Genomic DNA, 72089 nt, shown 5'->3' with positions numbered 1-72089 from the left:
GGTTTAGGGGGTTGGTGAATGAGTTACATGTTGTGGTCATTGTGTCTCAAGTACCAGAATTTGTGTGTAAACAATTGAGAAAAACTGTAATTACAGAAATTTGATCGCAAAAAAAGGTCAACCGTGCGGTTACAATGCACGTTAAAGGGTTAAATAAATTAAATGCACACAGACTGAAGTAGCTTAAGTCTTTGGTTCTTTTATTTGTGATGATTTTGGCTCACATTTAACAAAAACCCACCAATTCACTATCTCAACGAATTAGAATACTTCATAAGACCAATATAAAAATTTTTTTTAGTGAATTGTTGGCCTTCTGGAAATTATGTTCATTTACTGTATATGTACTCAATACTTGGTAGGGGCTCCTTTTGCTTTAATTACTGCCTCAATTCGGCGTGGCATGGAGGTGATCAGTTTGTGGCACTGCTGAGGTGGTATGGAAGCCCAGGTTTCTTTGACAGTGGCCTTCAGCTCATCTGCATTGTTGGGTCTGGTGTCTCTCATCTTCCTCTTGACAATACCCCATAGATTCTCTATGGGGTTCAGGTCAGGCGAGTTTGCTGGCCAATCAAGCACAGTACCACCATGGTCATTGAACCAGCTTTTGGTACCTTTGGCAGTGTGGGCAGGTGCCAAATCCTGCTGGAAAATGAAATCAGCATCTCCATAAAGCTTGTCAGCAGAAGGAAGCATGAAGTGCTCTAAAATTTCCTGGTAGATGGCTGCGTTGACTGTGGACTTCAGAAAACACAATGGACCAACACCAGCAGATGACATGGCAGCCCAAATCATCACTGACTGTGGAAAATTTACACTGGACTTCAAGCAACATGGATTCTGTGCCTCTCCACTCTTCCTCCAGAATCTGGGACCTTGATTTCCAAATGAAATGCAAAATTTACTTTCATCTGAAAAGAGGACTTTGGACCACTGAGCAACAGTCCAGTTATTTTTCTCCACAGCCCAGTTAAGATGCGTCTGACGTTGTCTCTGCTTCAGAAGTGGCTTGGTAGCCCTTTTCCTGAAGATGTCTGAGTGTGGTGACTCTTGATGCACTGACTCCCGCTTCAGTCCACTCCTTGTGAAGCTTTCACAAGTGTTTGAATCGGCTTTGCTTGACAGTATTCTCAAGCTTGCAGTCATCCCTGTTGCTTGTGCACCTTTTCCTACCCAAATTCTTCCTTCCAGTCAACTTTGCATTTAATATGCTTTGATACAGCACTCTGTAAACAGCCACACCTTTCAGTAATGACCTTCTGTGACTTACCCTCTTTGTGGAGGGCGTCAATGTTCGTCTTCTGGATCATTACCAAGTCAGCAGTCTTCTCTATTATTGTGGTTTCAAAGAACAAGAGATACCCAGAATTTATACTGTAGGGATGGTCATTAACTGAAACTCAAATGTAAATATTCTAATATTTTGAGATACTGATTTTTGACGTTCATGAGCTGTAAGCTCTAATCATCAAAATTAAAACACTTCTGAAATGTTTTACTTTACATGCAATGAATCTAAAATATATGAAAGTTTCACTTTTTGAAATAACTTACAAGAAAAAACTGAACTTTTTCACAACATTTTAATTGATTGAGATGCACCTGTGTGTATATATATATTCACAAGGAGGGTAAGCCACAAACATTCACTGCCAAAGAAGCTGGCTGTTCACAGAGTGCTGTATCCAAGCATGTTAACAGAAAGTTGAGTGGAAGGAAAAAGTGTGGAAGAAAAAGATGCACAACCAACCGAGAGAACCACAGCCTTATGGGGATTGTCAAGCAAAATCGATTCAAGAATTTAGGTGAGCTTCACAAGGAATGGACTGAGGCTGGGGTCAAGGCATCAAGAGCCACCACACACAGACGTGTCAAGAAATTTGGCTACAGTTGTCGTATTCCTCTTGTTAAGCCACTCCTGAACCACAGACAACGTCAGAGGCGTCTTACCTGGGCTAAGGAGTAGAAGAACTGGACTGTTGCCCAGTGGTCCAAAGTCCTCTTTTCAGATGAGAGCAAGTTTTGTATTTCATTTGGAAACCAAGGTCCTAGAGTCTGGAGGAAGGCTGGAGAAGCTCATAGCCCAAGTTGCTTGAAGTCCAGTGTTAAGTATCCACAGTCTGTGATGATTTGGGGTGCAATGTCATCTGCTGGTGTTGGTCCATTGTGTTTTTTGAAAACCAAAGTCACTGCACCCGTTTACCAAGAAATTTTGGAGCACTTCATGCTTCCTTCTGCTGACCAGCTTTTTAAAGATGCTGATTTCATTTTCTAGCAGGATTTGGCACCTGGCCACACTGCCAAAAGCACCAAAAGTTGGTTAAATGACCATGGTGTTTGGTGTGCTTGACTGGCCAGCAAACTCATCAGAGAAAAATGAGAAACAAGAGACCAAAAAATGCAGATGAGCTGAAGGCCACTATCAAAGAAACCTGGGCTTCCATACCACCTCAGCAGTGCTACAAACTGATCACCTCCATGCCACGCCGAATTGTGGCAGTAATTAAAGCAAAAGGAGCCCCAACCAAGTATTGAGTACATATACAGTAAATTAACATACTTTCCAGAAGGCCAACAATTTACTAAAAATGTTTTTTTAATTGGACTTATGAAGTATTCTAATTTGTTGAGATAGTGAATTGGTGGGTTTTTGTTAAATGTGAGCCAAAATCATCACAATTAAAAGAACCAAAGACTTAAACTACTTCAGTCTGTGTGCATTGAATTTATTTAATATACGAGTTCCACAATTTGAGTTGAATTGAATGAACTTTTCCACGACATTCTAATTTATTGAGATGCACCTGTACATTTCTATCACTAGGGGTGCATAAATGTTGTTTTTGTAGGGTTTGATACATAAATATAATTTTAATTTAGCTCAAAGGGAATCATTTATGATTTTATAGGTAATTTGAACAGAATCACTGTTCTGCGGCTGATCACTGAGTCGGCAGCGATTCACTGAACGAGCCGTATAACATCAACTCTGCACTGGATATTAAAATCCAAAATATAGTAAAAACACTATTAATAAGCACAGTAACAAGATCGGCAGATTAAGACATTAACTTGTAAGCACAAAACACAAGATACTTCTCTTTTAAATATAAATACGACTTTATTTATATAAACCTAAGACATAAACTAATCTAACACATGAACACACGCATTCACACATTCACACGTTGCAAAAAGAGAGAAAGGATGAGTTTAGAGAATGAGAATGTGAAATCCCAAGTTTATAGCAATATGTGCTATTGCATAGACCTGAACAAACCATCAATCACGTAATTAACCCTCGCATTGAGTTTTTCAATGAGGCTAAAATTTATATTAAATGCACCAGCTCAGTTAGAATCTGGAGTTGTTTTACTTGCGTTGCCTTGTGTTACAGGGATTCCCTTCTGTCTTCGTCGTCGTTGCAGGAAAGGGGTTTTCCCGAGTTGGTGATTGGCTGGAAGTTCAGTAGTCTTTGAAGTGATGTCTTGGGAAGCCAATGGTTGGGTGTTGGCTGAGGATGGTCTTGGAGTCAGTTGCTGGTTGAAGTTTGAAGCGGGTGCAGTCGGAGCTGGACTTTGCGGCAAACTTAACTTTTGAACACGAGACTCAACGGAAAGAAAAGAAACTAAAGTAAAAGAATAAAATGAGTAACGAGACTAGGTGGTTTTTCCTCTCATCGTGGTGTTAAGTAGCAACTGGCCTGTAGGCCAGAGCACGCTCAAAGAGCGCTAAAACAGCGTCAAAACGCGGTGGCGAGAAGAAGAAGAGGAGAAGGGAAGAAGGGAAGAAGGGACGATTTGATGGTGTCCTGAGGTTTTAAACTCGGCTTTTTGGACACATCCCATCTGGTGTCTTGACCAATTAGATAGGCTATTATCTTAGCTAGGGTTGTTCCTTCCATCATAAATCAGCATGTTATCAGTCACATGGTCTGAATTTTACACACTCTTGCAAAGTATAATTTTGGATGTGATTTCTATAACCAGAATATGATACATTTGACAAAGAATCAGTTGGAAGAAACGTTTCAAGCTAGAAATGTCAAGCTCATACATACCAAACACGAATAAACCTTAAAGTCATTCAATAGTTATTAAAAGACATACATAATATGTGCTTAAAACATGATAGTCTAATGTGTGGTTACATACATAATATAGTGTTATGCCTAGAAAAGTTCCTTTTAGGATGATTTTATATGCATATGAAAAAGAAAGTCTCTGTGTAGATCTGTGGAGACCAAAAGACATGTTCTTTGGACAGAAGGAATTTCAGTCTGGTTCTTTGTCTTCTATGTGTGGGGAAAAGTCAATCTAAAGAAGCTTGTGATTTCTCTTGTGGAACACATGTGATGGCCATCTCTTTGACCATTAATCTTGATTATTTACCCCAAATTTGACGATCTCCTTCCTGCGTTGAACACTTATCAATAAGTGTTCTTTTGTCTTAATGTTGCAAACTGTTCTGGGAGAGGTTTGTTGGTTAGGCTTGCTCCAGAGGTCGGAGATAGGCATCTTTACGACGTTGTCATGTTCTCCTGGAATTTCGGCTCCTCATGTTTCGATGTCCTGATCGAATCTTAGTTTTGTCTGACTCGTTCTGATGGTACATTGCTGTATCCTACTAGGGTAAACCTTTATACCTTTTTAGGTACATTCCTGTACCTTAACATGCGTACGCCTCTCTTTGATTATTAAAATCTGTGCAGCTGAATGGTTTCAGATCACTGCCTTGTAAATGAACCCTAATTAATGTCATTAACATATAAAATAGCACCAGTCAACTGTAGCATATTTGCTCTAAGTGAGATGAACATAATTAATCATAACGGGTTGTTATCAATTATATATCCATCTTCAGGAATTAACTGTAGCATTAATAGTACAATAAAATGATTAGTTCGTCCGCAGCACAGACAGTTTGTCGTCTATTGACTCTAAGGAAAATTATTTCTCTGGCCACGAAAAATAATTTCCTTACTGATACATTGCTCCCCGAGCATGTAACAAGACCGGACGTTAAAGTGACCTCGTTCTGAGAGCAGCAGACACAGACAACCAAGTGTGAATACATATGGATGTTTATTAAACTACACTACAGGGGAACATGCAACATCGAACTAGACACAGACATACATTAAACATACAGTAGATGCCAACGCAAGGAAGGCATGGAGAGAGAGAGAGGGAGAGAGAGAAAGAGAGTGCATTCTTAGTACACGATATAGCTACAGAAGAGTCAAGCTTTAAATAGGAAAATTATCGAAATTCTTTGGTCATTTTTGAGCGAGATGCTAATGGTCTAATCCGATTCAATGATCTATGCTAAGCTAAGCTAAAAGTGCTACCGCCAGACCCGGAGATCGGCTGAATGGATTCGAAAACGGTAAAACTCAACTATTTAATTCTAGGGGAGTTGTAAAATGAGCCTATTTAAAAAAAAAAGTGGAGTGTTCCTTTAAGGTCGTGAGATTGGCAGTGTGTGTCATACAGTTCTCTTAAACAGTGCTCTTAAAATAAAGGTACATAAAGACTGCTTTACTTCAAATCTTGTCAAATCTTTTCTTCTCAAAATAGACTAGTGTGAATCATGCATCCATCTCAACAACATTCACAGGACCTTAAGACACGCTATACAGATGCACGAAACGGGAAAATGCAAAAACAACAACAACAAAACACCAGGGTGTTCATCACAGTAAGACAATTCATCTATCGGTAACGCTTTAGAATACTGTTTCTTACTTACTGCATAACTAATAAGGAATTATTGTAGAACTAACAGGTAATTATTCATTAACACTATTAACATTAGAACAGGCCTGCTGTTTCAGGTCCTGCAGAATTATTCGATAATTATTTATTAATTACTAATGGGTTCCCTATATTTTCACTTTAGAATACTGTTTCAGGTTCTAAGTAATTCTTGCGGAATTATCTAATAATTACTAATAGGTTCCAAATATTTTCACTTTAGAATATGCCTACTGTTTCAGGTTTGAAATAAGTCCTGCAGAATTATCTAATAATTATTTATTAATTACTAATGGGTTACCTGTATTTTCACTTTCCCTCAGTCCTTGCCTTACATTCAGGAACTGAATTAATGGTAATATGGTGTATGCTGAGGAGGCACACATACAGTACTGTTTATAAAATATAAAAACTAAGGTAAGTTATCGCATGGCACTGGAGTGATGCTGGGGTTCCTATCAGAAGCTGATTTCTTACAAAACACACTCACAAAACAATTCACTACACAGGCAAAACCTCTATAAAATGTATTGCATTTATTAATATTGCATTTTCATACTATTATTACTACTGCTAATAACATTTATATGAAAGGTCACAACTCAATGTAATTGTGTATGACTGTTTATTAGTAGTTATTTTTCTTGAACCTTAACTAGTAGATAATTAATAGTAGTTCTTCAGGAGGTATGACAGAATACATTAGTTATTGATTAGCTAACTGTTACTTAACACAATCATAAAATTGTATTACATACTGATTAGTTAAAACATCTTCATTGGTAGTTAACAGTAGTGAGTTAAGTGTTAATGAATAATTATCTGTTAGTTCTTCAATAATTCCTTATTAGTTATGCATATTAGTTAAGAAACAGTATTCTAAAGTGTTACCCATCTATCAAAGGAAAAAAAAGAAAAATAAAGGACTGTTGCTATTGTCCTTAGGATTGAGAATCATGTAAACATCACACCTAGAGCACAATGGGCAAAAAATACCTTTTTTTTAACTTTCTTATACTATGTCATGTGATTTCAAGGAACAAGACATTGTTTAATACTTACAGGCACGTACACACATAGACATCAAAGGGGGCTTGGCGCTCAACACAGCAGTGTAGCACACATTGTTCGTCACATCACAAACAGGAAGAGAGCTTCTGCTTCCTGCTTCCTGCTTCCTGCTTCGCATTCCAGTTGTGTTTGTCTTGGTGTGGAGGTGAGTGGTGATGAATAAAAGACTAAGCTACCTGTGCCTCGAATTTGCAGCTAATTATTCAAAAGACAAAAGGCAAATATACTGAATTTGTCGTGCTAACATACATGACTCATGAGCTACCATATAATAAGTTAGCTAAAGTTTAGCTTAGGCAATATATCATGGGCATATACATTTCAATAACACAGAAAGAATTAAAACAATGTATTGTCTTGTGCAAAATAAACAAATTATTAGTGAAAATATGTCCCTCTCCTTTGTGCATTCACATGCACATTGTGGCTTAGTTTCCTTTGTTGATGCCTGTTCTTGTGGTAAAATTAGTGAATGCTAAAGAAGACTCTGTGTGAACTGATTATTTTGTAGACATCTGTTGAAAAATGAAACATCATCAAACAACTTGGTGAGTGTGAGGGAATTAAAATAAATTACATGAAATTAAGTCAGAGTTGTGTTAATATATTTAAGTTAACGAGAGAGAGAGAGAGATTAAAGTTACCTCTGAGTCTGTGCATCTCTCTATAGAGAATGGGAATGTGTCGTCACAGTGGCAATGCATTCTGGGAATTTAGGTCACGGGAGCTAAAGCAGAGACTGGATAATATAGTGAATGTAGACGTTGATATTATTTAATGTTTATATTATTCTACTTAAGATCGCGTTGGAGTGGTTAAGGCTCACTTTACATCATTTGCCATAGCCCTTTACACGGCCGGTGTAAGCGATTTCTGGAAGCCAACATTGATATTTGTAATCACCAAAACAAACACGCCCCATCCCAAAAGGGTCTCGCCCCACATATATGTAGCCTACACAACCCAAGCAACGATTAGTTCTGTGAAATATAAGCCACTTTTCCACCAAAATTACCTGGAACAATATGTCCCAGGAACTTTTTTTCCCCAGACCTGTTGCTGTCTGTGTTTCCATCGTGGTCTAAACTACCGAGAAGATTAGGCAAATAGTCTGGTGACTTAATGTTAGGTCTGGGCGTGTTTCTCAATAACAAGTACACAAATTTCCGACTTGCATCCTCGGTAGTTCGGACTTCACGAGTTAGACTCTGGAGTGTGAACTCCTGTGGACGGAACGACGCAAGTCCAGTAATTCTGCTAAGAGTAGCGTACTTGATAACCTCAGTCAGCTCACCTCGGCTACTGCAATCTTCCTCACTGTATTTACAGACGAAATATATCAAACACCACTGCCTCTTTTCGTTTTCATTTAAACATTAATAGCTGCAGAAATGTAGTTCAGGGAACGTACATACATTACAATGAAACGAAATATTATAACAAACATTGTCTGTTTTCATTTTCATTTTAACATATTAACACTAGAACCGCCAGAGGTCGCTGTATACCTAAAAGCGCCAGCAGGTAAATTTTACCCGCACACATGGCAACTGTTTTTATATGGCTAAAGAACATATTATTTCACTGTATTATGCCACTGTCTTCACAAAGAAGTGTCTAGAGTCATGAAATTATTATGTCTAGTCGTCAACTACATTTTTACCCTGTTGTTTTATGTTCAAGACTTTTTATTGCAGCCTACACTAATCCATAATGGTCAGTAAGCTAAGCTAAAAAAAAAAGCCTGCACTGACAACGAAAATTAGAAGGTAGTAAATATTTGGGTGGTGTAATATTATAATACAATGTCATTAATCAATAAATTGGGATATCCCATGTTAACAATAATGAGCAATAATAATTCTCCACACTGCATAGGATGATGCTATGACAAATTCAAGCGCACAGCTTCACCTAGGCCCAATTATTAATTTGTTTAGTTATATCATTTATAATTTGAATAAGAGAACAACACCAATAAACTTTGGGTAATCAAAAAAAAAAAAAAAATTATTCATTACATCATAGAACGGATTTTTTTTTTCTTCAGGAAACGGCTAGAATAAATAGCAGCACCCTACGTAGCGATCAATAAACGATATGAAATATGAAAATGAAATAATAAAACCAAAGTTTGACCAATTATGAGTAACGTTAGGCTAAAACATCTAAATATGATGTCTGGATCACTGTCAGATGCTGAGCCGACCCAGGACGCATAACTTACCATCAGACTCTCCATCACTCATGGTATTTAGTGTTTCTAATACCTACCTTCCATAAATCGCCTTTTAGTCATTTTGACTTTATTTATGAAATTGATAACCGCTAAATCAGTGAGTGAAAGGCATTGCCTAGAAATGTACAATGTTAAAACACAAGCGGCAAGAAAATGACAGCGCGAAAATACATGCATTATATAGCGGGTAAATTTGACCCGCGCGACGCTTATAGGTATAAATGCTCTGTTTTTTGATCTGGTTTTATCTAAATAATTTTTAACAATATTGGGTTGTAAATTACATAATTTTAGTAAAAGTCAATGACTGGGAGACTTGAATGTTTTGTTGAAAATCTGTTATGTACATTTGAAAAACAGCTACGGGTAAAATTTACCCCGTGGCGGTTCTAGTGTTAATAGAACAATAGAATAAAGACCAAATATTACCTGTTAGATTTACCCAAAACAAATTATATCTTATGTTTAACCACTACAGAGACATCAGAGCCAGCGGCAAATGTCAGAAGGACTAGCCGAGGTTATGCTTCTCTCTTCGGGATAAATGAGCACTGAGCACCCGGTGATCGCGTGGAGCCGAAATCGGCGAAGCACATTTTCGAATAGGCGCTGTTTTTATAAATAAACCACAGATTTCAGTTTTAAACAACTACATTCTCGCCTGAAATACACGCGTCCAGTGTAGGCAGGCTTTAGCTGTTGCGGCGCGGCACATAGACACGGTGTTACTCACCTATCGGGAAGAGTATGGAAGCAGAATAATGACAACAGTTTTTGAAACATAAAGCATGCTGAATTCCACAAATTGAAAAAAAGATGCATTGCAATTAACAGTGCTTGCATTTTAATGCCTTGTATTTCCAGGGCTTGCATTTTTAGGTCCTGAAATTTAACATAGTTGTTTATTTAAGCTGTGAATATTTCAATTCAAAATATTTCACACACATTTTCATAATTAAAAATTCAACAATTCATATTCACCTTCCAGAATTCACTTCCAAAATATTCAATCTGTTTAAAAATACGATGTATAATATTCTACAGGCAAATTTCGGTCACTTTATTTCACTTTCCAAATTTGCTGCCACAAATTCAGTGGTTAAAATTCGGCGAAAATTCAGCCTTGCACATCCGGGAACCGCAGGAATAGCAGTAGAGCACCGATGCATGATCTCCAGCTGATGTCAGCTGCTCACCAGCAGGTGGCGCAAGCGGCTCTTGATGAAGGCCATATGTGGATCAAATCATTCATTTACAAAAACTGATTTGCAGAAATGGAGCAAGCGCTAGAAGTTTTGATTATCGGGGCCAGTATAAACATGTGGAAACGCTGATTGTGTGTGTGTTTAATTCAACATCTTCGCTGTTTCCCGTAGCCTACATGCAAGCAGCTTTCTCTACCACAAAGGAGATTATAATGCTCTTTTACCCAACGCTGAAGTACAGAACTAACATTACATCTGAGGAAGACATACATTGCTTTTGGTTGTTTAGTTTCTGTAACTTTGTATCATGGCTTGTGTGACGCTGTGCTGTAATACTGGGGTTCCCCTCATATGTCACACTCCAGGACGCGCCTCAGTGAACTAATACAGTGATATAAGACCTCAGATCACACTTTATTGATGATTATGCGAACTATGTCGACAGTTAAGCAGATGTAGAATATGAACGAACGAGCAAGGTTTCACACTGTTTCCCTCAGAAATCGGTTAAAGAAAACACATTACGCGGCTCAGTAGTGCACTAACACAATAACAGCTATTAGACTTGTTTGAGATGCGCCTCGCCTGAAATGTAGGCGGCTGCAGTGAGGGGAGGAGTGAAATAAGTGCAGTCAAGACAGACAGTTCTGCCCTCTCGAAGTAGAACAGATACCTACGAGATCAAAGGCAGATATTGCGTTATTCTCACTTGTGTGCTGTGCTGCTAATAAATGTGATATAATTTCAGTTCTGTTGCTTTTTATATAAATATAAAATATGATGAACAAGACACCCAAAGTGCTTGCTGTTTAATACGAAAGGTATATCATCCATTTCTACTTTAATATAAACATATATTTTAGATTTTTATAGAAATATGACAACAATCACATATCTCACACAGAGATCGCACTGTCATAGTGTTATATAGGAATATTCAAGCATAATTTAAATACACAATCACATGAAATCAGATTGGCATCAGGAAATCAGGCATGCATCTCGCGGTGATCGGTTCTGCACAGATTCTCCAACAAGATGATGCAAACCGATGAAGATATGAACGCAAGTGAAGGAACGCGCACGTTAAACATTTCCCATAAAGAAAACATGGTTTGTTGCCTCAGTGATAATAAATGATTAAATTAAGCATCTAATTAATAAAATATATTACTGTATATTATGTACATTTAAGCAGATGAGCCCAGAATATGAGCCCACAACCAACAAGTTTCACCAAACCATTTTCTCTCCCATAGAAAACCAAGCGCGATAGTTTTAGATTTGATATTCGCCTTGGCTGCTTTAGGGACCGTGTGCAAATTTACCTCACAGTACAAAACGAAGTAATAATTTATTAAATTATTTAAATTGAATTATTAAATTCCAATAATTTATTCAAATTAATGTTTTCAGTAAATTAATAATTTACTCAAACTGACTAAATATATATTGCCAATAACTCGCCTTAGACAATAATTTCCCTAAGTATGTACACTACACAAATATTTAGAAAAAAGAAAAGAAAAAATTACAGTAATTCACCAAAATTACTAGTGACCAGACTGACTTACTCCAGTTGAAATGTTGCAAACATCTTCCTCATTGTACATACAGTATATAATTATTCTTAAGAAATTACTGTAATTCACAAAGTTTTTTTTTTTTTTTTTTTTTAATAAATGAAGACAAAAACGTTCATTTTCTGGTTGTCATACACTCATTAAGTTACAATTTTCATCTGCTCAAGCAGAACGTTAATGTTATCTTGTGCTTTAGCAAGGTAGCTCTGACTAAAACTAGCTAATGTTAAAGACGGATTTTTCAGTTCCGCTTCCGCAAGATTCTGTCCCGCGGTCCCGCTCCCGCCCGCGAAATTCATGTTTAGTCCCACTCCCGCCCGCAAAAGCCCGCATAAAAGTAATCTATATAGATTTGTTTTCTGTACATCGAAGAAATGTACATGAAATGGTTCTGTAACATCTCCTAAGCTCCACAACATCCCAGCATAAACGCTTAATCTTTCACAATGTCTACACTTCTTGTATTAAAATGAGACGATTCTTGAGCACGCAATTTCAGCACCGTGGTGAGTCACCTCTGACTGGCCATTGCATTCCAGAAATCAACAGCTGAGTCTGTGATTGGCTACACTGCGCAACCCTTTAAACACGTGTTATAAATAGAAACTCTGCCTAGCTTGCGCATGTTAATCATTTTAATGTTAATATTAGTTGTTCCTTTTGCTTTTGTGGAACAGATAAATAACAATTTATATGTTTTAGACATTTTATGTTTAGATAATTTCTATTTTGCGGGAGTCCCGCAAATAATTTTATTCTCCCGCATCCCGCACACACACAAGTCTCTTCCCGCCCGCACCCGCACTCGCCCATCAAGAGTTGTCCCGCGCCGCACCCTGTTGCATTGGGTCCCGCGGGAGTGCAGGTCTCTACTGTGGAACATTAAAAACCCTTTTGGTGAATTACTGTAGTCTTTTAAAAAAGATATTTGTGTACTGTACATACCGTAAGGGAGATATTGGCAAAATCTAACCTGTAGTAAGTCAGTTTTGTATCTAGCAACGTTGGAACATGAAAAAAACCCCTTTTCAGGGATCAGTTATAAAGTTAGTGAGTCCATGCTAATGTACAAACCTAAATAGCAGACTGTTCTCACATCTTGTACAGTGTAGGTCAAAAACACATAAAGGTCTACATTTCAGTGCCTCTCCATATTAAACTGGTTAAATGTACATTAATTTAATCGTACCCTGGGATACATGAACCGATAATTGTGTAAATTATTGTGTACTGTACATATATATATATAAAGGGAGGTATTGTCAAAATCTCATCTGTAGTAAATCACTATGAGCAATACAAGCTTTACAATTTGACAGTGTGTTATTTTAAATGTTAAAAGTAATTTTAATTTAAATGCATTGGACGTTTTAACCCAGTCGGTGGAATTGTCAGACGGCCCCTTGGGTGCGATAGCGCGTCAATGCTTTCTCCGGTTTACATTTGCAGCAACAATACACCTAGGTGGTTTTGAACTCATTTTTTATGTCGATATAAAGTGGTTGCTTACTGTTAAAACTAATCGTCATATTGATATCTTTGTAGGACTGTCGACTCTGTAGATCAGTGGTAAGGGAAACCAATGAAAATGCAACGCGTTGCATTCTTCTGACCTCATTTGCATGCCTTTATATAGTTTGCATAATCATCAATAAAGTGTATTCTGAGATCTGAGGTCTTATATCACTGTATTAGTTCACTGAGGCGTGTTACGCGTCGTTGGGGAATCCTGGAGAGTGACGTGAGGGGAACCGCAGTATTACAGCACAGCGTCACACAAGCCATGATACAAACTTACAGAAACTAAACAACCGAAAGCAATATATGTCTTCTTCAGATGTAATGTTAGTTCTGTACTTCAGCATTGGGTAAAAGAGCATTATAATCTCCTTTGTGGTAGAGAAAGCTGCTTGCATGTAGGCTACGAGAAACAGCGAAGATGTTGAATTAAACACACACACAATCAGCGTTTCCACATGTTTATACTGGCCCCGATAATCAAAACTTCTACTTAGCGCTTGCTCCATTTCTGCAAATCAGTTTTTGTAAATGAATGACTTGATCCACATATGGCCTTCATCAAGAGCCGCTTGCGCCACCTGCTGGTGAGCAGCTGACATCAGCTGAAAGTCATGCATCGGTGCTCTACTGCTATTCCTGCGGTTCCCGGATGTGCAAGGCTGAATTTTCTGCCGAATTTTAACCACTGAATTTGTGGCAGCAAATTTGGAAAGTGAAATAAAATGACCGAAATTTGCCTGTCAAATATTATACATCGTATTTTTAAACAGATTGAATATGTTGGAAGTGAATTCTGGAAGGTGAATATGAATTATTGAATTTTTAATTATGAAAATGTGTGTGAAATATTTTGAATTGAAATATTCACAGATTAAATAAACAACTATGTTAAATTTCAGGACCTAAAAATGCAAGCCCTGGAAATACAAGGCATTAAAATGCAAGCACTGTTAATTGCAATGCATCTTTTTTTTTTTCGATTTGTGGAATTCAGCATGCTTTATGTTTCAAAAACTATTGTCATTATTCTGCTTCCATAGAAGAGCAACCTCCGATCGCAGGCTTTACTGTTCCTTGAGTTCCCTCCAGCGCTGGAAAGCTGATCCGATATTTACACGGGTCCTACTTCTTGCCTTATCGTTCCGCAGACGTTTTCCTCTTTTGCTTTTTATTCTTTTGCTTTATTCAAAGCAGCTTCTTGCAAGTTCTGTTACCTCTATAATGGCTTAATTCTTTACACTGAGCAGTTTTACCGGGCAATATGACGATATATAACAATGATCAGTGTTGGGCTAGTTACTCAAAGAATGTAATATATTACTCATAACTAGTTACTCCTTTCAAAAGTAATATTGTTACTTTACTTATTACTTTCTGGCAACAGTAATTAGTTACACTACTAGTTACATTACTTTTTCTTCACGCCCCACAGAAGTTGTAACTGTGTATCTTCCAGATAAAATGATTCTAGAATGTTACTAACAACATATTTCTGCCTCATCATTTGACCAAAATCCACATTGGATCGCATTCAGAAGTTTTTACAAACACTCAATAGTGATTAACAGTGACATTCAAGTAGAAGTGTTGTATTCATCTCATTGATTGTCATGTGTAGCTTGAAGTAGTTTTTCTGTTACCCAAATGCGATTAAATTTCGTTATGTTGTAAGAAACTGTTTAATTTTCCAAAAATATTTTTAATTCTATTAATATATTGTATCACATGCTGATCAGAGGGATGTAATGCCAGAGTAAAGTAAAGCCACAACTTACACAACATCTTTTTTCCTGACAAAATCAATATAATGCAATATTTCTATCTGCTGAATGTATGCTTTTCCATATTCCAAGCTTGCCTGCTGCACCGGGGACATCACATGCGAGTCATGAAAATTATGAAAATAAATTTAGGAATTATTTTATTGTTAGATTTTAAATCAGTGGGGTTGAGGCATCAAAAGTAACTAAGTAACTAAACTGTTTTATGGATGGTAACTGTAATATTATTACTGAAATCATATTAGTAATTAGTTACACTACTAGTTACTGCAAAAAGTAATATTATTACAGTAACTAAATTACTAGTAACTAGTTACTGCCCAACACTGACAATGATAAATGATCCACTGTTTGAGATCTAGCTATGTATTCTCCCCTTTAAAAAATAGCCATGGTTTTGCTACTCTAACCAAAGTGTTTTAGCAGTTAGCCTATATCAGTATCACTGTAGTGCAGGAGACTTAACCACTCCAACGCGATCTTAAGTAGAATAATATAAACATTAAATAATATCAGCGTCTACATTCACTATATTATCCAGTCTCCGCTTTAGCTCCCGTGACCTAAATTCCCAGAATGCATCGCCACTGTGACGACACATTCCCATTCTCTATAGAGAGATGCACAGACTCACAGAGGTAACTTTAATCTCTCTCTCTCTCGTTAACTTAAATATATTAACACAACTCTGACTTAATTTCATGTAATTTATTTTAATTCCCTCACACTCACCAAGTTGTTTGATGTTGTTTCATTTTTCAACAGATGCAAATCAGTTCACATAGAGACCATGGTCTTCTTTAGCATTCACTAATTTTATCACAAGAACAGGCATCAACAAAGGAAACTAAGCCACAATGTGCATGTTTTCTATGCCACTATTTCAAGTATATATTTAGAATAAATGACTGCACAAAGGAGAGGGACATATTTTCACTAATAATTTGTTTATTTTGCACAAGACAATACATTGTTTTAATTATTTCTGTGTTATTGAAACGTATATGCCCATGATATATTGCCTTAGCTAAACTTTAGCTAACTTATTACATGGTAGCTCGTGAGTCATGTATGTTAGCACGACAAATTCAGTATATTTGCCTTTGTCTTTTGAATAATTAGCTGCAAATTCGAGGCACAGGTAGCTTAGTCTTTTATTCACACCACTCATCTCCACACCAAGACAAACACAACTGGAATGCGAAGCAGGAAGCAGGAAGCAGGAAGCAGGAAGCAGAAGCTCTCTGCCTGTTTGTGATGTGACGAACAATGTGTGCTACACTGCTGTGTTGAGCGCCAAGCCCCCTTTGATGTCTATGTGTGTACGTGCCTGTAAGTATCAAACAATGTCTTGTTCCTTGAAATCATATGACATAGTATAAGAAAGTTTAAAAAAAGGTATTTTTTGCCCATTGTGCTCTAGGTGAAAATATAGGGAACCCATTAGTAATTAATAAATAATTATCAAATAATTCTGCAGGACCTATTTTGAACCTGAAACAGTAGGCCTGTTCTAATGTTAATAGTGTTAATGAATAATTACCTGTTAGTTCTACAATAATTCCTTATTAGTTATGCAGTAAGTAAGAAACAGTATTCTAAAGTGTTACCGATAGATGAATTGTCTTAATGTGATGAAAACCCTGGTGTTTTGTTGTTGTTGTTGTTTTTGCATTTTCCCGTCTCGTGCATCTGTATAATGTGTCTTAAGGTCCTGTGAATGTTGTTGAGATGGATGCATGATTCACATTAGTCTATTTTGAGAAGAAAAGATTTGACAAGATTTGAAGTAAAGCAGTCTTTATGTACCTTTATTTTAAGAGCACTGTTTATGAGCGCTGTTTAAGAGAACTGTATGACCCACACTGCCAATCTCACGACCTTAAAGGAACACTTGACTTTTTTTGAAAATAGGCTCATTTTACAATTCCCCTAGAATTAAATAGTTGAGTTTTACCGTTTTCGAATCCATTCAGCCGATCTCCGGGTCTGGCGGTAGCACTTTTAGCTTAGCTTAGCATAGATCAGGGACAATCTGTAATAAAAATAATAAAGGTAAAATAACTAAAGGTTATAAACTCTATCATCTGTACAACAAATACTTGAGTATGAGTACAAACACCTCTACCTTTTGCATTGTCATGTGATTTCAAGGAACTGCAGTGGTGAGATTTTTAAAGAAATCCTATGACTTTAAGGTAGCTTATACGTGTCTATATAAATACCAGCAGAGAACTTACATTTGTTATTTGGACCTCTGGAGGTGGACAGAAGACATTAATGATCAGGTTTGACTTTATTTGCTGAATATAATCAATTTTTGAATCACTTTGATTTCAACTATTTTGTATTGCAATCTTAGTAATTTAAATTATTCTCATTTATAAGTATTTGATTATAGTATTTATTGTTATGTTTTGATAAGCCACAAAGCTTGGTGCAGTACACTTACTGACAGGTTTCGAACAGACTTGACAGACAATGATTGGCATTCATAGCCAAAGCCTTCAGTGGGACTGATGGTAGTCAGTGGCGAGGGGTGACACCCTAAATATGAGCTTGCATATTGATGAACGAATGTGCTTAAATGTAAATTAATGCCAGTTAAGCAACTCTCTGTTTTCAGTACATGTAATATCCAAGTCAATGAGACAATAACCTACCTTGGAATAGTTATATCCAAAAATCCAAAACTTGGGTACGATTTAAACTGTTTGCCTATCTTACAAAAAAACCTAAAAGAAAATTCAGAGAGATCTCTAAAAGGAAGGATTCTTTTCTCCAAGGCAAAAGCATTTCATGCCAAACAAATGCATCTCTTTAGACCATGATAAAGTCATGTGCAAATAGAAAATCTGAAATATCGCTTTCTTTTTCTTAATGATTATATTTCCACTACTCATGTTGTTTCAGAATGGAACAGATTAGTGGAAAATATTTTGTGGAAAAAGGTTTGGATTCTTCCCAACATCAGTATTATCCTTTAAAAACCTTCATTATGTCAACATTCAAATTGTTACGAATCCTGTCCATGCACTTCCGTTCACTCACCACCAGAGGTCACCCGCTCATCACATGGACTCTTGCACTGCACTACACTACTGTTGCACTTCACCATCTAACTACATTTCCCATCATCCATCGCACAGATCACACAGCTGTCAGATTACACATTGCACTGATTACACAGCTGAAACCCATTAGACACACTTTATAAGCCTTGGACTTTCTTTTTCTCACTGCCGAGTATTGTATGCATTTATCGCTGCCCTACAGAGCCCCTGTTAGTTTTTCTAGTCTTGCCTTGCCTATGTCGGATTGTGTTTTCCCCTGCCTGGACTATCGCTTACGTTTTGGATTACCTCTCTTGTCAAGCCCCTTTTGATACTGTTCGCTGTCGTCTGACCCACGCCCGTTTTAGATAACTCTTTGCATTGCCTATGATATACTTGTCTGCCATTGTTCGACCCTGCCTGTTAAGACCACTTCTTTGATCAATAAAAGCTCGCATATGGATCCGCACGTCTCTCGTCTCGTTGGTCCCGTAACACAAATTAAGTATATGTGAACTGTACTGGGCATTGAGTTTTAAGTGGGACTACTAAGTCTGTCCCCAGAGCGATCGGATCCCAATCGGCTTGTTGCTGCCGGGCGGAGCCACGCCCCGCACGGTTTTTCTTCATGCATAAATTAACATAATGCTTCATCCATCATGTGAGGAGACCATCTCTCCAAGTTTGTTAATACTTCTTATAAAAGCACTATCATCATGTTTATTGTCTCTGATATCGTCATTTCATCCGCACCAAATTATTGTTAATAAAACAAGCTTTCATACGATACTAAACACTGCTATCTATTCAAAAGAAAGTTATAAGGCAAAGATTAAAATTCACCGATTACATAAAACACACCAAGCATATATATAAGACATCACACATGTTATTTGTTGATACACTTGCTCTAATAGCAACGGAAATAAATTATTGTCCTTTTTAGAAATCTTTATTTGAAACTTGTTTTTGTCTGAAAAAGGCAAGAGTTGAACATGCAGGAGAGCAGGAAACGAGTCATGAGAGAGTCATGGGACGCGTTGTATAGATCCTGATGTCCTGAGGGGGTCAGTTACTTTAATGGTCCTTTTCCTGTTGGATATACTGATCCATACACCGCGATCACGAGGTTCCCTGGGTTGCGAAAGGACCCTTTCAGTTCTTGATACAAAAGATCTTTGTTGTTTCCCTGATTGAGTTAATTATTATCTCTCTTCTGAGTGATAGTGTGAATAGTTTTAGTCCTCGTGATTAATTTTGGGGGGGTCTCTAGATTCTTCTTGACTGAGTTGATTCGATGGCTCAATATCTCACATGGTGACCTGTCTCACCGTAACAGAGATCTGTATGATGAAGGTGAAGATAATGATGATCGTAGATGATTTCCATTAAGGCTGGCCACATGCTAGACGATTTTCAAATTTTAACAGATTTTAAAACCATGGGAGACCACAGACATGAAGACAGTTTCAACTGAGAGAAGAAAAACAAATGTAGAACAATCAACGTTGTCAGCTAGCTCTCCTGGCGCGTGTTCTGTTTCACAGTGAAAAACAGTATAAAAAAGAATATGGGTGATGTTCTTTCTCAGTACTCTGCTTTCATGGCATTTTGTTTGTGCTAAGTTTCAGCTACAGTAGGCCATGTTGGCTACCTCTCCACGAGATTAATTTTCATGATCATAAGAGTCTATTAGACATGAAAGGACAGTCAGCTTTCAAAATTCAAGTGTGAGGAAACCATTGCTTCTTCTCCCAAACACAAGTGACTACTTGAATAAATAGCTGTCTAAATAACAGCTTAGCACCCCGTAATGGTGAGGCGAAATATAATATTTAAATGTAACAGAGTTAATACGGTTACAATATGAAATTCAAATGGTATCCCAGCTAACAATTTTACGTTATAAAAACGTTCCCGTAACGTTCTCATCAAGTTCACATTCAAGTTATTTGAATGTTCTTAGAACGTTCAAAATGTCCAGTTTTTAGACGTAGTATTAACGTTCTTGTTTGGTTATAAGAACGTTATTCAAAATGTTTTTAGAACGTTCCAGTCTCTCTTTATATCAGTGTTCTAAGAACGTTATGCAAAACATTAGAATATTCCATTCTTTCATTACTTTAATGTTCTCTTAATGTTCTCTTGATCATCTAACATTTATTTACTGTTACAGATGTTTGCCAAGTGTTAAAAACAATGTTTATGTTATCAATGACATATGTACCAAGAATCAGTTCAATACATATAAAGTGCTCTAGGAAATATTAATGTTACATACAGTACACAGAGTTAAAAGTTTTAATACATTCAGTCATGTTCTAATATCAAACAATCTAATATAGTGCCTTTAAACAACAAAAAAATTAAATCATCTTCAAGCAAGATTCAAGTTGCAGCAACAAAACTCAAGAACCAATTAAGTGTTTTAGAACTTCAAAGCAAATTTTCAGATGTTAAAGAGAGGATTACATTTTAGAATTTGTGTTGTTGAATGACCTAGAAACATGTATAAAAAAATTAAAAATAAAAAGGTGTGTATGAAATACAATTATTTTAAATTATTGAGTTTATGACGCCTGTCCAGGTTCAGATACTGGGCCATCAGACCGAAAAGAATCTCGGGAGACACTGCAGGGAGAAAAGAAGACAAGAGTGTTGTATTAATGCATTGTGAGATTTAGAATAAAAGCACTGGGATGCTTCACTATATGTACTGCATCGCTCTACATGTCTTTGCAAAATAGCTTACGAAATAGTGCCTGGGATTTTGATTCACAAAATTGGTTTTTGTTTAACATCTGTAAAGTGAATATTTCTGTAGACCATTTCTGGTGCAACAAATGACTCTTTCATGTTGTGAGCAAGTCACTGAATCACTGACATGGAATCCCTCATAACTCAAACAATGAATGCTAACAATAACGATTTGTTCAACTATTGCACCACAAGTTTACTTTGTGCTTGGATTCAAAAATGTAGTTGTAATGGGCAGAAAAGCAATTAGTCATATTTTTAATGAAATCTTTGTCTTAGTTTAGTGTTGTCAAAATTACCGGTATTTTGGTACCAAGACGATACTGACATTTTAAAGGGGTCATATGATGCGATTTCAAGTTTTCCTTTCTCTTTGGAGTGTTACAAGCTGTTCATGCATAGATAAGGTCCCTGAAGTTGCAAAGACTAAAGTCTCAAAACCAAAGAGATTATAAAATAAATTAGTTTGAATCAGCTTAATGGAAGGAATTGCTGTGACTATCCACTAATAAGCCTTCCCCTATCCTCCTGTGAGGTCTGAAAAAGTCCATTCTGCAAAAAATGTATGCGTGTGTGTGTGTATCAGTGGTGGGCCATCAGGGCCAGCAAAGCCTTCTCTGCTGGCCTAAACACTATCAGAATCACTGACTTAGTTTTAATATATTTTTTTCCATGAATGTGTATTAAATTATTTCCAATAGTCTATTCTCTTCATTTCATAGCTTTTCTCTTGGTTGCGCTGAATGTGTGTGTATGTTTATATTGGAGCTTTTATCCAATCATATTTCAGCAATCATGGTGCCAGGGTCAAAGAAATCTGCCTAAGGCCTTCAGAATCAACAGTGCAGGCGTCTGTAGCTTAAAATCAATGGCAATGAAACTGTTGCTTTAACCAATCAGATTTCGAGTTGGCAGCACCAGGGCCATCTAGCAGGCTTACGATAACGTCAACATTTTCTCGTCCTTTGATTGGATGGTCAGAGAGCATACTAGTCAAAGCTAGCAAACAGCATCACTGTAAATAATTTTTGCTTTCACAGTATTATTACGGTCTCTCAGGTTTCTTACCGTATATGCTGTGTACAGTGCGTTATTGTAGATTTCCAGTGCATTCTGAAAAATATTCGCCTTCTGTAAACCTAAATACTAAAGTATTTGACCGCGAAAAACAACCACACATCTCCTCGGCACCGGCGCTGTGAAAGATTCATGAAGATGAAAAACCACTATGGTAGGTTAGATTTCATTTTTGACTATTTTTATTGCTTTATGCGTTGTATTCTGATGTTATTTGCAAGATATAAAGCCAGGTTTAAGTTTCCGTAAGAATATCTCAGTTTCCCGAGTCAAGCTGTGTTAACTGGTCTTTTTTTCTCGCGGCCGCAGTGCCGCTGGAAGACCGACGGGGAGACTTGGCATGAAGATGAGAGTCCTACGGGTACGTTAAAACACATGTATACACTTTTCTTCATCATAATGTATGACTTATTTTAATGTTACTTGCTGGCTTTGCTGGTCAAGTTGTGCTAACCAGTATTTTCCTTTCGCAGTGCGCTGGCAAGACCAGCGGGGAGACTCGTGAAGACGAAAAGCAGTAAGAGTTCGTTAAATTTTTAGGTCAGCCTTAAAACACATGCAATTGCTTTATTTGTTTTATACCAGTTTTAACTGTAAAGTATAAATACGTTTGAGTTAATAAATGTCTGTAAGAATATCGAGTGGACTATATTTGTGTCATTTTGTTGACACAACTTGTTGAATTGTGTTAATTGTGTTTCTAGCTTTAGTAATAGCATTCATTCTCGCTACATAAGATACCTGTCTGTGATGCAATGCTCTGTTATACTGCATTTTTGTGCAATAGCCTATTTATGGTTACTATAGCCGTGGCATCATTATGATGGTATTAAGAGGTGGATTAATTCATGTAACTTAGGATGCCACTGAAGGCCTAGGTGTGAAATGCACGGCCCGCCACCGGTATGTATGTATGCACACATAGAGTATATTTTAATATTGCTTTCAGGGCAGAAGTTTATTAATAAAATCAATAACACTCTGAGGTGAACACACTTCTGAATTAATGACTTAATGACTGTGTTAACAAATGACTGTAGAAATGACTGTATTAAGAAAAGTCTATAGTTTCACAATGTCAAATAATAATAATAATAAATAAAACTGTGAAGTAGAATACTAACATGAGACAAGTACAGAATTTCATCAGGTTTGAAAAGTATGTTAATCAAACCTTATTCTTAATGTTTTCCTGAATATTCATGTGACATTTGCAGCTTTGAAACAATCTGTATTGCATAAAGCGCTATATGAATAAAGGTGAGTTGACATACTGAGAACAAATTTGAAATAAAGAGCAACAACTACAAAAAAAAAAGCATCAAATCAGCTAAATCGAAATAACCAGATAATAAAAACCAGAAATATTCATTTAAAATCTTCTTTCTTCGTCACCCTTTTGCTGTTGGGTGAACTGTGAAAAAGCAGAAAAAACCCTCTGCTGTGGTTACTGCAGCTTCCTACAAGTCATGTGATTTAATGGAAACCAGAAACGTATAGCTTCCCTCTGATTGGCTGACATGTACACTTGTGTAATTTGAGTAACAAGTATTTAAGACCACAACATAGTGGACAATATAGCACAAGAACATGAATTTCATCACTCTGGTGGTTTAAGAATCCAAGACACATCTTTTATGTTATTCAGCGCACATCCAGCGTTCACTTGCGGCTTGGAATCCAGATTCAATTCAGGTTTGTCAGAATTGATTTTATTATAGTTAGGTGAAAACAGGAGTGTTGTAATGTAGTGCATCACAGCCATGTTCATGTAACTAGTTTGAAAGTGATGACCCTTAAACTTCTTGAGGTGAAAAAATAAACATGTATTAGTGTTCTCTTTGATCGTGGGAAATTTGAAATGTGTGCGTCTTTCCACTCAAAGATATTGGCAAACATTTTTTTTCCAAGGTGAGATTTTCATGTCACCATGTCCCTTCCACAATGAATAGCTTATTATTCTTTTATGATTGTTAAACTTAACATATATCACTGCAAACGCTATTCTGTGCTCTAAAAATAGACATATTTTATGACGTTGTGCCATGCAAGGTCTTTTAATAATCTGGAGAAATGTGCAAGCATGTCAGTGGGGTACAGTTGAGACACAGTGTACCCGGATTGGTGTCCTATTGCTTCACAAGCTGTTTAGTTGTACAGTGTTATGATAATACGATAAAAGTCACATTTACACATATGCTACGCAAATTCTGTTAAAGAATATGTTTGTGATATTTCAAATATCTATTATTAATGGACATATTTTCTAACATGAATGTTAAAAGGATTACATAGCATTTTAAGAAATATACAAGGTGGTAAAGTGGGTACAGCTGATACACCCTTTATAGGTCGCTATGTACTGTATACAGTAACAGTTCAATCATAGAAAATAAAATGCATATTCAGAGGCTGTGTGTGTTTGTGTACTTGTATTACCTACGTTATGGGGACCAAATGTCCCCACAAGTATAGTAATACCAGTAAATTCTAACATTATGGGAATATTTTTAGGTCTCCATGATGAAACAAGCTTATAAATAATACAGAATGATTGAAAATGTAAAAATGCAGAAAGATTTGAGTGATGCGTAGGTTTAAGGGTAGGGTTATAGAATATACAGATATGTATATTGTTATTTTTACTGTTATGTTTACATTTGTACTCTTTGCAATATCTTTTCTAGTGTTAAATATTTGTTCCTATTTTGTTTAACTGAATCTGAATTAAATAAAGCAAATAAATTTATTGGTCACACTTTATATTAGGTGGCCTTAACTACTATGTACTTACATCAAAAAATAAGTACAATGTACTTATTGTGTTCATATTGTATTGCAAAACACTTTTGCTGCTATTGAGGTGGGATACGGGTAAGGTTAGGGACAGGTTTGGTGGTATGGGTGGGTTTAAGGGTCATTAAGGTGTAAGGTATGGGTCAACAGTGTAATTATAAATGTAATTACAGAAATTAATTACAGATGTAATTACATATAGGTATTTTTAAAATATGAGTACAATGTAAAAACATGTATGTACACAATAAGTGCATTGTACCAAATTATTAATTTAAATGTAAGTACATAGTAGTTAAGGCCCCCTAATATAAAGTGGGACCAATTTATTTATTTGTAAACTGTAATTAAATTATTTAAAACTGTAATTTTGTAATTTATTACATTTGCAATAAATGGTTAGCCAGCTTTAGAGCATTAAGAATGGGTGTCTCAACTGTACCATGGTACTGTTTCAACTGTACACCATATGGGTACAGTTGAGACAAAAATGCACCTTATGTTTATGAGCTAATTATGGAAAATATAAACTACTTATGGCTATTATTAATCTATGATATTTTAGGACACAAGCGAAATAAATATCGTGAAAAATCACTTCAGCATCTAGTTTTTGTGTAGTGATGAAAAAAGCAGAAAGTGTCTCTTCTGTACTCAGTCTACCCTATGTAGCAATTTTTTTTTTTAAAATTATATAATAAATAAAAAGAAAAACAGATAGAATAGAAAAAACAATAGAGCAAACTTGTGGAAGCCCGTTCCCACCACAGTTGATAAAAAAAATATGATTTCTTTAAGTCATAATAATGAGAAAGTATCTCATTATATTGAGAAACTTTCTGTGGAGGGGTCGCCATCTCACGTGGCACATCAACTGCCTGGAGATGCTGGCCGTGTTTCGAGCACTCAAACACTTTCTTCCAGACCTAAGAGATCGCCATGTGTTGGTGCGCACCGGCAACACAGCTGTGGTCTCTTATATCAACCACCAAGGAGGTCTGCGTTCGCGCACTCCTGTACAGGCTGGCGCACCAGATCCTTGTGTGGTCCCAGGGCAAACTCCTCTCACTGAGAGCAGTTCATATTCCTGGGCATCTCAATATGGGAGCAGGCATCCTGTTGAGCCAGGGGCAGAGGCCCGGGGAATGGAGACATTGCACTGTCTCCTCTGGTTCTCTCTGACTCATCCAGCTCCACGGGGGCCGAGGCCTTTCCCTGATCGCTCTGCTCCCAGGAGTTCTGCAGAGAGAAAGTGAAAAGTGAAAGTGATGGTGACCCATACTTGGAATTCGTGCTCTGCATTTAACCCATCCAAAGTGCACACACCCGGAGCAGTGGGTAGCCATTTATGCTACGGCGCCCGGGGAGCAGTTGGGAGTTCGGTGCCTTGCTCAAGGGCACCTCAGTCATGGTGGAGGTGGAGAGAGCGCTGTACATTCAATCCCCCCACCTACAATTCCTACCAGCCCGAGACTCAAACTCACAACCTTTGGATTACGAGTCCGACTCTCTAACCATTAGGCCACGACTTCCCAATGAGTGCTTTGGATGGGCAAAAGAGCCCTGTTCTGGCTGGGCCAAGTATGCTCGGACCTGATTTCCCTTCTCGACGGCTCTCCGTGGAGATTTCCGTCAGGAGCGATCTCCTCTCTCAGGCAGAGGATACAGTCTGTGGAAGTTATGGGTGTGGCCCCTGAGGGGGCACATTCCATAGCTTCTTGTCTCTCAACCGAGGTTGTTGGGCCTTACTTCCCTGCCAGCGCTTGCTTCACTCCTAGAAGCTGACGCCAGTTTCACCGCACGTGCTTTTATGCTTTTTTGTCTGTGACGTCTCACCCATCCATTGGACTGATTACACACGTGGTTCAGAGTGTGGTCACGCTGAAGGTGTTCCCGTAGAGTTTTTGACGCAGCGTCTCGTTCCCTCGGGGAACCATGGTTACATACGTAACCTGGGATATTTTCTCAGAACTGACTTCATCAACTTCAAATGGGTGTAGCTCAGACATTTTCCATCCGATTCCAATAAATCATACATCGTTTTATAGGTCTTTTAATGGAGAAGGTGAAAATGCTAATTGTGACTCATTTTGTCAGCACAGGTCACATTTGTTTAATGTTTTTTGCTATTTTAAAATAAAATGCTTTGGTATTTGAGTGGGAGAATATTAAAAAGCAAGACGATAATAAACAGTATAGTCCTAGATCATTACTTTTAATTTTGTTACATAGGTTAATTCAAAATTAAATAATTTTATTACAACATAATTCTAAAAGAAGTACTTTTACTGGAATTTCATCATGGTATCTGTATTTTAAACTCAAGTGCATGATTTTTGTATAGCTGTATCATCCACCAGTGAGGAATAAAATCTGTTACCTAATTTGTTTAATTTATTTCTCTTTCTACTTTAAGAAAGAGGTGAATGGATTTTTCTCAGTCCATTATAATGATGGCTTTGTGAAAGAGCACAACTTTTACAGTTCACATACACCAACCACATTCGCGCATGCCTAAGAAAGACAACCAAGCCAGTGAAAGTGGTTATGGGGCTGCCCCACCCCATTCTGTAGGCTGCAGCCTGGTCATACGTTTATGAATAAACTGCATGAACTTAGTCTTGCCATAGACCGTTTGTTCAAACCTCATCAAATTTCACACAGCCCATCATCAGATCATTTCAGCAAAAATGTTAAAAGCTTTTTGATATCTCAGTTTTCCTATAACTCATTGTCAAAATTGATGGCATGACGCCAAATCACGCCATCACTTTTCTTTCTTTTGTTTCGGCTAATGCCATGCTTGCTTAGTCAAACTGTAGGCTATGCTGTTTAAACAACCAGTAAGCTTGTTTTAATTCATGCAGTTTTTATGTGTTGATGTCAATATTGTTTGTGGTAACTTTAATTTTCTTTCTTCACCCTTTGTGTCAGTTTTGGCACTCCTAAAATACTGTTTTATAAATATGGCAATAAATATTCAGTGATTTCAAGAGCCTAAAAGTTCCATATGGCACATATTGTAACATTGTCTCTTTAAAGGAGGGGGGAAGGAGCCATCAACCTGATTAAATGAGATGACCTGAGTCATTATATATACTGGGAATTTAGCAACATGGGTAAGAAATGTAAAATTATAATTACTAATGAGCATACTTTAAGATTTTTCAATTTCCATGATCACATTTAATGATAAATATTATTACTGTTTTAATTGTTGCAGTGCCAGAAGTAGCAGAAGAAAAAAAGGCAGCTCAACAATCACCACTGCCTGCAAAAACATGGAAACAAACACCACTAACAATATTGCTGACAGTCACAGTATTTGCCGTAGTGGTAGATATGGCAGGAACAACAAGAGTAGCAGAAGCAGTAGTAGGAGCAGCAGCAGGAGTAGGCATTTTACAATTACTATGGGAAGAAGAAGTACGAACAGGAGCAGTAGCAGTTGCAGGAAGCATTGTAGGAACAGCTGCAGCAATATTGCGATCATTGGCAGGATCACAATCACTAACAGCATCAGCAGTAGCTGGAGCGACAGCAGCAGCTGCAATAGTAGCAGCTGCAGAAACACAAATACAGTGGGTAATAGATAAAATACATTGTGCAATAAGTAAGCTACAATGGGCAGTACCCATAGTAAAAAGTACAGAAGTAGCAAAAGACGCATTACACACAGCAACAGGAAGTGGAGAATCACAATCAGCAACAACAGGAGGAGCTTTACAGGCACGTCCAGCAGTATCAGAAGGAATGACTGAATTATTTGGAGGATCACTGGGAGCAGGATCGGAATCAGCAGCTTTTGGAAGACAAGCAGCTAGGGTGGTAAGGGTACAGATTTTAATAGAATAACTGTTTAGTTTTATTATTTTGGCTTGACACAAGCTATCAATGATTAAAAAAAAAAAAAACTCAAATATAAGAGTTTGGTGTTTTAGATTATCCCCATTACAGTGCTTTGCTCACACATAAAGAACTTGCTAAACATTAAAAAATACGGCACACACTGTAATTAAGTAAGTGCTCTAAGAATCACATTTGCTCACAAAAAGATGTCATGCTAGTCGGTGTTGGGTAAGAAACCACAACAGTAATCCGTAGGACCAGCTGGGGCTTGCGGGGCCCCGGTGCAGGTTGTACCAGTGGACCATGTTTGAAATTGTTTAATTTGTATATTCGTTCTATTTATTTATTTGTGCTATTTACACAATGTTTAAGTTTTTTCAAGTTTGTAGGTGTCCAGGTACAGAAACCGAATAATCAAATGTAAAATAGCACTGCATAGTCTTCACTGTAAAAATTAAACATACAGTCATTATTCATACACCTTCAACATTTCTCACATTATTACAGTTTATTTGCTATAGTTTAGAAAATGGTAATAATATATGACAAGAACACAGTTAAACTGTGTCAGAACAAATTCATCTGGATAATATCAGATAACTTTGATAGAAAGGTATGTACTGGATTACAATCAACCAAAAATTCAGACAACTGTTAGTATGACAATATTTACACAACTATTAATACTTTGTTGACCAATTACCAAGCAGTGCTTAATTTTGTTCAGTCTGTGGTGTAAAAAGGTCGCATTAGCAATTAAAGAAAAAACACTTAAGCAAAACATGGTCAGGTCAAAGTGTCTGAATAATTTGTGGTCTCAAATTTTTTATCAATTTTACTGGTAGTCCACTGTATGAAGAATTTTGGGCTATAATATGTCACAGTTTACCTTATTTTGCTATACTCACTTACATAAATGAACTAGTGTCCTGCACCCACTAGTAAAAAAAAATATCAAAAATTATATCTGGTGTCTGAATAATTTTTGGTTCGACTCTGGATTAATTATTGTCAAAACTACAAATTAATTTAGTCAAGAGCAGTGAGTGATTTTCTTTCTTTCATTTTCTTGGATTAACATTAAGACACCGACAGCAGCTAGTAAATTAGGCGCGGTCACTTTAAGAGACAATGCATCCATTCACATCCGATTTCTTTTCCACTGTTTACTTTCACTTTAGACATAACCGACAGTTTTTTATACGACAGACGGGTATTTTGACTTAATTTTGTATGTATTTGCCAGTACAAGAGCAAGAAGAGGCAAATTCGGTGTTCAAGCGCTTTGAGACGCGTCTCTCTGCGTGCGTCTCAGTTGAGTTTTCCGCGTCTTGTGATTGAATGCTTTAAACTCTTTTGAATGTTTAAATTGGCCAGGCTTAAAAACACGTGCAAAAGATAAGCTTTCATGAGGATGCGCAGCAGTGGCCCGTCAACTGTCCTGAGCGTCTTTATAGGCTGACCTCAGCCAGTCGGTTGAGATCGCCTCAGCCGTGGGCCCCTATAATCGTCACCGCCTTTCACCCCACTAGCGACGGCCCTGCGTAGGACCCCAGTTGATAAATAAATATCTTCTTAACATAAAGCATAGACAGTAGCGCCTCCTGCTGGATCATCTGTCTGTCATTAGAAAGTTGCAAAGTTTAAAGTTTAAACAAAAGCTTATTTTATGGGAGAAATTACGTCCTGGAAGATTTAAGTCCTCATGAGATGCTTAGAAATAAATTATAATTTGGTTTTTTTATTTATGTTTATGTAGTTTATAACTCACACCTTCATCCTTGAATCTCCACAGACAAATGAATCTCCTAAGACAGACGGATCACTACAAACAGATGAATCTCCTCAGACAGACAGATCTCCAGAGATAAATGAATCTCCTAAGACTGAGCGATCTCTACAAACAGATGAATCTCCTAAGACAGACGGATCTCCACAGATAAATGAATCTCCTCAGACAGACAGATCTCTGCAAGCAAATGAATCTCCTCAGACAGACAGATCTCCACAGATAAATGAATCTCCTAAGACAGACAGATCTCCACAGATAAATGAATCTCCTCAGACAGACAGATCTCTGCAAGCAAATGAATCTCTTCAGACAGACAGATCTCCACAGATAAATGAATCTCCTAAGACAGACAGATCTCCAGAGATAAATGAATCTCCTCAGACAGACAGATCTCCAGAGATAAATAAATCTCCTGAGACAGACAGATCTCCAGAGATTAATGAATCTCCTCAGACAGACAGATCTCCAGAGATAAATGAATCTCCTCAGAAAGACAGATCTCCACAGATAAATGAATCTCCTCAGACAGACAGATCTCCACAGATAAATGAATCTCCTAAGACAGACAGATCTCCACAGATAAATGAATCTCCTCAGAAAGACAGATCTCCACAGATAAATGAATCTCCTCAGACAGACAGATCTCCACAGATAAATGAATCTCCTCAGACAGACAGATCTCTGCAAGCAAATGAATCTCCTCAGACAGACAGATCTCCACAGATAAATGAATCTCCTAAGACAGACAGATCTCCACAGATAAATGAATCTCCTCAGACAGACAGATCTCCAGAGATAAATGAATCTCCTCAGACAGACAGATCTCCAGAGATAAATGAATCTCCTCAGACAGACAGATCTCCAGAGATAAATGAATCTCCTAAGACAGAGCGATCTCTACAAACAGATGAATCTGATAAAACAAACGGATCTCCACAGGCAGGTGAATCTCCAAAAACATACAAATCTTCACCAAAAGATGAATCTCCTCTAATGACAGGTAAAAATAATTTGAGTTAACCCCTAAAAATCCTTTCAATTACTATAGGATTTCAGCGCTTTGAGCTTGAACCACGAATACATTCATGAAATAGATTATAAAAAATAATGTGAATTAACAAATAAACAAGCATACACTGTGATTTCATAAGCACTATAAATTTGCATTCCACTGGGGGTGAATGAAACCTGGTTTGCCAAAACTTTTGAAGTAGGTGCGGCCACTTTCACTAAAATGGGTATAACTCTTGAACACAATGAGATATTTTAACCAAATTTGTTATACTCATGTATGATGTTATTCTGTGCTCACGCACATACACACACACACACACACACACAAAATAATCTGTGGCGATTCACCACTTGGTGGTGCTATAATATGAAAACAAACCCCATAAAAACAGCTATAACTATGCAACAGCTAGTCCAATTAACTTGAAAATTGGTATGCAGTGTCTTTGTTCAAGTTGCCTTGATGTTTTATGAGGATACTCGTGTATCTCAAAAGACATAGCCATCATTGGCCAATGAAGTTTGAGCACCTGTTAGACCAGGTGGTAACACTTTAGAATACTGTTACGTCATTAATGAATAACTACACAGGACAAATGACTAATGCACTATTTACATTCTAGTAACTACTATTAACTAACAAGAAACTCTGATTAACAAATCAGTAAGTAATAGCATTCAGTTGAAAGTGGTAGTTCACTACTAGCTAATCAGTAACTACTTTTTCTTTTCATTACTATCCAAAACCATACATATACCTCAAAAGCTTACAATGATTTCAGTCATTACTAGAGAGTTATAATGTTATAGACACTTTTTCTGTTAGTAAACATTGTGACGTTTTTCTGTGGGTGGAGTTTAGGTGGAGGCAGAAAGATTCTCCTGATTCCGCTTCACTAACGCTAGCTATGAAGTTTGTTAGCTTGATTTTTGACTGGAGAAAATCCGATTTTACCTGCATATGTAAGGTCACTCACTGTCCGGAATCACGATCGTTATTTGAAAAGGTTAACTTTAACGGATGAAACCAGACTGGCCGACCCATCACTCAAATCATGGACGATCTGACTGGATTAACGTTACCTCCGGTTGAGTGACTCACATCTACAGAGAAACCTAACGTGTATAGTAAAGACAAACTCACCTGTGTCTGTCTAGTCATGAAGCTTATATATATATATCAATTTCAGCATGCAACTAATTTTACAGCTACATGAACTGGGCCAAAATACAAAAAAAAGTTAAACATTCAATGTAATGGATATATTATTTGAAGATGTACAACCTGAATTCTGGAAATGTTGGGATGTTTTTTTACATTTGACTAAAATGAAAACTAAAAGACTTTCAAATCACATGAGCCAATATTTTATTCACAATAGAACATAGAGAACATAAATGTTTAAACGGAGAAATTTTACACTTTTGTCCACTAAATGAGCTCATTTCAAATTTGATGCCTGCTACAGGTCTCAAAAAAGTTGGCACGGGGGCAACAAAGGGCTGAAAAAGCAAGAAATTTTGAAAAGATTCAGCTGGAAGAACATCTAGCAACTAATTAAGTTAATTGACATCAGGTCTGTAACATGATTAGCTATAAAAGGGATGTTTTAGAGAGGCAGAGTCTCTCAGAAGTAAAGATGGGCAGGGGCTCTCCAATCTGTGAAAGAGTAGTCTTCAACGAGCCCAAAAGAGCCCATGTTGCTTTATCTTTATCTCCTTGCACTGGCTACCAGTTGCAGCTCGCATCAAGTTCAAGACACTGATGCTTGCATATAGAACAACCACAGGCTCAGCACCCGCCTTCTTGCACTCACTATTAAGAATCTACATCCCCTCCAGAAGTCTGAGATCTGCTAGTGAGCGACGCCTCGTGATACCATCACAGAGAGGCTCAAAATCACTCTCCAGAATAGTGTTGTCACGGTACCAAAATTTCAGTATTCGGTACCGATACCAGTGAAAATCCATGGTTCTCGGTACCAATTTCGGTACCACATGCTAATTAAAAAACACACTATTTTTAATAATAAAGTCAAACAAAAATAAAATGTACAAAAATTAATGCCATTCTTTATACTTATTTAAATTGTGTTTCAAGTTTTTACGAAAGTAATAAAAGTATGAAAAACAGTAAACAGTAAAGTTTCACCCAAATTTAATTTGTCTTTTAATTAATGAAATTTAAACACATTTTATTTTTTTGGTAAATAAAGGGGATTTACTATTAAAATTAAAATATGGAAGAAATATTGTGTGATTATTTCTTTAAAAATAAATATAAAAATGTTTTCAACAGTAGTAATAGTATCATATACATTCTACTAAATAATAGCAATATATTTCTGGAACAATGTCTTTAAGATAAATTTTTATTTTGACGGGTTGCCGTGAATACCTTTAAATTTCTGTGTGTAGCTATATGATATGACGCTGGTTTTATTCAAATGAAACGGTAAAATGCTCGTGAAGTGACTCTCAGAGCAGTTCTGTAGATGTTGTTTATGTATTATGTCCTCATTGAGACGGTAGATGCTGAAATCACCGCGAGCGCTTCAGTGTGTGTAGTAAAAAAAAAAAAAAAAACGTGTGTCTCTGCCATTCATTCATTCACACAGAGACTCGCAGAACATGCGGGATTCATATCTGAATCGACTTTTGCGGCTTAACATTTACAGATACTAGTCCATGTCGCAATTTGATTTAAGTGTAATGACCTACTTTTGATTAATTCATCCAAACTTTGACAAATTCCGTGACATTCCGTGCTAAACTGTAAATTCTGTTTTTATAACTGGATTCAGCGATTCCGTCCGCGTTTTCCACATCGCGGAAATCACAGGGCCGTACGCGTCAAGAACCTGGTTGACCGGGTACTCGGTACCACCGGTACTTAAAAAAACCTGGTACCGTGGCGTTTTCATTTTCTTAGTACCGACTTGGTACCGAAGTACCGTGTCTTTTGACAACACTACTCCAGAACATTCTCGTTCACCATTCCTGGCTGGTGGAATGATCTTCCCACCCCTATCCGGAGTGCTGGATCACTTCTCTTTCTTTTTATTTATTCCTTCCCTTGCTAGCTTGTACTTATTTGAACAATGCCTGAGACTTGGTGGTACAAGCACTTCGTCTGTCTGATTGCCTCTTCAAGATGAATTGCTTTATGTAATCCCCAATTGTAAGTCTGAAAAATGACTAAATGTAAGAGTATGTAAAAAGATTGTGGAATACTTTAAAAACAACATTCCTCAATGTCAAATTGCAAAGGCTTTTCAAATCTCATCATCTACAGTGCATAACATCATCAAAAGATTCAGAGAAACTGGAGAAATCTCTGTGCGTAAGGGAGAAGGCCGAAGCCCTTTGTTGGATGCCCTCAGACATCACTGCATCACTCATCGGCATAATTCTGTCATTGACATTACTAAATGGGCCCAGGAATACTTCCAGAAACCACTGTCGGTAAACACAATCCGCCGTGCCATCTGCAGATGCCAACTAAAGCTCTATCATGCAAAAAGGAGGGCTTATTTAAAATGGACTGTTTCAAAGTGGAAAAGTGTTCTATGGTCAGATGAGTTAAAATTTGACATTCTTGTTGGAAATCACAGACGCCGTGTCTTCCGGGCTAAAGAAGAGGGAGACCTTCCAGCGTGTTATCAGTGTTCAGTTCAAAAGCCAGCATCTCTAATGGTATGGGGGTGCATAAGTGCATACGGTATGGGCAGCTTCCATGTTTTGGAAGGCACTATGAATGCTGAAAAGTATATAAAGGTTTTAGAAGCAACATATACTCCCCTCCAGATGATGTCTATTTCAGGGAAGGCCGTGTGTATTTCAACTATTTTGAGACCTGTAGCAGGCATAAAATTGTAAGTTCCCCTTTAGGAACTCAAGCTGTGTCGAAACGCTTTGGGAACGCCTTCAGTGTGACCACGCTCTGAACCACGTGTGTGATCAGTCCAATGGATGAGCGAGACGTCACAGGCGGGGTGGCGTAGTGACCAGGAAGCATAAAAGCACGTGTGTGTCAGTCTTATTTGGTGTTATCTGCCCATTATCACTCTTTATTTTACCAATACGAGTGAAGACAAACATAGGGGGAGAGCAGACAGCATCTCAGGCTGTGTGTTCTTCCCTGCCTGCGCTCAGTGCCCTCAGGAGATCAGTCTGCCAACCCTGCCGGTGTTCCAGGGCGCAGTGGTCTCCCGCGAGCACTTCTCTCAGTTACCGCCTGGAAATGTAGCAGTACTCATGGTGCGTTCACACCAGACGCAAATGAAGCGTTAAGCGCGAGTGATTTACATGTTAAGTCAATGCAAAGACGCGAATAGACATCCTGTGGCGCAATTTGATCGTTTAGGGCATTTGACGCGTGTAACGCGTGATTTGCGCGAGTTTAAAAATCTGAACTTTGGCGAAAATTCGCGCCACGTTAACCAATCAGGAGCTTGCTCTAGTAGTGACGTGATTACGACGTAGTGAGGGAGGCAGAAATCCGAAACAACAATGGAGGACAAAATCATCGTCGCTGTATGTGGATACTCGGAGCTGTACGATACATCTTCGTACTTTTATAGAAACAGGAATAAAAAGGATCTTGCTTGGTGTGTTACTTTGTGCACAACATAGGCTATAAATTATAATTTACTATTTGTTACATAAAAATATTATTTCTATGTTAAGACTAGAATAGGCTACTTATGGCAAACATTTGTACATTCATTCTAATTATATCCTATTGCAAATACACTCACAATAGTATAGTAAAAAATAGTTATTTGTGATTGGACCAGTGTAGTGTAATGAGACTGGAGCCGCCTGGCAGAAGCCCCTTCTTGACGCGAATTCGCGTCTGTTGTGAAGAGAATTTCACGCGCGAATGAAGCGAGTAAACTCAAAATGTTCAAGCATCCAACTATGCACGAATAGCGTGATTTATTCACGCAAGTCGCGTCTGGTGTGAACGCACAGTAAGAGGCTCGCCACCTCCACAGAGGTCTCTAGAGCAGCTAGTCCGGCCGTCCCCTGCCGGTGTACCGCTTCAGGGCACCAAGCTAGCCACTCTGATTGCACCAGAGGTCAGTCTCGAGAGACTGATTCCCTTAGTAGACTATTTGGCAGCGTGGAAACTACTGCCAAACATGTCTCGGTGGGTCCTGCACACTGTAGAGTGAGGCTATAGAATCCAGTTCGATTCTCCTCCGCCCCAGTTTAATGGGGTCATCCCCACTCTGGTGGGTCCCGAGCAGGCTCTGGTCATGGAGCAGAAGTATTACTCTTTTGAGGAAGGAGGCCATCGAGGTGGTCCCTCCTCACGTAGTAGAGTCCGGGTTCTACAGCTGGTACTTCACCATTCCGAGGAAGGATGGAGGATTGTGCCCTATTTTAGATCTGCGTCATTTGAACCGCTCAGTCAGGCAACTGAAGTTCAGCACGCTCGCACTCAAACAAGTCGTGTCTCAGATCAAGTCCGAGGACTGGTTTTGTCACGATCAATCTAAAAGGTGCACATGTCTTCATCCTTCCTCATCACAGGAAGGTCCTGAGGTTTGCTTTTGGGGGTAAAAGCTTACCAACACTGAGTTCTTCCTTTTGGCCTTGCACTCTCACCCCACACTTTCACGAAGTGTGTTGCTGCTCTGGCTCCTCTGTGATCCCAGGGCATCCACATATTCAACTACATCAACGAATTGGTTGATACTAGCTCAATTAGAGCTAGGGCTGGACGATATGGCCAAAATTGATATCACGATATATTTCTTAATTTCGGTCGATACGATATAATTCCGATATCGATATGAACACTATTTAAAAAAGCCTCATAAAAACTGCCAAGAATGCCCACAACAGATGTCTGTACCTACAAACTTATGAAAAATGATAATGTTCACCTTTTATTTGTATTTAGCCTTCATACAAACAAGAAATGTGAAATCACTGTCAAATAAACATCTCAGACTCACCTTATTAATATTAATATCTTTAACTTCAAACTGTAGGCTAACATACACTACCAGTCAAAGGTTTTTGAACAGTAAAATTTTAATTTTTTAAAGAATTCTCTTCTGCTCACCAAGCCTGCATTTATTTGATCCAAAATACAGCAAAAACAGTAACATTTTGAAATATTTACCATTTAAAATAATTGTTTTCTATTTGAAACTATTTTATTCCTGTTATTCCTGTGATTTCAAAGTTGAATTTTTAGCATCATTTCTCCAGTCACATGATCCTTCAAAAATCATTCTAATATTCTGATTTGCTGCTCAAAAAACATTTATTATTATGTTGAAAACAGCGGAGTAGAATCTGATTCTCTGCCAGTAGGAGGCGCTTTGAGAGCGGTAGAACCAGGGCAGAACTAGCGGTTTCCCCAGTAATGGCTGTAATCTAAGCAGCTCGAACGCTACTTTATCAGATAAAATGAAAATGCCATCAAAACTATTCTGAAGACAGTATGTTCCCTTCAGAGATCCATTCATATAAATCATCCGCTTTTTGAAACGTGCAGTGCTCATGTTTATTCAACGAAGTCAAACGCCACAAATAAATCAATGTATGGGAAACACTGGTAATGTATATCGAAATATCGGAAATGTGTTTAAAAATCATATCACCGTTATTGAAAAAAATCAAATCGCGATACATATTGATATTGAATTATTGTCCAGCCCTAATTAGAGCGTTTGGCGGTTCGACATAGAGATGTCGTTCTCGCTCACATGAAAGAGCTGGGGGTTAAGACTAAACGCCAAGAAAGGTGTGCTTTCTCCATTACAGAGGACCATTTATCTGGGCGTGGTGTGGGATTCGACCACGATGCAGGCACGTGTGTCCCCTGCTCGGTTCGAGTCGATCAACAGTCAAGAGGGTGAAAGAAGGCCGGTCACTCACTGCCAAGCAGTTTCAGAGACTGCTGGGTCTGATTGCAGCTGTGTCCAACGTGGTTACTTTTGACCTGCTGTACATGAGACTCCCACAGTGGTGGCTCAAGACCAATGGGTTCTCCCCGAGGGGAAACCCGCTTCACAAGGCGTTGCCTTCGTGCCTTAGACATGTGGAGGAAACCTTGGTTATTATCTCAGAGCCCGGTGCTGGGAGCTCCTGGTCGCCGCGTATGCAAGCGATGGATACGTCTCTCACCAGTTGGGAGCGGTCATGAGTGCCCGCTCGGCCCACCACCTCACGTGGCACATGAGGTGGCTGGAGATGCTGGCTGTGTTTCTAGCTTTGAAACACTTCCTCCCGGACCCAAGAGATTGCTATGTGCTGGTGCGCACCGACAACACAGTGGTGGTCTCTTAAATCAACCACCAAGGAGGTCTGCGTTCGCACCCCCTGTACAGGCTGGCGCACCAGATTCTTGTGTGGTCCCAGGGCAAACTCCGTTGGATGAGAGCTGTTCACATCCCTGGGCATCTCAATATGGGAGCAGACATCCTGTTGAGGCAGGGGCCGAGGCCCGGGGAATGGAGACTTCACCCCGTGGTGGTGAAGCAGACATGGAGAGTTTTTGGCCAGGTTCAGGTTGACCTGTTTGCGACTCGAGTGACATCGCACTGTTTCCTCCGGTTCTCGTGGAGCTGGATGCCATGGTACAGACGTGGCCGAGGCTTCGTCTGTACGCCTTTCCACCGATCGCTCTGCTCCCGGGAGTTCTGGAGAGAGTGCGCCAGACGGGCACCCCGTTCTGGCCGGGCCGAGTATGCTCTCCATGGACATTTCTGTCAGAAGGGATCTCCTTTCTCAGGCGGAGAGTACAATCTTTCACCCCCGCTCGGAACGGTGGAAGTTATGGGTGTGACCCTCGAGGGGGCACATCTCATAGCTTCCGGTCTCTCAGCCGAGGTTGTTGAGACCATCCTCTAACCCAGAGCTCCCTCTATGAGGAAACTGTACGTCTTGAAGTGGAAGCTTTCACTTCTTGTTGCAGAGACTGCCAGCTCGACCCAGTCAATTGCCCAGTTGGTACAGTTCTGGAGTTCCTGCAGGCCCGTTTCTCCACAGGGTTGACCCATTCCACTGAAGGGGAACGTCTCAAGGTTACGCATGTAACCCTAGTTCCCCAAGGGAACGAGACACTGCGTCTCAGGGCCATACTTCCGGCATCCCTGAGAGTGCTTGCTTCATTCCTAGAAGCTGATGCCAGTTCCACCGCATGTGCATTTATGCTTCCTGGTCGCTACGTCACCCTGCCCGCGACGTCTCGCCCATTCATTGGACTGATTACACACGTGGTTCAGAGCGTGGTCACGCTGAAGGCGTTCCCAAAGTGTTTCGACGCAGCGTCTCGTTCCCTCGGGGAACTAGGGTTACATACATAACCTTGAGGCGATTTCTCAGTTTAGACATTTGTTGTGTCATCTCAACATTTCTGGAATTCGGGTTGTATGTGTCATGTAATGATCAGTTATTTTAAAGTATATACCTCCTGTAAATGATGCAAGTTTACAATGACATTACAGTACCTTTACATTAGCCTACTTTACAGTACATTTAAATTAAGATGTGAATATTTTCTAGAAACAAAAATTCCAGAAAGTAATTTTGAACTTTCTGTATTTGATTATTTTTTCTTACCAAGTTCTTAAAAATTCCAGCCACAATCAATCACAACAATGTACATACAATTACAGATCATTAATATAAATCGTCAGTTTGTTGTTTTACACACATGCACACAGACATTATTTCATACACAACATAGTAGAGAGATGCATAAGAAATCTTTAGACACGTAACACAATCTAACAACAAAAGACAATAGCCTACTTTATTTAACCTTTTCTGATAAGAAGTGTGCGCTGCAAACGCAAGCATTTTTGACGATCATTTCTGTCCAGTCCGGTCGTTTTTTCGCGTTTAACCACAGCTGTCATTGGTTTTTTGTCTGGCAGTGATAGCAGGTATGCTTTAAAATGTCAAATTAGAGCCTCTACTACGTCGATTCTGGCACCCAACATGACGATATTTTAAGCTCCTTATGTAGCCAAATCTGCGCTGGTTTGAATTGGCCGCCTCCAGTTTTTCCTTTGTTTTGCCTCCAGCTAGCGCTGTGACGTAATTGTGACATCAGCCCTAAAAGGGTCTATTCACTTTAGAATACTGATCCAAATAATTATTAATTTCTTCTGATTTGGTAATACTTGAGTCATTGCTAGTGGGTTACCATGATCTTCACTTTAGAATGAATTATACATTTTGCATCATTCACATTAATTATGAACTTGTACATAGTAGTTCTTAGTAGTTCTCTGGGAGATCTCAGAGGCCGATCAGAACGAAATTTGGTGGGCCTGTTTGACTCATGGACCTAGAGGTCTGTGCGAAGTTTGAAAGAAAATGGCCACCGGGTGGTGCTATTGATGCTTTTAGATCTTAAATGCCATGCAATGTATCACACATATACACAAAATTCATATAATATTTTGAATCTACTCATTCTAAACAATTTTGCCTCAAGAGCCACTGCTGTCATTTAAATCATTTTATTAAATATTTGTGATTATTTGAAAAATCTACTTTTTCGAACTCCTTGTAGGCCGTTTGTCCGATTTGCTCAAAACTTGACATGCATCATCTAGGGACCCTAATGGCAAAATGGTATCAAAATAATTTTGATTGATTAAACCATTTAGCAGATACAATTGAAATATATATCTGGTGTGGTCCATTGTCAGTAACATGTCTATATATTGTGTGCACAAAATAGAAACTTAACAAAACTGTGTATATACGGAGAACAAGTCATTCTGAAGAAACATACCCGGGTTTCATGGACTTCTGATGCTCAGAGGGCTCACAGTAAATTCTAAACTATCAATCATTTCAACTGAAAGATGAAGGCTGTAATACTACTCTTGTCCACTAGAAATCATTTTACGGTGTACTCACACTAGGCATTTTGAATCGTGCCCGAGCATGTTTGACCCCCAAAGCCCAGTTAGTTTGACTAGTATGATCGCGTTTAGCTGTCCCTGGCTCGCTTGGAAGAGGTGGGCCAGAGCACGGTTCAGTTGGGCTCGGGCGCGGTACACATGTAGTGTTAGTGAACCGCACCGGAGCCCGGAACAGCTACTATTTTGTGTGCGCTACTGTCATCATTACGACCGCAAACATATTACTACTACTACAGTTCACTTTTCAACTAATTCAATTAAATAAATTTATTTATAGGTTTATAACAGGTCTGGTTCTCCCGTTATTGATGAACAGATATTACAGTTTGTGAGTAAAACTGCTAATTCTTTCATTAACGTACAGCTGCCTCCGTAATGTGTGTGTAAACATGCTTAGTGTGTATTAAGTATAATTGTTTAAGACTTTTATTCTTTTGTGTATTTGTATATAGTCTAGACCCTAACAGTATAAATGGCATGAAGGTCTTAAAACGATTAATCCCATTAATTGCTGCTTGCAGTAAAAAGTAAACAACTAATTGATTCATTTCAAAAATCTCAGTATTAATCTGTCAAAATAACTGGCATTACTGTCCGTGTTATAAACATTCTGAAAAATGACAGAAAAACCTCCATGGGAAAAATCTAGTGTCAAAGAAATATAGGGGAAATCCGCATACAAGACAACACGTCTCAGAAAACAAATGGAAAGATTGTCTACTGATGCAAATAGCTCATCATTTATTAATGCATTAAACTAAAGACACAAATGTCCCTTGTGTTATTTGGATCATGCTGTGATAAAAAAAACAAATAAAAAAAAAAACACTGCATGCCTCTATATTGTGTATTTTGATATGTGCATTTGTGGACTGGCATAAAACAGAAGGGGAAAAAAAGAAAGAAAAAGGAAAAAAAAAACATCTGAATTACAGCACTGACTGGAATAATTCCACACTCAACACAGGGCACACATGCATTCTAAAACAGGATTAACAGTGTATTCTGCTGTTGTGTAAATGTAATTGCATCATGTTCAATGGTAATATTTAACATGCTATTTTTGCTTTTTGTTTTTAGATTTACCTGAAATTGCAAATATGAGTATAACAGGGAACAGCATCCCTGAGAAAATGATTAAAGATTCTGAATCAAATGATTCTGCAAAGGTAAGTATTCAGACACTCTTTAGTGCACTGAAATTGAACTGTGGTTGTTTTTAATTGTGCTTTAGAGATGAGATGAGACGAGAACCTGACTTGGATATCTTTAGCTTGTTTAGCATGTCGGTGTGAATGTGTAAGTTTGTGTATGTTAGCCTCTGTGTGTGTAACTGGCCATCCATCTAGGATGTTTCCTTATCTATGGCCTGAGATGCTGGCATAGACTCAAGTACTCTGGAGGATGGATAGATGGATGGACGGTTTGATTATCCAACACGAATCTGGGGATGATCCATTGAAATCTCCTTAGGCTCAAACAAAATGGTTCAATACCTTTTAAAATTTCTAAGCTGTAAACTTCACAAACTTTTTAAAATCCAGTGTTTATCCGGTCCTCTGAAGTGCTCATTACAGTAGCACCAGAACTTTTAAACACAGCTTTGTTTCCTGGTGTTCCATTAAAGATTGCTGCACACTATGCTCCCAAAAAAACTTTAGAGGCCAATTAGACTCAGACTTTTGCCTTTGCAAAAGTGTTTCCAGTTTTGTGTGCCATATGCATCAGACATTCGGTGAACAAAGTCCGGGTGGTCTGTGAGAATGATGTCTGAGACTGAAGGCCGGGACACACCAAGCCGACTTCAAAGAACTAGCGGCGATGAAAGCTGATGGTGTTCCTTGCATCGGACCAAAAAGCTGCGCTCGAACACACCGCATAGACTACAGCCGACTGCCAAGTAACACGTGCGTTCTGCGCATACGTGAGAGGAATTAACTGTCTATATCAGCAGCTATCAATAGTTTATATTCGTCATTCAAAAGGAGAAACCGAAACAAAGATAAACAAACGTAAACAAAGCAGCGCTTGCTTACATCTTGAATATCAGTAACGTTGATAACTTTAATCATTTTAAGAGGCTCATGTTGTTATGAAAACATTCGCGTATTAGAATGATTACGCATTACAGCCTTCTGTCTGTACTGCCTTCATTTACGTGCTCGTTTTCATCTCGTTCGCTTTAAATCTTGAGCACTGACTCGTTCGCTAAACTGAACATCCAATCAGAGTTCTCACTCTCGCCGACGGTCCCGACGTCTTCGACGCCGATTCAACATGTTGAATCGGGCAAACTGCCGCCGACGTGGGCCCGACGAGAGCCGACAAGTGGAGTACACCAAACAAACTAGCCCAACCGTCGCTCGCCATCAGCCTGACCGTCGGCTTGGTGTGTCCCGCCTTGAGACTAGGCAAATATTGACACCACTTGTACTGTGGTCAGAATTAATAAAACAAGCAAAGTACATTATTTTGTTTGGCTAATAAATAAATTTATAAGCTAAAAGCAACATGAACTTTTAAATTTGACTTGAGATCCCAAAGTAGTGTGCCAAATAGAATAATTTCACATTTTATTCCATGTAAAAATTACTATCCAAACCTGCCAATTAGTCTTATGTAACTACTTTTAATAATATCATAAATAAAAACCTAAAGGATACGGAAAAAAAATGCAGAAAGAAATTTAATGATATGCTGTTATAATACATAAAATAAACGTGTCATTGCTTTGTCTATTAAACAGAGAAAAAGCAAGGCTATTGGAACAGAAGGTACCGGAAAAGATAAAAAAAAACAACAGGAAGAGAATCAAAGAGAAAAAAATGAGCATCTATTTCACAGACTTCATCTTCAAGAGAACAACAAACTGAGAGCTGCAGATGTTCTTCAGATAACGGCACATTCATTATCTCGTGAGTCTTGTGCTGAAGAGAAGCTGTTTCAGACTTTCCTACAAAAACTACTCATGATGGACTACAGAGCAAGATACATTAATGAGACCAATGAACAGCATCACACACAACAAAGACACACTGACTCATTCAAACTTAATGGTGATATATTCAAAGCAATGTCTTTGTCTAACAAAGGAACCAGTCAATCTGAGCGAATTCACCCAATAGATGTTCAGATGGCTGTGTTTCATTGTGCTGATGGTTTCCTGAAACAGCTGATAGTGACTAAACTGTCCCAGTGTCAGTACGCTCTGCCTCTGCTTGTTCCTGATCCATTCACACAACAGATTGAGTTTCCTCTCTGGACATTCAGACAAATCAACAAGAGCTGGAAGATGAGAAACAAAAACAACGAGATCATCAGTCAAACCCAGCCAATCTACAAGGCAGAAACTCCAATGGTGTTTTTCTTCATTTTTGGTTCTGTGTCCACATCCAAGTCTCATCTGATGAACAATCTGATCAATGAGAAACACAACACGTTCTTCCACAGGAACTGCCCAGGCAGCAGCAGAACCAGAGTCCTGATGGATGGATTGGTGGAGATCGCCTGGTTCTGCCCCTCTGGGAAATACACTGATAGATTCACTGACTGTGTAGCGTTCTGTAATCTACACGGTGATGCAGGAGACCATGAGAAACAGCTGCAGATCCTCACTGAAATGGCCTCAGTCAATGTTGTTCTCCTACCACAGCTTGACAGCAATGATAGAAGTGCAGCAATAATTCAAAAACTGTACATGAGAAGCAAACCACTCATTTGCCTTTTTACTGAGGATGAATCTACTCTCATTGAGATAGAGAAAGGAAAATTCAAGATTGGTTTAAAATACAGAAATCAGTCAGACGTATCTGAAGAACTCAGAATAGCTATAAATGATTGTCTCTTAGAACCATCTTCTGCTTTCAGGCTTGAAGATGTGTCCAAATACTCAGACATCATAGTAGATGAGGAACATGATGATGACTGCAGGAGAGGAAGAGAAGCAGCACAGCAGATGATGAGATTACTGGAGAATAAAGATCTGACAAAAATCAAAGAATCATTTCTGCCCTGTCAGGGGAAACTGTGGCATCAGTGGTGCCAGAAGAACAAAGAACTACATCGACCTCAAGCACATGAGACAGAAACGGACATCAGCAGAAAACATACAGAACTAAAGGAAATCCGTAAACAGCAGTATAAATCTGACATCAGTGAGTTTATGAACCTCTTTGTTAAAGGAGTGGACTCACATGTTGAAGAAGAGAAGATGTTTTTCCTTAAATGGCTCAGAATCCTCCTGGATGAACATACATCAGCTGATCTTTCTGCACTACATCAAAAATATAATAAAACATGGTCAACATTTGTAGAACTAAAAGACTTGAAAGACAATGATACAACTGAACAGCTCGACGCTAAACAAGCAGAACTTGAGCAAATATCAGAGAAACTTCAAGCTGCAACCTTTGGCTTGGAGCACATCATGAGGGAGATCGGTCAGATCTATGAATCATCATTTGTAAAAAATGAGGAGAAGAAGAAAAACCTGCAGTTTCACTTCTCTTCTCTGCCGAGTCTTGCAGCACAGATGATGATCTCTGGATTTCCACTGGAGCTGATGGATGGAGATGCCGCTCATGTTCCTGTGATCTGGATCTCTGCTGTTCTAGATGAACTCATCCAGAAACTAGGAGACCAGAGAGTCTTTGTGCTGTCAGTTTTAGGGATTCAGAGCTCTGGGAAATCCACCATGCTGAATGCCATGTTTGGACTCCAGTTTGCCGTCAGTGCTGGCAGGTGCACCAGAGGAGCTTTCATGCAGCTGGTCAAAGTGTCAGAGGACATGAAAAAACAACTGAACAGTGAGTCAGATAAGATGAAGAACCAAATGAACTTTGACTATATTCTGGTTGTTGATACTGAGGGGCTTCGTTCTCTAGAACTGGCTGGAAAATCAACAAGACGTCATGACAATGAATTGGCCACATTTGTTGTAGGTCTTGGAAATCTAACCTTGATCAATATATTTGGAGAAAACCCATCAGAGATGCAGGACACACTTCAAATTGTTGTTCAGGCCTTCCTGAGGATGAGGAAGGTCAGATTGAATCCCAGCTGTGTGTTTGTGCATCAGAACGTCTCAGACGTCACCGCTGGAGAGAAAAACATGGATGGTAAGAGACGACTGCAGGAGACACTGGATGAGATGACAAAACTTGCTGCTAAAGATGAAGTCTGTGATGCAGAATGTTTCAGTGATGTCATTGCATTTGATGTTCAGAAAGATGTGAAGTATTTTGCTCAGCTCTGGGAGGGCAGCCCACCAATGGCACCACCAAACCCAAACTATTGTGAGAACATTCATGAATTAAAGGAATCCATTATGTCTCATGCCTCAAAATCACAAAGAATGATGCTGAAAGACTTAAAAGACCGTATTAAAGATCTCTGGGAGGCTTTACTGAATGAACGATTCGTCTTCAGCTTCAGAAATTCTCTGGAGATTTCAGCCTACAAGAAATTGGAGACCAAATATAGCAAGTGGTCCTGGAGTCTTCGCAGTGCCATGATGGAAACTGAGCACAAACAACACAACAAAATAGAAAATGAAGAAATTCATGAGATTAAGGAGACTGATCTTCAAAAAGAACTGAAGACGACGAGCGAAGAAGTGAAACAATCAATGTCAGAATTCTTTGAGAAAGACAGAGATAAAGATATACTGATTCACTGGAAAACATCATTTGAAATAAAAATCAAAGAGCTTCAGGAAAACATCGTGAGAGAAACAAAGAAGAAATTAAATGAGATTCTTCAGCAGCGAGACCTGAAGAAAAAGATTGATGCTCAGAAAACACATCATGAAAATACTATCTATGAAAAGAGCAAAGAACTTGCCTTAAAACTCAAAGACAAAACAAATGATAAAGAAACACTGAAGAAAGAGTTTGATTTGTTTTGGGAACAGAGCGTGAAAAAGATTGTCAGAGACACTCCTCCAATTAAAGACATTAACGTAATGAGAGATGTGAAACTCCTCCTCAGTGACATCTATAAAAGTGTTTCTGTAGACCACTGGGGGGAGAAGAGGAATGTTTTTATTGTGCAAAGTTATAATGATTATGTAAAGTTAAAAAAAAACAGTGGAATTACAGGAGCTCTTACGAATATATACAGATCAACTAAAGAGAAGTTGGGTTGTAGTCTATCTAGAGAGGACGAAGCCCAAATAAGATCATTAATCACAGACGTTGCTCTGCAGACAGACAACATGATCCAGTTATTTAACATTTCAAAGATGGGCTACAACAATAACTGTATTCAACAACTCACAGATTACATCAAGGCAAAACTAATACAACATGAGGAAGGCCAAGTGAAATATGTGTTTAAGAATGAATTCTTCAGGGATTTGGTTCTTTCTATCTGTAATAATGCAATCAAGACATTCACTGACCAACACAGACTGTTCAGGGATGTCAATGATCCTGAAATATATGTTGAGAAGAAGAGAGAAGAGTACTACAGTATTTTCCAGAAACATATCCATGGAGCAACATCAGCTGCCATTTTTGGTGAGATCATATGTCAGAAACTCAAAGAGCCCATTGAGCAAAGTGTCTACAAGAAAACTGCCAGAGATTTAGCAGGGGAAATGAGATCAAACTGTGAATCGCTGAATGGAAACAGATCAAAACTGGAGAAGCACATCCTGAAAAGACTGGCAGAAGAGGAGGATTTTGACAAATACATGGTCTACATTAAAACTCCCAGAGATAATTTCAAGAGTTTCATCAGAGATGAAGTCAGTCGGTACATCACTGATAAGTTCAGTGTCAGTGTTTTACCCAAAATGAAAGAAAATATTGAACTCCTGCAGCAGAAGATCATAAAAGCAACACATGAATCTACTGAACATGTTCAAGTGAACAAAGGAGATGTTGGTATGTGGTTGAAGAATTTCAGACAGCGGCTCTCAGATGAGCTAATCTTCTCTGAAAAACACCTCAGTGGAGTGAAACATGAAGATGTTGATGATTTCAATGTCCTAGAAGATGTGATAAGACAAGAACTTCCTGCTATAATGACTGAGATAGTCAATAGATTCAACACAAAGATATTTGATGAAAAACTGGATGTCAAGCTCAGGCCAGATGAGCTTCTGACTGATCATTTCTGTCAATGCTGTTGGGTTCAGTGTCCGTTCTGTAAAGCTATCTGCACTAACAGCATAGAAAACCATGATGGAGATCACAGTGTTCCTTTCCACAGAGTGGATGGAATCAATGGATGGCATTATAGAATGACAGAACATCTCAGTGCTGATTTCTGCACTACTTTAGTGACAAGTGAAAAAAGATTTTGGGTATCAGATGAGAGTTTTCCCTATAAAGAATACAGAAATGCAAAAGGAGTTTTTGCAAAGTGGAGCATCAGTCCTGATCTCTCTGAACTGCCCTACTGGAAATGGTTTGTGTGCACATTTCAGAAACAGCTGGAAAAGCAGTATAATAAAATGTTCCAAGGTAGTGGAAAGATCCCAGATGAATGGAAAGATTACAAAATACAGAATGCTATTGAGAGTTTGGATAAATTATTTTCTTAAACTATAGAGCAGCAGCTAAAGTATCTAAGCTTTAACTATTTCTTTAATATCTTTGATTTCTCAAAAAACTACTATGGTATCAATCTTATATATATATATATATATATATATAAATCTTAAGGAGTACAAAGCCAAAAGAAAAAGAAAAACAGGCTGCCTAGTGTCTAACTAGTCTATAAAAGAAAAACAAATAAACAACACATTTCCACTCTAACTCTCTCACTGACCATAAACAGGAAAAAATAAAGAAATAAAAGTGGCACCTACCTCCCTATAGCTTTCACAATTTGTATGGTTCAAGTACACACTGGCTCAACCTCAAGCTACAACAACTGGATAAGCACACAGTCTACAACAGTAGACAGCTAAGCACTCTGGAGAAAGATCACAGCTAGTAGCACCCAAACCCTCTCTTCTTAAATTCTAGGCTCTCTTCTTCCAACATCCCATCATGGCAACCAAATTCTCTTGATCATTAATGGCTCATCTCTACCGAGCAGTATGGTTCAGCACAGTACAGTATGGTACGAGTCGGGACTGAAGCATCCTTAGATCCTCACATGCAAATTGTGTGTGTTGTGTTTTAATTTTCATGTTTTTAATTCATTTATAATCATTTATTCACATAATCATTATATAATCATTAGTCATTCACATGTTTTATTATTTGATTATTTTTATCATTTGATTGTTTTTATAATTTATCATTATATCATTTAAGTATTTTTATCGTTTATTCATTTATTATGTTCATTCATTTATTACGTTTCTATATTTTATATTTCTTATTATTTTCCTTGCTTATGCATTTTCATTGTTGTTCCATCTCATGCTTGTGGGGTTTCATGAACTGTTTTGTCTGTATGAATGAGAGATAGATAAGAGGGAATGTTTATGGAAACCCAAGGTTTATGGGATGTTGTTGTGAATCATTTGATATATTATTACTTGCTAAAATTGTATTCATCAGACAAAGTCTGAAAATTGAGACATACGCAACTAAGATTGTTCAATAAACTCGTTACTTTTTTACCATCATCATTTCATCTCCTGCTTCTGCTCTTCTCTGGTTTTCCTCGGTCAACTTCTTGACTGACAGAAGATTGTTAAACACTTGTTTTGGGTTTTTGCATACCAGACAAGACTTGCAGTTAACAGGGTTTGGGTATCGACAGCTCTGCTGACTAGTTGTTCTGTTACCGGACAAACTGATATTTTCTAACAGGATCTGGCGTCTGGGGCTGGAATTATCTGCCGTGGAGGCATGATCTAACAGGATGTCTGTGAAAAGCTGTGCCCTGAAGACCTTGTGCTTATAGTTTTACATTGAGTATATCAATAGAATGCCATATGAATACAGCAGTGCTGCCACCCAGCCAACATTTGCATGTGGGGCCCATGTGGGTTTTACATGGGCTGAAAAAGTGGGCCCAAAATGGGATTGTCCGTGGGTTCCATAATGGCCCAATGCCAATTGCCCACATGGATTTCATGTGGGATTGTACTTGCCAACAGGTGGGCCCCAACTGGGCAACATGCGCAAGACCCATCTTGGCCCCAGCTTTATTTTTTATGTGGGTACTACAAGGTTACTACATGGGCTGAAATATGGGTTGTAAGTGGGTTTGTCCACTGGTTCCATGTTGGCCCCATGCAACATACCCATGTGGGTTTTATGCAGGATTTCCCTGGGCTTTAGGTGGGGCCCAACTAGGGATGATATGCAAAACCCATCTGGGTTCCATCTAAATATGGGTTGTAAGTGGGTTTGTCCACGGGTTCCATGTTGGCCCTGTGCAGCTTACCCATGTGGGTTTTATGCAGGATTTGCCTGGGTTTTAGGTGGGGCCCAACAAGAGATCATATGCAATACCCATCTGGGTGTTAGAGTGGGCCCAACAAGACAATATGCTTAAAATTTCAAATCTATTGAAACTACCCATCATATTATGCTATATTCTGATACCTAATTGTTATAATTAATGTAACTGTTAAAGTTAACACACATTTTGAACCTGTATTTGAACCAGTGTTTACTGAAAGCTTTGAACATTTGCACAAGAAAAAAAAAACTGGGGACAGTTAGAAGCAGCAGCAACTATACATTTTTCAGTACTGCTTACACTGCAGACAGACATTTGTGCATTCTAGACACCCTCAGTCCTCCTCTGTCTCTTGTACCAATTTTGAGAGTTCCCCCTCAGCTTCTTGCCGGTTGACCTTTGACATCAGTGCAGTCTTCTAAAGAGCCTCTGCAAAACAAATATTTATTATTTTTTTTTAGATATACAGCTATACAAGATAACATTAAATTAGCACTTTTGTGCTTAGCTGAATCATGGTTATACTAAAATGATTTAAAAAAAAAAAAAGAAAGGACATTTTAAAATTTTCAGGAAGATGATGTATGAGGATGCTGCCCTCCCCTACAGTAAGGAAAACAACAGAGTAAAAACCAAAGTGTTTATGCCATTCAACTTTTTTAGGATGTGTTTAGTAAATGTGAAATATTATGCTACTTACCATAAACATAACAAATGGTTAAAATATCATATGAAATAACTTATACAAAGGATAAGAAAAAACTTCAATTGGAATGGTCAATGTATTGGAATATCACTGGAAGGGCAAATTACTAGAGAATTACTGTTTATTTATTCAGACAATTCTGATTTCAATTTGTAATCATAAAATCAGCTTATAATGTATGCATATGCATTTTAGATATTTTTCTGTTAGGTAGTTTCTCATGTTCAGATTCTCTGACATGGACGGAATAGATCGACAAAATAATGCATAATAAAGTGGTTTTTTTTTTTTTTTTTTTTTTTGTGAGGCACCATTGACCTCCACAGTATGAAAAAAATAATATGAAGTCCATGGTACCCCACAACTATTTTCAAAATATCTTTTGTGTTGAGCAGAATAATGAAATTCATACAGGTTTGGAGCAACTTGAGGGTGATTAAATGATGACATAAGTTAGAGCTGCATGATTCTGGATGCATAGAGAATTCCAATTTTTTTAGTTTCAGACATCACGATTCTGAACAGACAACTAAAAATAAAATGTAATTTACTAGAAGTTCTGACAAAATGTTAATGGCTGCAGTCTATTTAAAATGTTTAATCTTGAATGAATAATAAAAAATAAAATATCAGTGTTTCCAACCCACAGCAGTTTTGATATGTAAAAAATCTAATATTTCTGGAGAAACCTGAAAATGTGCATCTGCCCCCATCCAACCTGACAGAGCTTGAGAGGTGAAGAGATGAGAAGGATGGCAGATAATTGCCAAATGCTGATGAGCAAAGCTTGTCGCATCAAACAAAAAACACTTGAGACTGTAAAGGTTCTTCAGCTAAATATTTAGTAAATATTTAGTTAGAATACTTATGTCAGTTTTTTATTTTTAATACATTTACGAAGTTGTGACAATTCTGTTTTTGCTTTGTCAGTATGGTGTATGGAGTGTAGATTGATGTGGAAAAAAGTAATTTAAAGCAGTTTAACATAAGGCAGCAGCATAACAAAATGTGAATTTTTTTCCGCAAGGCACTGTATATGTGTCCCCATATATTTCTAATATATGATAATATTTGTAGAGAAACATAACACTTTTAATCCAGAATCATAATTATACATTGTATTAAAGGGATATTTCATTCAAAAATTAAAATTCTGTCATCATTCACTCACCCTTATGTTGTTCCAAACGCTGGTAACTAGACAGTTAACGGGCCCCATTGATTTCCACAGTAATTTTTTTTTCCTACTACTGTATGGAAGTCAATGGCTACTATGAACTGTTTGGTTATCAACATTCTTCAAAATATCTTTTGTCTTCAACAGAAGAAAGAACTTCATACAGGTTTGAAAAAACATAAGGGTGCTGAAGGGTAAATGATGGTAGAACTTTCATTTTGGGGTGAACTGTCCCTTTAAGGAAACATCTCACATTTCACAAAAGGTCTGTGAATCCATACCAGAAGTGGCAGTGCAGTGTAGCAGATAAAGGACAATCCTCCTCCAAATGGCCAGTAATGAAGCTGCGGTCACAGGGGCTGGCGATGAGGTTGCTAGCGGGCGTTCTCACTACTGGTTGCCTTCACAGCGAATCAGGTTTCTTGCCACTAAATAAAAACATTTGGGAGGCAAAAGACTAAATATAATATAAATATAAATTAAATCCGTACATACAAACAAATATGAATGAGAAGCAGAGCCTACTTTTTTCCATTGTGTATGTTTATCTACGGCTGAGAGGAGAACGATCACATGAGCTCTACCGTCTTCTTTCCTATTGGCTATTGCTCCCGAAAGTCGCTCTTCATTTGCATAAAGTTGAATGATTCTGAAATTTGTCACGTCGCTGGACACGCCCCATCCAGTTGCCAACGGCCTCTGTCGCCGGAAATCGCCAGCTCTCCATTGAAATGAATGGGATCGTGTTGCTTTGTCATTGCGTGTCGCTTGTAGTGTGAACGGGGCTTCAGCTGGATCCTTGGTGAATCTGGAGTAGGATGGGGCTGACGAGTCCTTAAAAAGAATGATTTTTTATTTTTTTAACCATTCCTTTAAACAATCTTAAAATGTAATTAAATTGTACTGCCATTTGCCATTATGCGCCATTTAGACAACATAAATTGTCAGCTTTGAAACTGTTAGTAATGATTGAAAATTTAAACATAAACCTAATGCATGACAATCTCATCAGAAAAATGTGAATCCCCAAAAGAAAGACAGAGGATTCACAAAAATGGACCCTTTCCATAGATATCATAGCAAGGTGAACACAACTGTAGCTTAAACAAAAAGCCAATTTGTACACCACAATCAAACCTACCTTCAAATAATTTTCCCTGCAGCTGCATTTATCCTGATAAGACACATCTGAAGGTTGTGATGTTCCCCAGTGAATGAAATAAAGGACTGATGATGGTGACAAGTTCTATTTCTCTTTCTTTGTGCCACCTCAGAGGAAGAAAGACAACAGGAGGAAAAAAGTTACTCACATTTTCTATCACCAGTGGGGAAATGTCTTACAAATGTACTTATAATGATTAGAATCATACTTAATACTACAGATATTAATCCCAATGTGAGGTCTAGAAACGGTTAAAACTGAATAACATCTTACTGTAGTCTCTGTGTTGGGTGCCTGTTTTCCCTGAAAAACGTGTGCTTGATTTAAAATGTAAACCAATATCTTATCATTAGCCGTTATCAGTATTTGAAGAGGTGTAAAGAAAGAAAACAATTACTCAGAAACGGTCATCGACACAACAAATATAACATTTCTCAACTATCCTATAGATTCCAGTGTTTCTGAGTGTAAATTGCAGTTTTCTCATTCCGATGCTCCTTTACTTCTCACGAGTTCGAGTTTTAAACTAACTTAGCTGACTTTAATACAGACACACAGCAAACTCAGAAGCTGCATTGAAATACATAATTTACTAGCCAGCGCTAATACGCTAATCGCAATTATAGACTCTCACTTTGATTTCTTCTCACTCACATAAATTATGGACACAAAACATAACTTTACTATGGTTTGACTGAAAAATGTTTTGTTACCTGATATCGCCATGTTTGCAGGACCACATCCAGTCTGCCCCTCCCTCTGTGTTCACACTCCAGCTTCTGTTCTCCATTGACATGCCACAACTCAAATTAATTTAAAATAAGACTTTAACAGGCACATAACCGGAACTGACCGAGTAATCTCGCCGTCAAACACATCACCAAACTGACGTATTTTCAAATTTACTAGTAAGAAGGCGCACTTTTGTCATTGGCCAGTTTCGTGGATGACAGTCAGACTAACCAATCATGATGAAAGCAACCAGGTGAAACAACCAATTGCAATTGTTTCAGAGTGGTAACGAAAGTAAAGTTTTTTTTTTTATTATTATTATTAAAGAAACACGTGCATTGTTTTATTTTTTTAGGCTGTATTATTTGATAAATTGGTCAAATAGTGACAGTGTATGAATAAAAGTTCAATAATGCATGGTAAACTGTAGGCACACACAAAATTGTAAATCCACACAAAATCTCACTGCTCTTTTGAGATTAAAACTTCATCCATTATAATTATTGTTACTAATGATAATAATTAAATTTGTACATTTACATTTGGATTTTTGAAGAGGTGTTTTGATCAAAATATCATAAAATGCTAATAAATAAAATAATAATCATTATAATTCAAGGCAGATATTTCTTGTTAATGACATGCCATTGATTCAACAGATATTTTAATTGTCTTTTTTTTGTAATGATTTGTTTTTGTTAAAATCATTTTTCAATGATTTGGCAATGAACTTTATATCAACATTGTGTCAACGTTAAAACAGCAACTGACATTATTTCAATCATATTTCAGCTTTGAAGGTCGGTCATGTGCCGACTAGTCTGAAAAGAAAAGTCTGTACTGTTGGTCCAAAAAAAACTCAACACAAAACACAATATGCTATCTGAATGAAAGGGCACTTCATTCTGAACTCCTGTATCATGCTGCAAATACAATTTCTGGATTTACATTGGATTTTCCCATCAGAAACATGAATTTCCATTCTATCTTTCTTCGCTTGAGCTATTTCATTATCGGTTACTAACCAACTGACCATAAAATTCTGGAGTACTTCTGTGGAATCAGGCAGCTGTTGCTAGGGGTTTGAGTTCTGCATCTCAAAGCCACTATAATCCCATTATTTTGATAGATAATTAGCCTTCTGTAACCCGTTCGTCATATTCAGTGTTGGGTGTAACGCGTTACTAACCCAGCCGGCATTTCAACGTTGATTCACCGTCGAAACAACGTCAGGTACCATGGTTGAATCAACGGTGAATTACCTTCGATTTTGCAAAGCGGATCAGCGTTGATATTGTGGCGTCGTTTCACCGCAGAAGTAACAACGTTGATTCACCGTTGAAATCGCGGCGTTGTTTCACTCTTACCTTCGGGTTATGGTCTTCTGTCGACGTTGAATCAGCGTTGAATTACCTTCGATTTTGCAAAGCGGATCAGCGTTGATATTGTGACCCTGTTTCACCGGGCGTACCTTTCAGCGGTCGATCGTCGTTAAATGTCCAAGCAAGCACTCACTTTGGAAATTGTTAATATTGCAACTTAGCTTAAACGTCAACACTGAGATGTAAACTATTATTTTCGGTGCATATTTCGTGTTTTCAGTAACTAATAAAACTTGCTGTACATGATTTGCAATCGGACGGCATAAAAAAATTTGAAAATGGAAAAACCCATTCTAACAATTAGATGTCCATAAATCTGCAGTGCAGGGGTCCGAGATGCTTAATTTTCTAAAGAAAAACTTTTGAACAATTATGCCAAATGTAACAATAATTCTTAATTTAAATATACAGTATATCTATATTGTACATTTACACTTTCACAGAATTTCTTGAGAAAATTCTCACTCAACAACAAAGCAGTTTCTTAAGGGTTTAATGATGTATCAGAATGCAGAGGTGAAAAGCTTTTCATTCAAATTTCATACACACTGCAAAGAGTCACAATATATATAAATAAATAATTATAAATAGTTTAGAAACTTGCTCAAGTCTGTTTGACCAAAAATACATAAACCATAACACTGACACACACTAAAATCTTACCATTTCCAAACTTCTGACCAACATACAGTCAGGTCCATAAATATTGGGACATCGACACAATTCTAACATTTTTGGCTCTATACACCACCACAATGGATTTCAAATGAAACGAACAAGATGTGCTTTAACTGCAGACTGTCAGCTTTAATTTGAGGGTATTTACATCCAAATCAGGTGAACGGTGTAGGAATTACAACAGTTTGCATATGTGCCTCCCACTTGTTAAGGGACCAAAGGTAATGGGACAATTGGCTTCTCAGCTGTTCCATGGCCAGGTGTGTGTTATTCCCTCATTATCCCAATTACAATGAGCAGATAAAAGGTCCAGAGTTCATTTCAAGTGTGCTATTTGCATTTGGAATCTGTTGCTGTCAACTGTCAAGATGAGATCCAAAGAGCTGTCACTATCAGTGAAGCAAGCCATCATTAGGCTGAAAAACAAAAACAAACCCATCAGAGAGATAGCAAAAACATTAGGCGTGGCCAAAACAACTGTTTGGAACATTCTTAAAAAGAAAGAACGCACCGGTGAGCTCAGCAACACCAAAAGACCCGGAAGACCACGGAAAACAACTGTGGTGGATGACCGAAGAATTCTTTCCCTGGTGAAGAAAACACCCTTCACAACAGTTGGCCAGATCAAGAACACTCTCCAGGAGGTAGGTGTATGTGTGTCAAAGTCAACAATCAAGAGAAGACTTCACCAGAGTGAATACAGAGGGTTCACCACAAGATGTAAACCATTGGTGAGCCTCAAAAACAGGAAGGCCAGATTAGAGTTTAAAAAAAAGCCTTCACAGTTCTGGAACAACATCCTATGGACAGATGAGACCAAGATCAACTTGTACCAGAGTGATGGGAAGAGAAGAGTATGGAGAAGGAAAGGAACTGCTCATGATCCTAAGCATCAGTGAAGATGGTGGTGGTAGTGTCATGGCGTGGGCATGTATGGCTGCCAGTGGAACTGGTTCTCTTGTATTTATTGATGTGACTGCTGACAAAAGCAGCAGGATGAATTCTGAAGTGTTTCGGGCAATATTATCTGCTCGTATTCAGCCAAATGCTTCAGAACTCATTGGACGGCGCTTCACAGTGCAGATGGACAATGACCCAAAGCATACTGCAAAAGCAACCAAAGAGTTTTTGAAGGGAAAGAAGTGGACTGTTATGCAATGGCCAAGTCAATCACCTGACCTGAATCCGATTGAGCATGCATTTCACTTGCTGAAGACAAAACTGAAGCGAAAATGCCCCAAGAACAAGCAGGAACTGAAGACGGTTGCAGTAGAGGCCTGGCAGAGCATCACCAGGGATGAAACCCAGCGTCTGGTGATGTCTATGTGTTCCAGACTTCAGGCTGCAATTGACTGCAAAGGATTTGCAACCAAGTATTAAAAAGTGAAAGTTTGATTTATGATTTATTATTCTGTCCCATTACTTTTGGTCCCTTAACAAGTGGGAGGCACATATGCAAACTGTTGTAATTCCTACACCGTTCACCTGATTTGGATGTAAATACCCTCAAATTAAAGCTGACAGTCTGCAGTTAAAGCACATCTTGTTCGTTTCATTTGAAATCCATTGTGGTGGTGTATAGAGCCAAAAATGTTAGAATTGTGTCGCTGTCCCAATATTTATGGACCTGACTGTATGTACACATTTCTTAACATTCTGAAATCTCAACAATTAAGTGAACAGGAATCCAAGTAAAAGTAAGGAAATTTGTAGAACTAGTAAGACGTAATTTGTAGAACTTCACATTTTTCTAGCAACAGTCATTTAAAAAACAAAAACAAAAAAGGTGTCTTCAAGGAAGAGTCTTCTTACGGCCGCCACCACCCATCCTCTCTGGTGCATATTTTAAATATTTGGACATGGTCTCCATTACTTTTGTACTTGTTGTGTTGCGTGCATTGATGATTGCATCTAAAGAGAAAAATCAAAACAGCCCAGATCAACAAAATTGCTATAAATTTATGGAAAAGCTTTTAAGGATGTAAAAGTTACTAGGATCACAATTGACCTTATGCACAGTAGCTTCCCTGTTTTCGATAAGCCAGCTCAGCCATTCTCGCACATTATACATCATACATCATACATGTCTGTGCAGTGCTGCTTCAAGTCAAACACCTATTGTGTTTTGTTGGGAGACGCACAACAGTTCTTCTGTGGCTTTAGAGCAAATAGTTGTTTACACAATTTTGCAAAATCAGACAATATTGTGTCTAATACCACAATATTAACTTTTTATTATTGAATTGTTCCAAATACATACTCTATTTGCAACTGGTCAGTTAAAAAAAAAAATGCTGGGAAAATCACTTTATGTAACCTGATTAGAGTGATTACTGATATGCTCTGTCAAAAAAAAACCTACTAACTTTCAAAGCTGCTACATAGGAACGACTTTCTACTTTGATAGAAATGTAGGTGGAGTGAAAAGTACAAGTCTTTCAGATGTAGTGAAGTTAAAGTCATAAGTTTCCAGAAAAAAATAATACTCAAGTAAAGTACAGATCCTCAAAAAGTGTACTTAAGTACAATACTCAAGTAAATGTACTTCACTATCCGCCTTTGCTCACTGCCTTCAGGATCTGCCTCAGGTCAACAATGATGTGATCCAGATACACTCCAAGGCTTCATCAAGCAAACAGGAGAAAGGACTTAAGTTGTACATTTCTAGTTATATCCATGACTAGTAACAAGAAGTTTTTGAGCTGGCTTAAATTACTGCAGAACTAAATCAGAATGTGCTGTGCATAAGGTCAATTAGGTGACAAAAAGAAATGTGCACAAATATTTTGCATAATTTTTTTTTTTTTTTTTTAACTACGAGAGGCATAAAAACAAAATTTAACTTCCATTAAAACTTGTTACACGACCAATAAAATGACTTGATGAAATTGTTAATGATAATTTGTGTTAATTAGTGGTAATCCAAATGACACTCCAACACAAATATCAATGGGTTGTTCAACTCTTATTTGAGGAAAAGAGTTCAGGAAAATGTGTTAAAATTGAGTTCACACTACGTTATTCTTTTATAACGTTTATCATCTCTGTAAATATCTTAGCAAAATGAATGCGTTTAGTACAGAAAAATACCGATTTACAGTGGCAAGCTGAAAACTCTCTCTCATACGTAAAGAACAGAGATTGAGCTGCTAAATGATCATGTTCAATCCTGGTGATGTCAGTGCCCTAAACAAATGTTATAGTGGACTATTTCACATCCAGAGATGAAGGACCAACGATGAAGTTTCCTCAAATGGCTGCCACAATCTCAGCTCGTGTGTAAAAACTGACAGCAGGTTTCTAGCTATGTGACATTAACTTTATTTTTACATCTTTTACTATATGTATAGTGACTAAGATAAGTAATTTACCATAGTAAAGTGACTTTTACTCGTGATACTTCACTTTTACTTTTGTTTTTATTGCCAATCTTTAAAACAGTTTTTCTTCAAAATACAAACAGTTAAAATGACAAAAAGCCAAAAAAAAAAATAAAAATAAAAACTCCATTAATGAAAATCATAGTGATCAATCGATTTCAGATAATCCTATCTTTTGTTACAGACAAGCTATGAAAGAAAAACCACCATGTGATGGGTTTTTCCAGAACACATCACATATGCATTTTTTACTTGCCACATATGATCTGGAAGAGCTGGGTCTGAGAAAATGGGAGCTTCCCACATTTTCCCTTCAAATTCATTTGCGACATGATTCCATTTGAGAGAGTTATGTAAAACAAAAATTAAAACCATTTAATGAAACATCAAGACAGTAAAAAGAATGACTAAAATATGATTAAATAAATTTGATCATATAACCAAACTAATTTTTGCTTAATTTATAGTCCCTGTGAAATCAATATTAAAGTTTTTTGGGTGTTAGTATCAATATGTTAGTCTTAAGGTTATCTATAAGCCAGTGAGAAAATTCACATTTAGAAGATGAGCATTCAAAACTTGCAGTTCGTCACTTCTGCCAAAATTTTTTTTTTTTTTTTTGACGTCACCCCATACTTCAGCTTATCATTAAGTCTTCTGACCAATCAAAAAGTGCATTACTGTCCTTTTAAACAAAGCATTTCTTGTAAATCAAGAATTATCACATTAGAAAAATCAATCAAGAAAAAAAAAAATGCTAGCCAATCAAATGTTAAAAAGATCAGTATAGTACAATATGATTTCATGTGGCCGATTGTATGAGACAAATCATCACCTTGGAATTACAAGGTTATATTTGCATTCTGAGCCGTTTTGAGATATTGAGCTTCAAAGTTATTGCAGTCCATACTGATTAATGGACAGAACATTTTTGTTTTCTAAAAAACAAGTCCTAAAATGTAAAAAAAAAAAAAAAGTTGACAATAAGAACATGCAAATAATTTGCTACATTTATATACCGCTTTTCTATGCACTCAAAGCACTTTACATTTAAAGGGGTGGGGTCTCCTCAACCACCACTGATGTGCAGCATCCTCTTGATGCGACAGCAGTCCTATTGAGCCAAAACGCCCACCACCCACCAGGTAATTGTTGGAGAGGAGATAGAGTGAAGCAGCCAATTGGCATATGGGGATGTTTAGGAGACCATGATTAACAAGAGGCCATAGGGCAGATTTGGCCAGGCTCTTTTCAAAAGGCATCCTGGGATTTTTAATGACCACAGAGAGTCAGGACCTCTTACTAGTCTCACTTAACACCCTTCCATAACTCAAAATAACTCAATTTTGACAAAAAAAAAAAAAAAACCCGTCTGATAGAACCTTATAATCCCAAGGTGACGAATTAATGCAATGACTGGAAAGAAAAGTACTTACGCAGACATTGATTTTTTTGCCATGTCTATGTCATCAACTCCTCCAAGTCTTGTCAAATATGCTTGCTAAAAAGAATAACAAAAACTGTCTGTAAGAATAATTATAAAAAACTGACACCGTAAATACAATGCATTGCTTGAGGTAGATGTTGTGTTGCATTAATAAGCGTTTCATTATATTACCAGTGTTGCCTCCTTTGTTCACTGTTACACTACTGCCTATATTGCATCGGACACTGTAGTGTTGCTTCCTTTTGTAACATGAGCCCAACACTATCGAACATCACTCTTGCCGCAAATACACACCGCATATGCGCATGAATATCACACGCACGTCGAGCAAACGTCAGCCACATCATTCAGTGAAGGAAAATGACAAGCAGCGGCTTCTAACTCATCATTAACCTTTTCAGTGTTGAGTTCAAAATATTCTAGTGGTCCCCCCAGAGTGAGTTTTTTTTATGCGACTTAAATGTTTAGTAAATGTACTTAAATGTTTCCATGGCGATGAGTCATGCTTGTCACATGACACCGCGGCCACAATAACACTGTATGACAGATGGATCGCTTTTATTTAGCTTTTCCTTTATTCAAAATATTCATAAACTTGCTTACTATATAATCAACTATCTGATATTCCGATTCACAAATATGTGCAAATGAGTGTGTTTTATCGTTTAAAAACAGTTCTAAATGATCTTGATCGTGATCTGTAATGTGAGATGGGCGCCGCCATGTTTGTTCGCGCTGCAGTTCAGAGAGTCCTGTCACTCGGATTTACATCACGTAAATTCATAAATTTCTCGCCAAATACATGTAAGTGGCGGGTGAAATGGGAGAAGAATAGAGTGAACTTTATAGTTACTTACACTATGTGTATTTGATATTAATAAAACACGTCTGAAAATTATATTTGAATGGATTGTTATTGCTGCTTCCATAAACATCTAAATGTATTGTTTTACTAGTACATGTGTATTTAAATGTTTAAAGCATAAAATAAACATTATGTGCTTAAAAACACAGCATAGGTGCGATTATATGACAAGTGCAGCGGCATCTCAGCGTCAGACAAAGCGCGAAAACGCAGTAAGAATTTGGCAGTTATGCGACATCACCGAAACGTTCTAAATCCCATATGTGGGACCGCACCGCTCAAAAGGTTAACACTGAAGTATACGGAGACAAAACAACGCAAGTCTCGATAACAGTACCATTTGTCCTGAAGCTTATTGGTAGTCCGGTATTGAATAATTCAAGAATTAATTACAAGAATAATTCAAACCTGTGGGAAGTACTAGAAATTACTGAGATGTACCCAGTCCTCTGAAAAGACACAATCACTTTAAATAAACAGATCAGCTGATTAACTAACCCTTCAGTCTTCGGGAATAATCATTTGTCTTAAGAATTGTGATTGATTGCATTCATATAAAACTCACCAAGGCTGCTCTTTCATTTTTATCTTGCAAACGAGACTCCAATTCTTGCAATTCGTTCACACTGTTGGCTGGCTTTAGAGTAAATGCAGTAACATCCGTTGTTCTGATTGCGACTTTTACCAAATCTCTTACATCAATTAGCATTTGAAGAACTTTCCTCTGGAATTCTAGGATGAAGGGGAGTGAGAACAGATGTTAGTAGGGTTGGACAATAACTAATTTATGCGTGGGTCACATGACCTCAACCTTTAAATACAGTAAAGGTCTGCGTCTGTAGCCTACTGCAGCGCTCACTCATAAAAATAATCTGTGTCACCATCTAATGGCAGAGCAATGTCACTATTACAAACACAGGCAACACGTCTTGGTAGTCGGTACTAAACACTATTATTAAATAATATAATTATTTATATAAAATATTATCAGGGGTTAAAGCAAAAAAAAAAAATCCTGAGCTGAGCCTGAACTTTTTTCCGGGGGCGGGGGCAGCACATGTAAACCATGCAATGACTGTGACAACTTTAACATTTGAAAGGATACTATGGCAAAGTTATTGCTTTCCTTATTCAAACTGATTTATTTTTTTCATAAAGATATGGTTACCCTGAAGAATGAAAGCTATATTTGTCTTTTAATTATAAAAAAGTTAAACAATGCAGTTGTATTTTGCAATATTTTAACTAACTTGGGCTGTAACTAATGATTATTTTGGTAATCAAGTAATCTACTGATTATACTGATATTTTTAGTAACACAAACAAGCCATGAGTTTTGTGATCTGTTTAAGATCATAGATGGATAGATAGATAGATAGATAGATACATCCAACATGAAGCAGAGAACCACAAGGCTGCAGTCTGGGGAAAAAAGGCAATGCAGTTTCAGTATTCAACACTACTTACTTTCCTCTGACAGAGGAAAAGTTGATGTCTTAAATTTTGGTGTTGAGGCATTTTGGAAAATACTGGAATTAGCAGGCTCCGATCTCTCCCTGTCCTCATCTGCACTCATGGACCTTACTCTCTTGCTGGACTTATGTGGGTGTCTACTCAGATGCTGGCTGTGGCTTCTCTGTAAACCCCTTTTTCTCCTGTCAATTATGAGGGGAACATCAATATAACAAAATTTTTTTAAATATTTTTGGCCACATGTGTAGTGTAGCCATAACCTATGTACTGCTTATGTTAACATCAGATCCTTCCCACAATGCTCCCACGCTTGTGTTCATGCTCTATTTGATGCCTATTTAAGGCTTTTAATTACAGCACGAATTAGAATGAAATTAGAATGTGTAAGTGTCTTAAGGCCAATTCACACCACACAGACAAACTCCAAACAAACACCTATGGTATGAATCTATAATTTAAAATTTCATGCAGGCTGTAAACAATGTTCCTAGTCATAGGCTTACCTCTTACTGTCCTTTCGGAATTCATCACGAGATGCTGACATGCTGCATGACCAACTGTCTGAGGAACTCAACTGTCTACCTGACAGGTAATCAGATGGACTCCAGATACAGCTGTGTGAGAGGGACTTGCTGGGGCTTCTGTCATGTGAGAGAGAATTGCTGTGGCTTCTCTGCTTGCCGTGTGAGAATGACTTACTGGGGCTTCTTCTGCCATATGAGAGAGACTGGCTAAGGCTTCTTCTGCCATGTGTTGAGAGAGACTTATTGGGGCTTCTTCTCTTAATGAGTGATGGGGAGGGGCTGGGAATTCCCTTGCCATGTGATGAGAGGGACCGGCTGGGGCTTCGCTGCTTGCTGTGGGAGGAGGACAAACTGGGGCTTCTCCTGCCATGTGAGAGGGACCTTTTGCTTGGGCTTCCTCTTTCGTGTGAGAGAGTCTTGTTGGGGCTTCCTCTGCTGTGTGAGAGAGTCTTGTTGGGGCTTCTTCTGCCGTGTGAGAGGGACTTCTTGCTGGGGCTTCCTCTACCGTGCGAGAGAGTCTTGTTGGGGCTTCCTCTACTGTGTGAGAGAGTCTTGTTGGGGCTTCCTCTACTGTGTGAGAGAGTCTTGTTGGGGCTTCTTCTGCCGTGTGAGAGGGACTTCTTGCTGGGGCTTCCTCTACCGTGCGAGAGAGTCTTGTTGGGGCTTCCTCTACTGTGTGAGAGAGTCTTGTTGGGGCTTCTTCTGCCGTGTGAGAGGGACATGCTGGGGCTCATTCTATCGTGTGAAAGGAATTCAGAGGGATTCTTGAGGCTGTATATGAATGGTCTAGAAGGACTGCTTTGGCTTGGATGGATGGCAACAGTACCCCCATTTTCTGCTTATAAAAAAGAAAAGATGACAATTATGAACAAATACTACAAACTAGGGCTGGGCGATATATATAAAAAATTTGATATCTCAAATTTTTACGATAATTCGACATATATCTATAATAATAATTTAAATAGAACAGCTATTGTTACAAAGTAAATACAATAGAGTGCAAATTTAAGCATTAAAAAAAAAAAATCTAGACCTAGTGATCACTTACTGCTTTTTATTAAATGAACATGTAACTGAAGTAATGCAAAACAGACTTATGCACTCTCTCCGTCTAGATTATGAAATATGGCAAACGCACTAATAAAAGCTACCTCACATTTGGTGCATTCTTTTGGGAACGCATGCTTGAATTTGAAATATTCGATATTCACGATATTTTCAAATAATTTTACATCGTCGCCAAAATTATTGCGATTATTATCGATATATCTCCCAGCCTAACCTTAATTTTCTAAGTGTCCTGGCAAATCCCAAAAACCAAAATATACTCAATATTAAGTCTCTTAGACCGGGGTACAAAAAAAAACAAAAACAAAACACAATACACTTTGACTATAAGCTAAAAAGTTAGCAAATAAAACAGGCAAATTTAACAAACATTAATACAATAATTTAATTTAAGCTCTGCAAGAAAATTGTTTAACGTACCCCAAACAGAATTCACATTCTTCTGAATCTTTTTGGGCACAGGGGGAAGAGAAGGAAGATCATCTGCAGGAAAAAGAAAACTTAATAATTTAGGAAAAATAATGCCTTGGCCAAGATTTCTTAAGTTTAGGATTGTAATTGAGAATTCTTTCTAAGGCTGCCCCTTAACAGTTGACTAAACGTTAAAGATAATGCTTGGTCGGCTAAAATTTGATTAGTTGTTTAGTTAGAGAGAAAAAAAAAAAAAAAAAAAATCATCCTCCACTGGAAGTTCTGGTTCATGACAGTTAGGGTATGTCGAAAAACTCACTGCTCCAACTTCAAAATTGTTCTGCATCACCGTTTTAACTTTTTGCTAGATAAGACACTTTTTCCATAGTTTGGATCATTTAGAGCTCTTTGAAACTGCATTTTAACTCGTGGGCACCATAGAAGTCCATTATATGGAGATAATTCCTAAAAAACGTTTTCTTCAAAAAACTAATTTCTTTACGACTGAAGACAGACAGACATGAACATTTTGGATGTCAAGGAGGCGAGTACATTATCTGTAAATTTTTTGTTACATACTGTTACTTGTTACATACCTGTTTGCTGATAAGCTTGGGGTTTAGCAACAGCCACTGCTTCACATTCATTTACCTCACCATCAGGGAAATCACCTGCAATAATAATCATTCAACATAGCACTTTTGAGTTGTTATTGTGTGTCTTATGTTGTCCTTAAGAAATGTATTACAACAGCAACAATAATACAAAAAGGTAGTGTTTGTCAGCGTAAATTACCGTAAATGCTGTTGACCGACATTAAAACAAGTGTAGAAAGGTAACTTTTTAAATTTTTGAAGATAATGTAAATAACAAATATAACACCTTCCCTGCCATTGACAGTTTTCTGGCAATCTGCGTTTTCATTGTAATACGGTAAGGGGCGCTGTTCCAGCTTTTAACAAAAACATTTTCTCAGCTGGGGGCCATTTAAAGTGGAAATGAAGCGGTCAGTAAAGTTTACATTATTTAGGAAAATAACTTACACTTTAATAATAAAAAAAAAAAAAAAACACATAACAAACATGATTAATGTAACCATTTTAAAGAAAAAAGGTTGTTTTGTTATAGCTTTTGGAGTAAGGGTGCCGCCATCTTGCAGTACCACAGCGTGACATCACAGGGTTGGTTCGTGCCGATGGCCAGTTAAGTAATAAAAGCATTTCTTTACATTTTGAATGGACACTTCTTTTGAAATGGAGGAAGATGAACTTGTAAGTACTGCTGAGCCCGTAATAAATGCAACTGCCATGCATTGGAGTCGATACGGCGATGGGACCAAGCAGTAATACTGTTAGGGGTTGAAGTCATTGTGAACCTGCTGGTTTGGGGTAAAGCAGTCTACAGATCGGAAATAATACTCGTTTACGTGGATATTCCTCAAGACTGTCATTCTGATGTGCTTTTGTGTGCATTTGAAGGTGCGAAAGAAATCTCAATTTGGTACTTGTGCTGTCCGAGCTGAGCTGTGTTTTTTGTGTGTGTGTGTGCGGTGAACCAACCCCCGTGACGTGACACGCTGTGGTACTGCAAGATGGCGGCACCCTTGCTCCAAAAACTATAACAAAACATCCTTTTTTCTTTAAAATGGTTACATTAATCATGTTTGATACATATTTTTTAATCAAAGTGGAAATCACTTCACTTAATCAGGGGTTAAAGCAAAAAAAAAAAATCCTGAGCCTGAACTTTTTTCCAGGGGCAGCACATGCCAAGCATGCAATGACTGTGGTAACTTTAACATTTGAAAGGATACTATGGCAAAATTATCGACACTAGAGGTAGAACTTGCACTTGCAGCATTCTGAAAAGTTAAAATGTTTTAATCTTGATGAGGTGCAGATGTGCCTGGAAAAAATGAGCGCGTCGCTTCCATTATGAGCGCATCTACATTTGCAGGGCTTGCAAAATCGCTAGCCCGACGTCCCGGGGCTATTGTGTTTTCCAGTCGGGCTACCAAAATGTATCACTGCCTGCCCGACGGGCTCCTTAAATACAGATCTCCCGCGGGTCCTTAAAAACTCTTAAAGTGAGTTGTATCAAACTTAAGGCCATAAAAAGTTTTAAATACGTTAAATGGTATAAGAAATGTCTTAATTATAATTTCAAGAGGTCTTACAGTTGGGGACTGAAAAACATGAGTCGTGTGATACGGCAGGATTAAACTTCAAAAGGCAATGATGTCATTGAATAAATAATGAGCGCTGCACGTTTCAAGTCAAAACGCGGCGCGGATGTCTTTATGTGAATGTATCTGAAGGGAACCGACTGTCCTCAGAAACGTGTCGTTGGTATTTTAATTTCATTTTACCTATAATTCCTGATAAAGAAGCGTTTATGAGAGCGGAGCTGCTTTGTGTACAGCGTTTCCGGGGAAACCTCAATATTTCAGGCTCCTAAAGCGCCACCTCGTGGCAGAGAATGAATTTGCATTTCCAATAAGCCTTTCTTACTGTTTATGGTCAGATCAATGCAAATATCAACTCATGTTTTTACGCAGCAAACACATAGAGTTGTAAATGAGAAAGAAGTTGATGTGCCTTCTAAAAATCTAAACAATTAAGACAGTAATATTTATACGTTTTAAATTGACAATTTATATGCTTGATTTATCCCTTTTCATAAAAACGGTCTATAGCCTGAAACGCAGTTGTATACGATTTTTATTTTTGTGAAAACCTGTATCTGAACTGTAAATCATGTAATTTTATGGCTCAAAACTGCATGTTACCATAGACATTGTCCAACCTCGCTCATTCTGTGTTCATTTTACTTGTGCAGCTCTTAAAATGGGTCATAAATTGCCTTAAATATATTTTTAAAAATTCTGCAGATACCCTGTAAATAGTGAAATAAAGTTCCTTCCTTCATATTTGTTGATATTTGTGTATTGATAATATTTTTGATTGGCATTTAAACTTCTATCTGATTTTCTATATTTAAAAAAAAATCTGAGGAGTACCTGCCCAAGGGCTACCAGGGATTTTGAAATTTTGCGAGCCCTGATTTGAAATAACAAACTTGAGCGCACAAGAGACGTGATGTGTGAACGGCCCCTAAGTTTTGATAAAATGATAATGCTGCCTAGCTACTTCAACATAACACAATAAAGGCTAACAGTAAACTACCTGCCCATTTCATAGTCAGGGTAGCTCTTTTTTTTTGCCTGCCTCTTCTCAGAAATCTTCTCTTCCTCTGGGCAACTCAATTCAGCAGTGGTTGTAAAATCATAGTTGTCACAATCCTTTCTGTTATCTGAAATCCATTATTATGCACAGGTATTAAAAAAGAAAAAGAAAAACAGATGTATTCTCATCACAGGTGTGCAATTTGCAGAATGTAACTTTTAATGAAAATTTTATATTGGAGGATAACAGTTTGGTGCGCATCACTGTTTTAGGGTCACAGATTGTATGAGGAATTGAACATTTTTCACTAGAAGATTTTTCAGCCTTCCTGATTAAACGCAAAATGTTTTTAATTACTGATTTTAATTGGTAGGATGCTGCGTTTGGTCCTTGGACCTTATAATTGCTGTTTCCAGCTATATTTTTGATTGCAACTGTATACATACACTTTCATCAAAATCAATTCCATCATGCTTGATGCTCATAGTTCTTTTAGCCTCTGCTATTTCACATTCACCAGGCATTGACACACACACACAAGATTACACACCTGACTGAAATTTTACTTTCAAGAGAGGAAATGTCATCCATCCATCTTCAGGTTGTTTTAAGGTTTTGATGGCTTTTTTTTTGTCCTTGATCAGGCCATAACACAAAACCATTCTTCACCCAACATGATGGTATAACGTCCTCCATTTCAGCATTACCTTCCCTCCAAACAGCTCTGGCCCACATTGTTCTGGTCTTCTACTGTACATATGGTTATTTGTTGTAGTAGCAACTGCAAAAACAGTTTCATGGCCAGGAAAAAAAATATTTATAGCCAGTAAATTCTCAAATCACCAGAATATTTTGTTTGTATCGTGCTTAAAATGGCAGATGTGGCAACAGGTTAATTTTAGGACAAAGGTATTGTAATTTCTCCACTTTAGAGTAAGGTAAAATAATATACCTGTGAAAAACTGATTTTCACTTATTTTACAGTGCAATTGTTTTTCAATATATGGCTATTACTGTCATAGGAATAATAACATAAAATTATTACTATTATTATTATTATTATTATTATTGTTGTTATATTCTAATTTGTTTGGCTTCCAAATTCCAAAGTGTGAGTGTAATTTAGACTGAGACACTGCATCACAACTAAAAAGAGGATTGAGTCCCCTTTAAAACTCAAGTACAAGTCATTTCTCCAGCTTTTTTCTTTGTTTATTTTGCACATTGAACCCATGTTGGAGCTCTTAATTTTGAACTCTCAAAATGCACCAGATAGATGAATTTAACTTAAAATGTACAAAATTTCCCTACGGTTGAGCATGCCCCCGGACCCCCCTAGAGGGACCGAGGTCCACCCACCACAGTCTCACAAAATCCTGTGGGAAACACTGGGGACCCCTGCACACCAATATAGATGCAACCCTTAACCCTTTCACACAGGAGTTTAAAATATTCTAGCTGAGCCCCCGGCACGCGTTTTTAGGCAACAGTTATTTTAGAATGTATAGCCTTAGTGTTTCCATGGCGATGCGTGATGCTTGTCATGTGACACACCGCAGCCCTAATAGCGCTGTATGACACATGGATTGCTTTTATTTCGTTTTTCCTTTTAATATTATTAATGTTCACAAACATACTCGCTATATTATGAAATATCTGATATTCCGATTCTGAAATGTGTGCAAGTAAATGTATTTGGTTGTTTAAACACTTTTATAATGATCGTGTTAGTTGATCTATACCGGGTGATGGGCGCCGCCATGTTTGTTCACGCTGAATCCCAGCTGTGGGATTTACAACACGTAAATTCATCCTCGCCTCCCAAAACACGTTAAAGTAAGTCTCCAGTAAACTGGGAGAAGAGCAGAGTAAACTTTAAAGTTATCTACAACATATGATATCAATAAAACATGTCCTCAGATTATATTTGTAAGGATCATTATTGCTGCTTCCATAGACATAAGCGTGTATTTTACAAACTATAAATGTATGGTTTTGGTAGTACTTATGTGTATTTAAATGTCTGAAATCTAAAATAAGCATTATATGGTTGAAAACACTGAATAAGTGATAATATGACAAGCGCTCGCACGTCTGATCTGGCTCCGCACCAGAAAGCAGATTTGAATTCAGCAGTTGATGACGTAACGCACTGAACGTTCTAATCACACCGCTGTGATCGTACGCGTTAAAGGGTTAAAGCAGAAAATTTGTGTGGGAAAAAAAGAGAGAAGAAATTACCATGTCTTTAACACAGATTTGGAGAGTCCCCAGACAGCTCTTAGTGTCTTTCACTGCCGTGAAGCATCGGCATAAGAACGAATCCATTCCCATAGGGAAGACAGACCACTTTCTTCTTCAGTTCCTCCTGCTCAATGAGCTTTCTTTTCCCCGGTCGTCTTTCATCCCTTAGACGAGCTATGTTTAGGAGCTTGGAATCACATGGACTGTCAAAGAAACTCTCTAAACTGTCAAGGTGGAACAAGTCACACACACACACACATTTTATCAGATCTCTTTTCCTTGACAAAGGCAAAGCCATCTCCAACCATAAAACAGGAGTCCTTCATTTTTGTAGACACAGATGCCCGGTGGGGTGCTGGTATAGTGTGAACTTTGGCATTATCCATCTCAGTGATTCTCTTGGAAAGCTGTGAAATTGGATTGGTTGCATTCCTGACACTCTTCTTTAGTTTGTGCAGATGGTTTTCGAATGGAAAAGCACAGATCTCGTTTAAAGACGTTCCAAAATGTCTAACGTTTTCTGCCAAGTGGATAAGAGAATGAACATTGTACGACGGAAAGATAGGGCTGTAGAGTTTAGTAGATGTTTTATAAAAGTGCATCAGCAGCTCTTCAGCATAGGCTGTATATGCCTTCCTCGTGTCATCATCAGCGTCCAACAGTATGGACATGGCAACGGTCAGGGTTAGAAAGTGGTGGTAGAAGCTGTCAGGCAACACATCACGAAGAACAACAGGTCCAGTATAGAGTAAGAATTGCCGGAATTCGGTTGCTTTCCATCTTTCCAGAGAAGCAAGAGAACGTGGCTGTCTGGCAAATTCCCTTGGGAGTTTTCCGTTGAGATACTCAAGCTTGGATGAAATCTCACGAATTTGCCTCTG

At 38.0% G+C, this 72089-nt stretch overlaps 2 protein-coding genes across 3 annotated transcripts in view; one reads left to right on the top strand and one right to left on the bottom strand.

Annotated features, from left to right (window-relative positions):
- Positions 1–32, bottom strand: part of LOC131539184 (uncharacterized) — a 2064-nt gene extending 2032 nt beyond the window's left edge. Inside the window, exon 1 of the mRNA XM_058773557.1 lies at positions 1–32. This exon is cut by the window's left edge and continues 742 nt beyond it. The gene's annotated coding sequence lies outside the window, so the exon portion shown is untranslated.
- A 23460-nt stretch (positions 33–23492) lies between these two features.
- LOC131539508 (interferon-induced very large GTPase 1-like) lies at positions 23493–51199 on the top strand. 2 transcript variants are annotated; one of them, XM_058774130.1, is made up of 7 exons: positions 23493–23738; positions 27882–27958; positions 28063–28667; positions 30484–31423; positions 31460–31480; positions 42480–42568; positions 44146–51199. In XM_058774130.1, exons 2-7 carry the CDS (start codon positions 27955–27957, stop codon positions 48946–48948), a joined length of 6462 nt encoding a protein of 2153 aa, XP_058630113.1. In that variant the 5' UTR covers positions 23493–23738; positions 27882–27954; the 3' UTR covers positions 48949–51199. The 2 variants fall into 2 exon arrangements, with proteins under 2 accessions (XP_058630113.1, XP_058630111.1); XM_058774128.1 differs by having other exon boundaries at positions 23494–23738; positions 30484–31480.
- The last annotated feature ends 20890 nt before the right edge of the window (positions 51200–72089 follow it).

This window comes from Onychostoma macrolepis, chromosome 04, assembly GCF_012432095.1.
Source record: "Onychostoma macrolepis isolate SWU-2019 chromosome 04, ASM1243209v1, whole genome shotgun sequence".
NCBI classification, from domain to species: domain Eukaryota; kingdom Metazoa; phylum Chordata; class Actinopteri; order Cypriniformes; family Cyprinidae; genus Onychostoma; species Onychostoma macrolepis.
This window is presented reverse-complemented; position numbering and strand designations above follow the sequence as displayed.

What these genes read in the sequence shown, in the direction of transcription:
- LOC131539508 (XM_058774128.1), top strand. An exon ending in TGAATCTCCTCTAATGACAG is followed by an intron (nt 31,481 to 42,479) that starts GTAAAAATAATT and finishes TTTTGTTTTTAG; the next exon opens with ATTTACCTGAAATTGCAAAT. An exon ending in AATCAAATGATTCTGCAAAG is followed by an intron (nt 42,569 to 44,145) that starts GTAAGTATTCAG and finishes TCTATTAAACAG; the next exon opens with AGAAAAAGCAAGGCTATTGG.